At 46.8% G+C, this 72089-nt stretch overlaps 1 protein-coding gene across 1 annotated transcript; it reads left to right on the top strand.

Annotated features, from left to right (window-relative positions):
• Positions 1–63349: 63349 nt before the first annotated feature.
• Positions 63350–68017, top strand: LOC137544559 (uncharacterized). The gene is made up of 9 exons (XM_068265659.1): positions 63350–63412; positions 63517–63612; positions 63717–63812; positions 63917–64012; positions 64117–64225; positions 64317–64412; positions 64517–64606; positions 64712–64801; positions 67452–68017. The coding sequence occupies exons 1-9, from the start codon at positions 63350–63352 to the stop codon at positions 68015–68017; spliced, it is 1302 nt and encodes a 433-aa protein (XP_068121760.1).
• Positions 68018–72089: the final 4072 nt, after the last annotated feature.

Raw genomic sequence — 72089 nt, 5'->3', positions numbered from 1 at the left:
ATGCTTCTCGAGGTCTGCTATGATGAGTTGCCATTGCCAATAAACAGCCACCATGGTAGCGGTCAGCACATTATATGATTGATAAATGCTGTATTAAAGGATATTGGAAATACCATTATGTCTTTTTCGTGTGTTCTTCTTGTGGGTGTGACTTTATTATTGACTGACTGATCCTGTTGCTGAGGTTTATGCTGAATACACACCATGAGTTTCCGCGTCGCACGCGTCCGTCGATTCGCGTCGATTCGATTATTTCCGAGCATTTCCGAGCGTATTTCGATTATTTTTAGGTCGAATGCCATGTAAAATATGGCAAATCGACCTAATGATCCATCGAACTGCGAATCGGACATGTCGGAAATAATCAAATCGACGCGTATTGACGGACACATCAAACGCGGAAACGCATGGTGTGTATCCAGCATTAGAGTCAGATCATCTCTAAGGGAACCTAAGTGGATGTGTAAGGCCTGGTAAGTGGCCAGCATGCTGGGTGGCCTAAGCTGGTTCCTTGCCTATCGACTTTACCTCCTCCCATCACTAGTGCTATTGCTCGCATAACCTCACCTGATCTTTACCTGTTATGACCTTTCCATCAGCTCACCTGTACGATCCTGAGCTTTAGCTCTACTGCCATTTGCTGGTACTACCCAACCCCTGATTCCCGTATTCCTGGACATTGTGTTTGTCCAACTACAACTTATACCTCTTATGAGTAGAATGGTAACAGGAGAACAGGAAGTGGCCACAAGAACTATGGGAACCACCTAATATGTCTTCACTCTGTTCTCTTGATGCTGCATTCACGGTCATCCACTAATCTCACTACTAGTAGTGCTGAGCAGAAATTTTGCATAGACATAATTTTGCATTGAAATTCGCAGTTACGATATACAGTAAAATTGTAATGCAAAATTTCAGGAAAAATCATAATTCATGTCGTTGGTAATTGTATTATTTCGTAATTTCGTGTAAATTTTCACATAATTCTCACGTAACCATGTGTCAATTTTAGTGGTTAATATCAAAGCTTCCAAACGTGCTATTTTGCCACCAAAATTACTACGTATGTTAAGGAGAATTTTTTTTTCAAAAAGACCTTATAGTTTTTGAGAAAATCGATTTAAAAAAAATGTTTTTTAAACTGTCATTTTTCTGAGTTTAAAAAAACCATACTTGTTGCATTTTATAACCGATTTTCTCAAAAATGTCAGTCTTTTTGAATTTTTTTTTTTTTACTTGTACCCAGTATGCTTCACAACATATGCAGCAATGTTGGTGACAATAGCATCTATGGGGGCCATGCTATTCACCTCCAAAGTCGGCATGAAATTACGCAAAAAAATATGCAAATATTTACATGAAATTAAGAAAGGATTATTTGAAATCAATTGAATTTACAAATCGTAATTAGGCATAGGCGTAATTGCAGAAATGTATGCGTAATTTTGCGTAATTATAATTAGCTGATTATGCTCATCACTAAATCTCCCCACCTGTTCCCTGTTGAGGTCACGTTGCCCATCTGTATAACCCGCCACAGAAGAATCTCCATTCCGGTGACCACATAGGGTTGAAGGGAAAGGCGGCTTTCTATTAGAGATGGCCGAACAGTTTCATGCAATTTGTTTTCGAAAAAAATGTGCGTTTTCATTTTTCCCATAGACTTTCATGGCAGGCGAGCAGCCGCCAACTTTAGTGGTTAATAGCGAAGCCCCCTTATATGCTAGAAACACCACATTTTCAGGGTATGTGGAGGGGAACAGTGGGTACAACAAGACAAAAAAAATCAAAAAGACCATACAGTTTTTGAGAAAATCAATTTTTTTTTATAGATTCTTTATTTGTATAAATATTTTCCCTTATAAACAAGTTAACAATAAATAAGTGTAGAATACAGTGTGTGTACATACATAGGTATCATCTTCCCTCTTGTCTATACCTTTATTTCCCTTCCCCATTCATGGTACCCCTTACATATTCCTCCTCCCTCCACCCCATCAATCCCGGCCTGGCCTCTCTCTACTGCTCCCAACATCCCTTCCCTTATTCTTCTCTACCTAAGTATCAACTTGTGTCTTTACTATATCTCTAATCTATATATATAATAGAGTAAGTGCCTCAACCTTCAAGCAAGAAGAAGAAGTAGCGCCCTGCCCCCAGGGCCGGCCCAAGCAAAAAGAAGGGGCCGGTCCAAGCAAGAAGAAGAAGTAGCGCCCTGCCCCCCAGGGCCGGTCCAAGCAAGAAGAAGGGGCTGGCCCAAGCAAGAAGAAGAAGTAGTGTCATATCAAACCAAGGGCAAAGAGGGATAATTTGCATATTCAGTAGCAGTGCATTGTGGGTAACCACAAATGTTCACTTATAGCTGAATTATTGCAGATTTGCTTCTGTTTTAAGAAGGAAAATTACACCAAGCTTTGCTTTTTTTTAGTAGGAGGGCTTTTTGGTCTCTTTTATCCCCCTATACATTCTTAGTAGTTTGGGTCACCCTGAGCTGCTTGGTTACTCTGTTGTACTGGTCCAAGCCCTATCTCATGCAGCCTTACCAATCCTTGCCATGTACTGATGAGGACCAAGTGTCTGAAATAGCCTCTCACATGTGGGTTTGATATGACTGTGTAAAACTTAAAGCTATAAGCTTGCTTGACTTACCAAGGGTGAAATGGAAGAATTTGCGTATTTAGTACCAGTGCATTGTGGGTAATCACAAATATTCACTTATAGCTGAATTATTGCAGATTTTCTACTGTTTTAAGGAGGCAAATTACACTAAGCTTTGCTTTTTTTTAGTAGGATTTAGTAGGAGGGCTTTTTGGTCCCTTTTATCCCCCTATACATTCTTAGTAGTTGGGGTCACCCTGAGCTGCTTGGTTACTCTGTTGTACTGGTCCAAGCCCTATTTCATACAGCCTTATCAATCCCTGCTATGTACTGATGAGGACTAAACATCTGAAATAGGCTGCCACATGTGGGTTTGATATGACTGTGTAAAAGTTAATGCTATAGGCTTGCTTGCCTTACCAAGGTTGAAAAGGAATAATTTGCATATTTAGTAGTGGTGCATTGTGGGTAATCACAAATGTTCACTTATAGCTGAATTATTGCAGATGTCTCCTGTTTTAAGAAGGCAAATTACACCAAGCTTTGAATTTTTTTAGTAGAAGGTCTTTTTGGTCCCTTTTATCCACCTATGCATGCCGAGTGGTTTGGGTCACCCTGAGCTGCTTGGTTGCTCTGTTGTACTGGTCCAAGCCCTATTACCACACAGCCTTATCAATCCCTGCCATGCATGTACTGATGAGGACCAAAAGTCTGAAACAGGCTGTCACATGTGGGTTTGACATGGCTGTGTAAAATGTAAAGCTATAGGTTTGCTATACACCAGCAGCTCTGGATGCTTGCTTGGCTTACTAAGGGTGAAAATGAATTATTTGCATATTTAGTAGCAGTGCATTGTGGGTAACCACAAATGTTCACTTATAGCTGAATTGTTGCATATTTCCTTCTGTTTTAGGAAGGCAAATTACACCAAGCTTTGCTTTTTTTAGTAGGAGGTCTTTTTGGTCTCTTTTATCCCCCTATACATTCCGAGTGGTTTGGGTCACCCTGAGCTGCTTGGTTACTCTGTTGTACTGGTCCAAGCCCTATCTCATACAGCTGTATCAATCCCTGCCATGTACTAATGAGGACTAAAAGTCTGAAACAGGCCGTCTACATGTGGGTTTGATATGACTGTGTAAATTTTAAAGCTATATGATTGGCTTAACAAGGGGAAAAAGGGGTAATTTGCATATTTAGTAGCAGTGCATTGTGGGTAACCACAAATGATCACTTATAGCTGAAGTATTGCAGATTTCCTTCTGTTTTAAAAAGGCAAATTACACCAATACAGTGTGCGGCATTGCAGGAAGTGGCGACAGTGGAACGCACGATGGAATACGGTAGAGGTGAGTCATCCCCGCCCGCTGCTTCTTACTAATAGTGGCGGCTGCTACTGTGCTTAAGCAGGAGGGGGAGCGCACATGGGGGACCCAGGTGAGGGAGGGAGTGCACATGGGGGACCCAGGTGAGGGGGTTCCTGCTGAGCTTAAGCTGGAGGTAGAGCACACATGGGGGACCCAGTTGAGGGGGGGTCCAACCCCCCCTCCCAGCCGCTGTGCCCAATACCCCCTTCCTGCCCTCTACCCTCTTATGCGGCGTATGCTACACCGCGGGTCCGCTAGTCTATATATATATAATAGAGTAAGTGCCTCAACCTTCAAGCAAGAAGAAGTAGCGCCCTGCCCCCAGGGCCGGTCCAAGCAAGAAGAAGGGGCTGGTCCAAGAAAGAAGAAGTAGCGCCCTGCCCCCAGGGCCGGTCCAAGCAAGAAGAAGGGGCTGGTCCAAGCAAGAAGAAGTAGTGTAGTAGTGTCATGTCAAACCAAGGGCAAAGAGGGATAATTTGCATATTCAGTAGCAGTGCATTGTGGGTAACCACAAATGTTCACTTATAGCTGAATTATTGCAGATTTGCTTCTGTTTTAAGAAGGCAAATTACACCAAGCTTTGCTTTTTTTAGTAGGAGGGCTTTTTGGTCCCTTTTATCCCCCTATACATTCTTAGTAGTTTGGGTCACCCTGAGCTGCTTGGTTACTCTGTTGTACTGGTCCAAGCCCAATCTCACACAGCCTTATCAATCCCTGCTATGTACTGATGAGGACCAAATGTCTGAAATAGGCTGTCACATTTGGGTTTTTTTTATGACTGTGTAAAACTAAAAGCTATAGGCTTTCTTGACTTGCCAAGGGTGAAAAGGAATTGTTTGCATATTTAGTAGCAGTGCATTGTGGGTAACTACAAATGTTCACTTATAGCTGAATTATTGCATATTTCCTTCTGTTTTAGGAAGACAAATTACACCAAGCTTTGCTATTTTTGGTAGGAGGGCTTTTTCGTCCCTTTTACCTCCTATACATTCCGAGTGGTTTGGGTCACCCTGAGCTGCTTGGTTACTCTGTTGTACTGGTCCAAGCCCTATCTCATTCAGCTGTATCAATCCCTGCCATGTACTGATGAGGACCAAAAGTCTAAAACAGGATGTCACATGTGGGTTTGATATGACTGTGTAAAATTTAAAGCTATAGGCTTGCTATACACCAGCGGCTCTGGATGCTTGCTTGGCTTACCAAGGGGGGAAAGGGGTAATTTGCACATTTAGTAGCAGTGCATTGTAGGTAACCACAAATGTTCACTTAAAGCTGAATTATTGCAGATTTCCTTCTGTTTTAAAAAGGCAAATTACACCAATACAGTGCGCGGCATTGCAGGAAGTGACGACAGTGGAACGCACGATGGAACGCGGAAGAGGCGAGTCATCCCCGCCCGCTGCCTCTTACTAATAGTGGCGGCTGCTACTGTGCTTAAGCAGGAGGGGGAACGCACATAGGGGACCCGGGTGAGGGGGGTTCCTGCTGAGCTTAAGCTGGAGGGGGAGCACACATGGGGGACCCAGGTGAGGTGGGGTCCAACACCCCTCCCCGCCGCTGTGCCCATTACCCCCTTCCTGCCCTCTACCCTCTTATGCGGCGTATGCTACGCCGCGGGTCGGCTAGTTATAAATATTAGATCGGGTCTTATTCATATATGAGTGCGGCCTAGTTGTTCTTCCCTATGTCCATGGGAGTGGGTCTTTTCGGGGAGGGAAAACACCCAAAAGATATCACTGTGGTTACCCAAGATTCCTCCCCCAATTTTAAAGTTTCATAGAAAAATGTGTGTTCGGACCCCCTGGAAACCCTGTCATAAAAATTCATTGCTCTTTCTTTTAATATACAGGTAGTCCTCGGGTTACGAATGCCCAGTTTACAAATGCCCCGCCGATATGGACGCCCCGACGATTGCTCCGCCCCGTCGATGACGTCACTGCGAGCTCCGGATTGCGGCGATTTAAATGTTTTAAGTACATTTACATTGATCTAAAGACGCCGTGTGTGTGTGGGGAGGTGAGCAGATACATACCGCACACCTCCCATGTCCTGGCGTCACCCTTCGCCTCTGCAAAACACCTCTGTTACGCTAAGCAGATCTGTGCCCTCTGACCTGGATACGGTTACTGCGCTGCGCATGCGCAGTATGTCAGGTCGCCTCCTGGCCTGCGTCAGAGGGCGCGGATCTGTTTAGCGACATGGAGGTTCTTTGCAGAGGCGAAGGGTGACGCCAGGACATGGGAGGTGTGCGGTATGTAGCTGCTCACCTCCACACACGCACATGGCGTCTTTAGATCAATGTAAATGTACTTTAAAACATTTAAATCGCCGCAATCTGGCACTCGCTGTGACATCATTGACGGGGCAGGGCAATAGTCGGGGCGTTTCATTCATTCACTGTTTCGACTTAAGAACAGATTCAGGTTAAGAACGAGCCTACAGTCCCTATCTCATTATCTGAGGACTACCTGCATGTACATTTTTATATTTGGTATGTGTTAATTTATAGTTTTCTCAAAAACTATAAGGTCTTTTTGAAAAAAAAATCCTCTTGTACCCACTGTCCTCCTCCACATAACCTGACAATGTGGGGTTTCTAGCACGTAAGGGGGTTTGTTATTAACCGCTAAAGTTAGCGTCCAGTCGCCTGCCATTAAAGTCTATGGAGCACACTGCAAACAGTCTGTTCTCAAATTTTTGCGCACATTCACATTAAAATTTGATGTTCAGCCCATCTCTACTTGCTATCTGTGAAGGTCAGTTACAGAATTGATTGTAAAAATTGTCATGTGTATGACCAGCTTGAGGAACTTGCGGTGGGAACATAACATTGGATGGAGGCGCCATTGGGCCTGATTCACAAAGCGGTACTAACTCTTAACACGCCTGTGAAAACCCCCTTAGCACGTCTAAACCAGCTTTTCGCGCATAAAACTTTACGCGCACACTGCACAGAGCGCAGGGCGCACCGCGCGAAGTGCCCATTAAAGCCTATGGGACTTAGCGCGCATAAAACTTTACGCGCGTAAAACTAGCGCAAAATTAGCACGCGATCTGATTGAGAAATCCGGTGCTAACCTACTTAGCACCCTGGTTAGAGTGTCTAAAGACTTTAGACGTGCTAAGTAGGTTAGCACCGCTTTGTGAATCAAGCCCCATGTGTGTCTAACAGTGCTGCTTGGATACCCCTTTTCAAAATCCGGATTGGATTTGGATCCAGATACCCAGATATCCAATCCGGGTCAGATACCCAAGTTCAAACTTTTCCAATATGGATCCGAATCTGATATCTGACCTCAGTATCCGGGGGTATCCGGCTGGATTCGGATGTCTGGATAGAAAAACAGGAAGCGGCCTTTTTTAGAGTAAATGAGGCATGTAGCATCATTTGTTTTAAAGGGAAACACTAATTGATGATGTGGGGATTTAAAATCCCCCCCCCCCCCAAAAAAAAATGGCTGTCAATTAACGTCAGGCCTAGGTTCCAGACAGCGGTCACGCAGCCCACATTGGGCTTGATTCACTATGCGGTGCTAACCTACTTAGCACGTCTAAAGTCTTTTTTAATGGGCACTTCACGCGGTTTTAATGGGCACTTCACGCGGAGCGCCCGTGCAGTGCGCACGTAAAGTTTTGCGTGCGTAAAGCTCGTTTAGACGTGCTAAGGGGGTTTTCACAGGCGTGCTAACAGTTTGCACCGCTTTGTGAATCAAGCCCATTGTGTCCAAAGTCCAACCGCACAACTGGGACATGGCAGTTTTCAACCCAGACACCTCAAAACATTACGCAGCAATTGTGTTTTGGGTTAAATATAGGTGGTATCAGCACAGCAGCAGTGGCCTGTGGCACCCTGGCGGTGGGAGCAGCACAGGCAGCAGGAGCAGGGCAATGCCGCAGCAGCAGGTGTAACGTGTGCCAGGAGCATGCCGGACGTGGCACGAGGCACTTGGCATGTGGCACTTTGCACTTGGCACTTTGCACGTGGGAATTTGCATTTTGCACGTGGCACTTGGCACGGGGCACTTTGCACTCTGCACGTAGTACTTTGCACGTGGCACTTTGCACTTGGCACTTTGCACATAGCAATTTGCACTTTGCACGTGGGACTTGGCACTTTGCACTTGGCACTTTGCATGTGCCATGTGACAAGTGCCACCTACCACATGCCAAGTGCCACATGCCAAGTGCCACGTTACACGTGCCAAGTGCCACGTGCCGAGTGACAGTCAGACAGCAGAGGAGAACACACTAACGGTTACACTGGCACTGCTCAGCAGCACAGCAGTTCTGTAGTAAGCTAACACAGTAGCTTACTACAGTACTCTAACAACTACTAGCACTGACTGCAGTATTACAGTACTAACTACACATTAAGACAGTAATCCTATTCCCTAACCTATACTGTAGCTAAGGCTAGCTGGCCAGCAGGCAGCAGCTGGCCTTGTCTATGCACAGCACACACACAGACACATAGCAGCTGCCTGCAGCAGCCCTGCAGTTCACACTCTCTCTGACTGTCACTGGGCTTGATTCACTAAAGGGTGCTAACACAGTTAGCATGCCTAAGGGCTCTTTTCCACTATGAAATGCGATCGCGATTGCGATCGCGATTCCGATCGCGATCGCAATCGCGTTTCAATTTCCACCATGCGATTGCGATTGCGATTGAGCTACTATATTCATTATAGTCCAGCTCAATCGCATACAAAACGCGGCAGGACGACGATTGCGCTTTGACCAAAATCGCATCGCAATCGGATCGCACTAATGGAAATTGCTGCTGCAGTTTCCGTTAGTTTAATGTACCTTGCGATTTGCGATCAGAAGCAAATCGCAAATCGCAGGCTAGTGGAAAAAGGCCCTTAAAGCTTTGCAAGTGCAAACTAGGGTGCTAAGTAGTTTGCACGGCAAAGCTGTTACTGTTCGCGTGCTATTTTAGCTTGCATAAAACTTTGAGCGTGTAAAGTTTAGTGCGCACTACACCACGTGCAAAATCAGCTACTTTGTGTGCAAAGTATGCTTATCACACTACTTAGCACGCGAAGCAGCTAATTTTGCTTGCAAAGTAGTGCGCACTAAACTTTACGCGCGCAAACTCTTATGCGCGCATTAGCGTGCAAAGAGGCAGTTTGCATGCGATTAGCGGCTTTTCACTGGCGTGCTAACACTTAGCATGCTATTGTGAATCAAGCCCACAGAATGAAATCAAGCTAATTAACAATACAACAAAAGTGTAGTGATAGTGAAGGGGTTAATCACTGAACAGCTTTAGGTTTATCACTATATACAGCACTTGCTAGGCCAGGCAGCAGCACTGGAGCATGTCTCTCAGTTTCTGAGCACTGCAGTCACAGAGGACGAGATTTCTCATCACGGCACCCACGGGTGGGTGTGGGGGGGGCAGGGTTGCTTTCTGCGATTGGGTGCCAGAGATTAGGCTGGGAGCCCTCTGATTGGCTCAATGAGATCAGGTGGGGCTGACCAGGGTTCCCCTCTGTGATTGGTTGCTAGGGCTTCTGCTGGGAGCCCTCTGATTGGCTCAATGATGTCATCTACTTAGTTACAGTATTCGGATCCGGATATCTGCCAGGTATCCACGGATATCCGGATTGTCAGCAATCTATCCGCAGATAGCTATCCGGATTTAGGCCCAGGTATCTGGAATCCGAATCCGGTCGGATAGCTGAAAAAAGTTCTGATATCTGGGTTACCCAGATATCCGGAATCCGGATGAGTAGCATTGGTGTCTAATATCCCTGGCAGAGGTGCGCAGATCTCCATCATGTGGGGATATAGTAAAGCACCTTGAAGTATAAACTCATTCTGGTTGGTGTAATAGAGTCACATGACAGCTCCTGACAGCAAGAGATTATCCACAGAACCACTAACTTCCCAATCTCTTCACAGCCTGATAGCCTGATATAACTCAGGCAAGGGTAACAACTTCAGCCATCCAAATACAAAATCCAACCACATTTCAGCATGCAGGACCTCAAGTGTTTTAGTGGCAGGGGCCTAACAATAGGGGATGCAGCCCCGGCACCCGTGGGTGGCAGGGGCCTCCCGGGGCCCGCTCTGGCCATTTTCGAGGGCAGGTGGGGTCACAGCATGAGGAGAGGGCGTGGCTGCACATCGGTGGTGAGGGGGGACACTCCCCCCTTACCTCAGGGCCGCGGCGTAACTAGAAATCACTGGGCCCCCCTGTGAAACTTTGGATAGGGCCCCCTCCCACCAGGGGGGCTGAGAGATGTACACAAGAGCCTGCTGCACACTGAATGGGGACTGTCTACAAATCTTTGTCTGCAAAACTTTGTATGATTATTTATCAGTGGCTGAGCAACATTAGAACAACTGAGAGCAGAACATTTTTTCTCTCCGTGCCCCTAGTTTTCAGTCTCTCAAGATGGGGCCCCTGTGGTTTCTAGGCCCCCCTGCAGCTGCATCATTTGCAAGGTCTATTGTTACGCCCTTGCCTCGGGCTCTCCCCTCAGCGTGCTCCCCTCCTGCAATTATCAGTGGCAGCGGCAGGAACACATACCTCCATGCGTTCCACGCGCCAGAGGTTCCGCTCTCTATGTGTCTGGTGCTACTTCCTGTTTAAACAGGAAGTAGCGTGAGGCACTTAGCGATCGCACCCCTGCATTGGATGGAGGTATGGGCTCCTACTGCCGCCCACTGCCACTTATAATTGCAGGAGGGGAGCACGCTGAGGGGAGAGCCCGAGGTGAGGGAGAGGGCAGTGACCCCCCTCCCCACTGATGTGCGGCCACGCTTTCTCCTCATGCTGCGACCCCTCCTGCCCCCCCAAACGGCCCTCAGCGGGCCCCCAGGAGGGCATATCCAAATTCTTGCAGGGGGGCCGGGTGATTTCTAGTTACGCCCTTGTTTAGTGGTCTGTTAAGGATCAACGGCCCAGCCAATCAACACATCAGTCCACGCTCAGAACTGAATCCAATCACTTTTCTTTAATGGCAAATTCTAAAGCGACAGTGCTGGAACCAGGACATCAAGAGCGGACAGGGAAGGCTCTGTAGAATCCAGCATCTCCCTCTCCATAGGTACAGTAAGGTATCTGACTTTTTTTTCTAGCTTCAGCTCTACTTTGAATTTTATTAAAAATAATGTAACAAGCCCTTTAAGACATTGGGCTTGATTCACCAAGCGGTGCAAAGTGTTTGCACGCTGGTGAAAAGGCCCTTATCACGCCTAAACTCACTTTAGGCATGATAAGAAGAAACTCGCGCGAAGTTACCGCGCGTACGCGCGTAAGTGCGCGCGCAGCACCCGACGCTTCGCGCGAAGCTCCCATTAAACCCTATGGGACTTTGCGCACGCGCTCACGCGCGTACGCGCGGTAACTTCGCGCGAAGAGCAGGAAAAAGCGGTGATAACTCAGTGGTGAAAAGGTCATCATGCCTAAAGTCTTTTAGGCGTGATAACTGGGTTATCACCGCTTTGTGAATCAAGCCCATTGTGTGGTTCCCTGAAATCATAAAGGCAGCGTGGGACGAAGCCCGTGTGATCTCCTAACACTCCCTACGACTTTGGGAAAGGTTAAAATTCTCACATAGCCTTATTTCCAGGGCTTTAATCCATATGCCTCGCTGTTAGCCAATCCTAGGTTTATCCCTGGGACGCAGGGAATAGATTTCCAATGGTGGATACATTCTGGTTTAACCAGGGTATCAGATCTATTAAGGAATGGTTTAGCTATTTCTTCGGAGGAACATAGGACACAATAACAGACTCCCCTCAAAGAGCACATGATGTACCTCTAGATGCATGTCCTGCGTATGCGCATGCACAATGGTCAGATGTGCCCCTGACAAACGACGGGTAACCAACCATCTGAAATGGCGGCAGTCCGTCGGAGGAACTAGCTGTGATGTGAGGATGCTTGGCTTGTCTAGTGGCTTGTCTGTCATTTGCAATTACTTGAGCTGTAATGACTTCATGTTGGATGTTACTATTCACTGACCAGATCAGAATAACAGTAAATTTCACCGGGGTGGTCATATCGTCAGGGCTGGCTGTATCTCCAGGGCTGGCCGTCTCCCTGGGCTGGCCGGTTCTCCGGGGCTGGCTGTGTCCCCAAGGCTGGCCATGTCGCAGGGGCTGGCTATATCTCCGGGGCTGGCTGTATCTCCAGGGCTTGCCGTTTCTTCGGGCTGGCGTATCTCCAGGGCTGGCCGTGTCTCCGGGGCTGGCCGTGTCTCCGGGGCTGGCCGTGTCTCTGGGGCTGACCGTGTCTCCGGGGCTGGCCATATCTCCAGGGCTGGCTGTTTCTCCGGGGCTGGCTGTGTCCCCAAGGCTGGCCAATGCTGCAGGGGCTGGCTATATCTCCGGGGCTGGCTGTATCTATGGGGTGGCTGCGCCTCCAGGGCTGGCAGTATCTCTGGGGCTGGCCGTGTCCCCGGGGCTGGCCGTGTCCCTGGGGCTGGCCGTGTCTCCGGGGTAGGCTGTTTTTACAGTGCTGGCTGTGTCTCCAGGGATGCTCATATGTCTGGGACTGGCCGTGACGCCGGGGCTGGCCGTATCTCTGGGTCTGGCCGTGTCTCCGGGGCTGGCCGTGTCTCCAAGGCTGGCTGTATCTCCGGGGCTAGTCGTATCTCCAGGGCTGGCCATGTCTCCAAGGCTGGCTGTATCTCTGGGGCTGGCCATGTCTCCAGGGCTGGTCATATCTCCAAGGCTGGCCATATCTCCAGGGTTGGTTGTATTTCCGGGGCTGGCCGTATCTCCAAGGCTTGCTGTATCTCCAAGGCTGGCTGTATCCCTGGGGGTGGCTGTATCTCCGGGGCTGGCCGTGTCTCCGGGATTGGCTGTATTTCTGGGCTTGCCGTTTCTCCGAGATTGGCTGTATCTCCGAGGCTGGCTGTATCTTGGGGCTGGCTGTATCTCCGGGGGTGGCCGTGTCTCCGGTGCTGGTCGTTGTAATTGATTTAAATACACACTTTCTTAGCAGAACAGATACAGCAGGACAGATCGGTTGTTGTGACCGAGATTTCTCACTGGTCGTTACTTTTTTAGATTGCTGGTTCACTTCACTTTATTGGTCAAACAGTGTCCATAACAAGCAAAAATACACCACACTGGGAATTTAGCAGGGTTGTAGTCGTACACCAGGTATACAGCCTGGTTCTGTACCAAACCTACCTCGGGTTCTCTTCAGGGTCACTGTGTGCCACCCCTGTTCTGTTACCATTGGCAGCCACACTGGCTCTTCAATGACACCCTGCCACAAGCCTAATGGCAGTCCTCGGCCACTCATCTATCCAGGCTTCTCCTGGATTACCGGTACTTGAGTCCAACGCCCTCCAGTAGCATCTCTTCTGCACCAGACATGGCAGCATCTCTTCTGCACAGCTCCTCAGGAGACTCCTGGATCCACACACAGCCCACTGCATAGTGACAGCTGCAGCCTCTTATGCAATTCATGCAGGTGAGCCAGTTAACCTCACTAATGTGTGTTCCTGTCACGATTAGTGTCAGCAAAGGCAGAATCTGATTATTAGGTGATCTGCAGTATCACCTATAATGCAGATATATACCTGATTATAAGGTGATCTGCAGAATCACCTATAATGCTGGTATATCAGAAGTTGCCGTGACAACAAATACAGAAGGTGTAACAGGTGTAGCCACACACAGGAGATGTATAACGAATTATGCTTGGTGCAACAGTAGAACTGATAGCTAGTAATTACCTCACCAGAGGAGCTGGTGAGTATTATCAGTATAGAAGCCCTTACCAGAGGAGCTGGTGGGTACTATCAGTAATGAACCTCACCAGTGACAAGGGCTCACTGGTGAGTAGAGTAGTCAGAAAGATCAGTTTGGCAACAGACAGGAAGATACAGTACAAAGTCGGCAGGCAAGAGGATAAAGGTATTTCAGGCAGAGTTGGCAACAGGATGAGATGGGCTAAAGTACAAAGACGTTAAGCGGAAGGGAAGTCAGAAGAGAGCCAGAGTCATACACAAAATATCAAGCAATATATCAATAACAATAATAATCCTAGTCTGTGTGAAATCCCCGGTTTCCTCCCGGATCAAAGCACACCGGATCTATCTAAGGTCTGAGTGCTAACACGTAGCATTCGCAACAGCAGACAAAGAAGGACTGAATCCCCCAGGCTTAAGAGCCCGAGGAGACCTCGCAGCACGCCCCCCTGCGTTCAGCCAATCAGCGGCGGCAGGCGCATGGCGTGATGTCAGCCGACCCGTAGGTCAGCTTAGCCTCCTCCTTGCCGCATAAAGTCCGTGACGGCACGCGTGCGCACGCGTCACAACAACCCTATGGGCAGCAGACAAACCCGTCCTCGGCGTACTAGACGCCAGAGGCACGGGTGACACAGTGGGCAACGGAATGGAGGCAGCTGCGGAGGATGCCAGGCTACCCGCAGCTAGGGGTGCTCGGAAAATTCCGCGGAATTATTAATTCCGTGATTCCGGCCGGAATTGGGTTAATTCCGATTCCGGTAGTCAAAACGGAATTCCTATACCTCTCAAACGGAATTCCGCGGAAATGTTATAATTCCGACGGAATTCCGACGGATGGATGGAGGAGGAGGAGGAGGAGAAGGAGGAGGAGGAAAGAGAGAGAGAGAGAGAAAGAGAGAGAGAGGGAGAGGGAGGGGGAGAGGGAGAGGGAGAGAGAGAGAGATTTTAAAAATTTTCCGACGGAATTCCGTATACCTCGGAATTCCGCGGAACTGGTCCGGAATACCGCCGGAATTAAAAGGAAGCGGAATTTGGGATCGGCGGTATGCGGAATTACCGCAGAACGGAGAAATTGCAATTCCGATCATGCCTGCCCGCAGCTGCTTCCTCCATGTCCCCCTCAGACATACTGGGCAGCAGAATGGAGGCAGCTGCGGAGGACGCTAGACTACCCGCAGCTGCCTTCTCCATATTCCTTACAGTTCCAAGGAGACAGCACCCAGGTGCACTTGCCTAGGGTTGTGCCGGTGCCTTGCCTTGACCGGATTGCTCAGACAGTCTTGGTACAGCCAAACGTAAGAAAGAGGCGGCACACCAATGGCTGCAAAATGTTGCTTGTATTGTGGAACAGTGACACTACATGTTACAGACACGCAGGTCCTTCATCAGGTGTATAACAGTGGCTAAACACCCATACACTGAATGTATGAGCTCCCAAAAAGTGCCCCACCCAGGCTGCACAACATGCCCCACCCAGTACACCATTAACCCTTAAAGTGACAAAAATGCATACAAATCTATATAAACGAATAGGGCCTGATTCACAAAGCGGTGCTAACAGTTAGCACGCTGGTGAAAAGCCCTTTATCACGCCTAAACTCAGTTTAGGCATGATAAGTTTAGGTGTGATAAGTTTAGGTGTGATAAGTTTAGGGGTGATAAGTTTAGGTGTGATAAGTTTAGGTGTGATAAGTTTAGGTGTGATAAGTTTAGGTGTGATAAGTTTAGGTGTGATAAGTTTAGGCATGATAAGTTTAGGCATGATAAGTTTAAGCACCAACTGCGTTAGCACCGTAGTGCACAGCTGATCAATAGTTTTGCGCTAGCAAAGTCTGGTGCACTTCGCATAGAGTTTAATGGCGCTGCTTTGCGCGCGGGACTTTGCGCGCTATCTACACTTATCTAAACTTATCATGCCTAAACTTATCACACCTAAACTTATCACGCCTAAACTGGCTTTTCACAAGCGTGGTGCAATGGTTATCACGCCAAAAGTCTCTAACTGGGTTAGCACCGCTTTGTGAATCGAGCCCCTAAAGTCAGTGGCGTAGCTAAGGAGCTGTGGGCCCCGATGCAAGTTTTGCAATGGGGCCCCCCAAGCACTCTATGCATAACAATTGATACGGCGCACCACAATCTGCCAATGGCAACCACAGTGTCAGAGGTGCAAGAAGGGGATGGGAAACAGTTTGCTAATGATTACCACTGTTCAAAGTATCTATAGAAGTGATTATTATGAGCACAGGACCGATAGTGAGCTAAAACTGTAGTTGAGGTAAGGCCCTTTGGGGCCCCTCTGGCCCAAGGGCCCTGATGCGGTCGCAACCTCTGCAACCCCTATTGCTACGCCCCTGCCTAAAGTCTCTAACTGAGTTGGCACCGCTTTGTGAATCGAGCCCATAGTGTGTAAGTTCATAAGTCCATACACGGTCTAAGGCATTCCTCCGGTCTACCTATAACATAATACAATGACTGACCCGTGATTCTGGGCCCTTCTACGCAGTGGTGCTCGGATACCACTTTTCAAAATCCGGATTGAATCCGGGTCTGGATACCCAGATATCCGATCCAGGTCGGATATCCGATTTCAAAATTTTCCAATCCGATTCGCATATCCGACCCTAGTTTTCGGGATATCCAGGCAAATTCGAATATCTGGATAGGAAACCCGGAAGTGGCCTTTAAATTGCTTTGAAAACGTTTTTTTAGGGTACATGGCACATGGCACCTGGCACTTGGCACGTAACACTTGTCACGTGGTCCTTGGCACTTGGCATGTGGCCCTTGGCACTTGGCACGTGGCACTTGGCATTTGGCCCTTGGCACTTGGCACGTGGCCCTTGGCATTTGGCCCTTGGCACTTGGCACGTGGCCCTTGGCACGTGGCACTTGGCACTTTGCACCTGGCACTTGGCACGTGACAGGTGGCACTTGGCAGGTGACACTTGGCACTTGGCACGTGGCACTTGGCACTTTGCATGTGGCAATTTGCACTTTGCACTTTGCACGTGGCACTTTACACGTGGCACTTTGCACTTTGCACGTGGCACTTTGTGCTTTGCACGTGGTAGGTGGCAGGTGGCACTTGCCACGTGCAAAGTGCCATGTGCAAAGTGCCACATGCAAAGTGCCAAGTGCCACATGCAAAGTGCCAAGGGCCACGTGCCAAGTGCCAAGGGCCACGTGCCAAGCGCCGAGTGCCAGTCAGACAGCAGAGGAGAAGACACTAACTGTCACACTGGCACTGCTCAGCAGCACAGTAGTTCTGTAGTAAGCTAACACAGTAGTACTACTACTCTAACAACTACTAGCACACTGACTGCAGTACTACAGTACTGCAGTCACAAAAACACAGTAATCCTATTCCTTAATCCCTAACCTAACCTATAATTAAGGCTAATAGCTGGCCAGCAGGCAGCAACTGGCCTGGTCTGTGCACAGCACACACACACACAGACACAGACACATAGCAGCAGCAGCAGCAGCCCTCCTGCACACACTCTGACTGTCACACAATGAAATCAAGCAAATTAACAATACAACAATAGTGTAGTGATAGTGAAGGAGTTAATCACTGAACAGCTTTTGGTTTATCACTGTGTACACCATTGCTAGGCCAGCAGCACTGTAGCATGTCTCTCAGTGACTGAGCAGTCACACAGGATGAGATTTCTCATCATGGCACCCACAGGGGGGCTGGCCAGGGTTCCCTTCTGTGATTGGGTGCCAGGGATTAGGCTGCGAGCCCTCTGATTGGCTCAATGAGGTCAGGTGGGGCTGGTCAAGGTTCCCCTCTGTGATTGGTTGCTAGGGCTTCTGCTGGGAGCCCTCTGATTGGCTCAATGAGGTCAGGTGGGGTTGGTCAAGGTTCTCCTCTGTGATTGGTTGCTAGGGCTTCTGCTGGGAGCCCTCTGATTGGCTCAATGACGTCCTGGACGTCATACAGTACCTCGATAGTCGGATTTACATCCGCATTGCCAGCCAACTATCCGCAGACAGCTATCCGGATTTGGGCCCAGGTGTCCAGAATCCGAATCCGGTCAGATAGCTGAAAAATGGTCGGATATCCGGGTTAACCGGATATCCGGAATCCGGATGAGCACCCCTGCTTCTACATAGTAAACCGCGCATGTGCAGTACTGTCACGCTGGCCGCCTTGATGACGCATGTCAGCCGGCGTGGTGATGAGAGCCGTGACATTTAAGGAAGAGGAGCCTTCATTCGGGCCCAGTGTCGCCGGGAGCCACCGGGGAGCCATTTCTGACCAGGCCCTGGGAGAAGAGCCAGATGGACACCGTGGGACCTCCCGACCTACGGTGGGCTGCAGAAAGCCCCAGGTGAGTACAATTTCATTTTTATTCAGAGCTCAGAGTCCCTTTAAGGATATTATCTATAAATATTTGGGTATTTTTTTTTGTGTGTGGCTCACAGCTTGATGAGAAGGCCTTTGTCAAAAGCATTGTGTGCTAACCATATAGAGGAACTGCAATCAGCAAATTCATTGAACTGGAAAAATTCAGAGATTTGTGCTCTTAGGAGAGATTTGTTTTCAGGGGAGAGTAATAAAGTATTGTTTAACTTTCATGGCTTTGGCGGAGAAAAGTGTTGAGGGAAGTTTAAGGTAAGGGTGACTGGGGCGTGGTCAGACCAGGATATTGGGCCAATGGTAACTTCTGAGGCAAATTGCAAGACTTTGCTATGCGCGCGCAAAAGTCTGCGAACGGCACTTCACGTGCTAACTGTTTAGCACACCCAGCTATACTCCAAGAAAACAGAACAGAAGGATCCACAGCACTAGCGCAAGGCTAGTGCGATCCAGGCAAGGCAGATCAGAAGGATCCACAGCACTACCGCTAGAGGCTAGTGCGATCCAGGAAAACAGAACAGAAGGATCCACAGCACTAGCACAAGGCTAGTGTGATCCAAGCAAGACAGATCAGAAGGGGCTACCGGTAGCAACCGCTGCCCCGGTTAGCACCCAGACAAACAGAACGATTTCCTGTCGACCACCGCTGGGAAAGGACAATCGCAACAGACAGACAAAACAGATATGCAATCTAACTGCACTAGGAAACTGCCTAGTACAGTTCCAACATTTACTCTAAGATAACTTTAACAAGAAATAGCATGGCTGACACTCTAGGAGTGTTTTAACAAACCCTGAAGGAATGACCAGCAAAGGATTGTGGGTGATCCCAACCTTTATACTGACAGCAGCTAGATGATTTGCATAACCAATGTATGCAAATCCCTCAGCAGCAGAGCAGGTCTGGAACTTGCAAGACAAAGCCAGGTCTCTTATCCAGAGACCTGCATCCCTCAGACACAAGGAATGGTCAAACAGCTGTCTGCCTGTTCAGAACTGGTATTTCCAAAAAACTCCAACTGAAGACTCATGAAGGTCAGGACAGCCCGACAACGCCCAATTCCAGAGTCAGTCCAGCCGAAACCGACCTCATCGGAAGCAAAAGCCACCGAAACATGCCCATCAGTACTACCAGTCTCAGTATAACACCCATCAGGACTGTGAACGCCAGAGAAGAAGCCATCGACACCCTCCAGACAATACCCACCACCTTCCAGGGAGCGTCCAAAAATACCAAACCTGCCACAATACCTGTTCGAAAGTGTCCCTTACAACACAAAAGCCACCGTTGATCTTATCCAGGGTACCAAGCAAAATTTCTCCCGGAATCTCCCAGAACCTTTTGCAGCTCCACAGAGATCCCAAGAGGGCAGAACAATCACCAGGCTCACATGGAGAACTATCAAGCCCTCCTATGGAACCAATGACAATTCCGGATTCAGAATTACGAGGACACCCATCAAGATCAGGACTTTCAGGGACCACTTCTGGGCATGCAAGCAGGCAGGCCATATCAGAGCCTGTCTCCACCGAAGAAGCATCTGAGCATGCTGGTAACCGAGGCACACTTGGGCTTTCTGGGTCACAGAGCACATTGGGGTACACCAGCACAGGAGAAACCTCAGGACATGTCAGGGAACTGACAACCTCAGAGTCCGACATGACAAGACCAAAACCAGTACCGGGCAGAAAATCATCATGAGTGGAGGTCACGGGTACTGGTCTTTCAAAAGAAGACTCGGACTTAAATTCAGAATTTTCTGTGACTGTAATATCATCATTTAATTAGACAAAAAACGAAAGGGCAAGCACCATCAACCACTCTATAAATTACAAGTATTATAATGAGAGTGTGCAGAAGGGAACTAAAACACAATGAACATCACAAAAAGAACAGTAGTTCCCTAAATCACTGCACCACTCGAATATTCAATAAACTCATCATCTTTATTCAAAAAGTCATTAAAAACACTTAAAAACATAAGATGGCCGCCATGCAATAACAATATAAGTCAATTGTAAATAATTAATAATCAATATATGAAAAAAGCTCCACGATATGCAAAGGTATCAGACAGAAAAAAAGCCAATCAATAGTAAGTACCCACAGTCAAACAGATGATCTCATGGATAATATGTAGGTAAGAGCAGCAAAAAAGTAGCAAAAAAGTGATATCAAGTAACAAACAACATACTTAAGGCGAGTGTGCTGGGAAGGATGAATGAACAAAGTGCCAATGTGCATAGAGCAGCTCAGGGAAGCTGCTGATAGGGAAAGTGCAGCGAGAACAAAGTGACAGGTGCAGGAGGACAGCAACGTCAGCGCTGAGGAAGGCTGGTGCTTACCGGGCAGAAATGATGTGGAGCATGTAGGGCATGGCGTGCCAAACACCGCCGTCGCGATTCGCCGCCACTAAGGTACGGCGGCTTCCACTGGGCTAAGGATCTGAAGTGTTATCGGCATTTAAAGAGAAGGACCTAGGTGGGCGGGCCTAGAGATAAACCTATCAACTTGTAGTGTGCACGGCCGCGCACAGACAAGGAAGACTCTGCAGCGCTGATCAGCGCTACATCACTTCCCCTTCCTGAACCTAAGAACTCTGGGAAATGTAGTTGCCGAGTAAAATTAAAAAAGGGGAGAATAAAAAAGAATGAATACGGCTTCCCTGAGCTGCTCTATGCACATTGGCACTTTGTTCATTCATCCTTCCCAGCACACTCGCCTTAAGTATGTTGTTTGTTACTTGATATCACTTTTTTGCTACTTTTTTGCTGCTCTTACCTACATATTATCCATGAGATCATCTGTTTGACTGTGGGTACTTACTATTGATTGGCTTTTTTTCTGTCTGATACCTTTGCATATCGTGGAGCTTTTTTCATATATTGATTATTATTTATTTACAATTGACTTATATTGTTATTGCATGGCGGCCATCTTATGTTTTTAAGTGTTTTTAATGACTTTTTGAATAAAGATGATGAGTTTATTGAATATTCGAGTGGTGCGGTGATTTAGGGAACTACTGTTCTTTTTGTGATGTAATATCATCATTGACTACACATGAGTGAAGCTCCACAAGAGCTGCAAAGGTAGTCAGCACAAGAGCAATGCCTACCAAAGTGGGCAAAACCTCAGACGGATCTGGGGGGCAGGAGGTATCTCCTAGAAGTTCTGCACCCTTTAGGAGGGACTTGGAAACCTCCAAAACATCAACTAAGAGCTCAGAAATGTCATTTTCCAAGTTTTCTATGAAGGATTCTGAACTATCCATGTTACAGGGCTGAACATTAAATACCTTCTGCAGGCAGGGCAGATGTCCCAGGAATGGTTCCACCATAAGCTGAGACTGAATTTCATCATCATGAGTGGGATGTACAGGAAAATTTACTGGAACACACACTGACTCCCTAACTTCAATCTCACTGCACCCAGAATTCTGCGTAGCAGTTAAACTAGCTTGCAACTCCAAAACTGCAGAAAAACAGGTGAAAATAGCAGCAATACCTATACGAGCCTCTAGGGACACTGCAGGAGATATTGTACAAGGCAATATTGACTCATCCAGAGTACAGGGTGGAGAGTCAGTACTTTCTTCAAAGCAAGAAAGGGACTCCCAAATGTCAGTGCGATTGGACATCATATTGTTATTCATGGTACAGGGCAGGCTCAGAGAAACCTTCTCTGGACACAGCAAAGATGCTTCAGAGTCAGATTCGCAAAACCAAAGTGCTGTCTCACTCTTAGATTCGGCTAACGATGTCGAATCAGAGGAGACGGAACACAAAATTTGCGAATCCAAGATTGCTTTAGGTTGTGAAACTGACGCTTCCATAGCGCAAACCTCCGCGATCTGCGGAGCAGACTGCAAGGCATTTAGGACAGAAACACTGGAGCAACTGTCACCAGGCAACAGGCCTTCACAGGTGTGAACAGAATGAGACATAGATTCATTTGCAAAAGAAGTGGCGACCACAACAGGAGAAACTTTATTAGACATATTAATTTTACTTTTGATGCTGCATAATTTAGGACTTTTCCCCATAGCAGGATCATAGATGGAAGATCTTAAAGATCTGTTTTTTGATGACAAAGGATCCCGTGTACCTTTGAGGGGAATGACACATTCATGTTGATCACACTTTGCAGGAACATCCGAGAAACAGGCATTAGATCGCATAGATTCAAACTGCACACAGTCAGGAGAGAATCCTTCAGGATTCGCACAGCAATCAACCACAACGGTACACCCATTCATTTCAGATCGTAAGGTGTCCAAACTCACATGCTTTACCCCAGAAAGGCAGGAACAGCCGAACAGTCATCCGATATTGATGTCTCTTTATTGGAGTCAATTGGTTGGTATGTGTGCAATTCATCCAAAATCGTCTGCCACACACACATCACCGGACACACAAAACACTCGTCACACTCATCAGAGTCAATCAAAGTGTACACAGAATCAAGACAAGCATTTAGAGTCTTTTCGCTTTCTGCGATGTAAAAATCGCAGAATGCCTTCCAATCAATCTCGAATTCCTCAACCAATGCCCCAATATCCCATGGAGCAAATGGAGGCTCAAACAACCCTATATCTAAATAGTCCTCATAAGGGTTGGGGTCAGGAATATTCATAGACTTTCTTACTCCTTTAATATAGAAAATAATTCTGCCTATCAAAGGATCCAGTAGTGGCTGGATGGTGTACTGGTTAAGGGCTCTGCCTCTGACATGGGAGACCAGGGTTCGAATCTTGGCTCTGCCTGTTCAGTAAGCCAGTAATTCAGTAAGGAGTTCATTGGGCAAGACTCCCTAACACTGCTACTGCCTACTGAGTGCGCTCTAGTGGCTGCCTCGCAAGCGCTTTGAGTCCGACAGGAGAAAGGCGCTATACAAATACTGAAATTATTATTATTAAATTATTAATTATCCACAAATGCCCTTTCTTTGGGTAATGAAACCTGAGACTGAGAAATTTCACCGGATTCATCACATCCAAGTGTATTCCAAACTTCAGACTTTACAGAAACAATCTTTTTATTTGCAGTTGCTATGGGCTGAGAAGTCTTCCTCTTTTTTCTGCTTTTAGTCCTTGCTGCTTTAGGAGGCTGCTGTCTAGACACAGGGGAATAATTACTGCATTCATTTTCAAACTGACTGGTTTTGCATGGAGTGGGTAGAGCAGCTGACTGATTAACAGCTACAGACTCAAACAGAGCAGGTGGTAAACAAGGCAGCTTAAACCAGTGAGAGAAGATCAATGTAAGAAATTGATACAGATTATCATTCCAAGAATTGACTTTTAATGCATTATAAGCCCAGGAGAACAGATCTCTTTGCAAGAGCACATAGGCAAACTGGAGAGCTGACGTGGATGGATCAGTAACCTGAAAGGTGGGATTCAGGCAAAATCTCACACATTCAGAGAGGAATTCCGTCTTGGTCTCAGAATTTAGCTTTTTAAAGCTCTTAAAGACATAGGACCCATACTCGACAAAAGTGTACAAATCGGAAATTCCCTCTACACTGGGAATTACGGTTTGGCTGGTCATTCTGTAACAAATGCAGAATAATCTCCGTGATCAGCGCACAAGGCGTGCGCTGACACGGCGGAAATCCTCCACAAGCATATGAAGGGGGGAACCCAGCTTTGGTGCAAGCACCAGTAGAGGGCAATTCCCACCGGCAGATGGCGCTGTGGAGTGCAGACGAGTACAACCGCTGCACGGCCACAGATGCCAGATGGGGATTGTACAGATCAAGACAATGCGGGGCTGAACAGCCCTTAAAGAGAAAGAGCACAGGTACAGGATGAATGTGTGTTCACCAATCTAGTCGCGGCCCTGCGACGGTGAACACACATCAGCAGAAACAAAAGTAGGAATGCGATCGCGAGAAGGGCGATCGCCAGAAGTGACACAAGACAGATCAGAACAGAACACGAGAGGAGCAAAGGCACAACAAACGACAATAAGAAGTAACGAAAATAACAAACGCTAACTAAACGCGAACACCGCACTCATTCACAACAGCGAACGTGTTTACAGCGCGGTCTCCGCGTGATAAGCGCAACAGAGACAAGCACGCCTAACTAACCACCGACAGACAAACACGAAACAGAGAACACGAGCGCTTGTTTAACGGTTACTTCACCGAGCCTACAGCAAGCATTCGTATCAGACAAGACAGACAAACGGAAAACAGGAATAAGCTAGGAAGGATCCACAGCCGCTACCGCTAGGGGCTAGTGCGATCCAAGCAAGACAGGCAGATGAGATAGCTGGTAGCAACCGCTGCTCCAGCTATACTCCAAGAAAACAGAACAGAAGGATCCACAGCACTACCGCTAGAGGCTAGTGCAATCCAGGAAAAGAGAACAGAAGGATCCACAGCACTAGCGCAAGGCTAGTGTGATCCAGGCAAGACAGAACAGAAGGATCCACAGCACTACCGCTAGAGGCTAGTGCGATCCAGTAAAACAGAACAGAAGGATCCACAGCACTAGGGCAAGGCTAGTGTGATCCAAGCAAGACAGATCAGAAGGGGCTACCGGTAGCAACCGCTGCCCCGGTTAGCACCCAGACAAACAGAACGATTTCCTGTCGACCACCGCTGGGACAGGACAATCGCAACAGACAGACAAAACAGATAGGCAATCTAACTGCACTAGGAAACTGCCTAGTACAGTTCCAAGAATTACTCTAAGATAACTTTAACAAGAAATAGCATGGCTGACACTCTAGGAGTGTTTCAACAAACCCTGAAGGAATGACCAGCAAAGGATGTGGGTGATCCCAACCTTTATACTGCCAGCAGCTAGATGATTTGCATAACCAATGTATGCAAATCCCTCAGCAGCAGAGCAGGTCTGGAACTTGCAAGACAAAGCCAGGTCTCTTATCCAGAGACCTGCATCCCTCAGACACAAGGAATGGTCAAACAGCTGTCTGCCTGTGCAGCCAGCTGAGCGGATCCTTACACCCATGCTAAACAGTTTGCACGGCTTTGTGAATCAATCCCATGGTGTCTATCGAGGCAGATAGTCTAGAGTGAAGAGCTGTCATAAACCTTTTTTTCTTTTTTGTAAAGTTACTCATCAAAAGATTGGGGTAATTTTTATGAGAACACTTAGGAACTTTGCCCTCAGCAAAGTGGGATTTTTGAGTCATGATAATGTCTGCATCTGTTCTGGATGCTTCATTCCATAATAATGCTCTTTTTTGGGGAGTGTTAAGACCATGAGAATTAATTGTAAGGAGTTTAAGTTTCATCTAGATACAGTGATCTGTACTCTTCTTCTTCTTCTTCTTCTTCTTCTTCTTTTTTTTTTTTTTGTATATTTATATTAAATGGTTTAGGCGGCTCAGGAGTAAGGTTAGGAAGTGCAGACATTCCCAAGAGGAGGAGGTTTCCAACCGTTTAAGAACACTAAACATTTTAGAACAGAAACAAGCATAGCAGAATAAGAGTTGTGTCATCTGGTATAGGTAGGTAGAGAATGCGTATCTTGTAGAAAGAGTGGCATTCTCAGATTGGATAATACAATAATACAATACAATACAATAAGATTTGTAAAGCGCTTTTCTCCCATAGGACTCAAAGCGCATAGCTGTGTCTCAGATTAATACAGGGTTGCAGGCTGGGTTGTGTTACAGAGGAGATAGTCAGATGTTCATGAATGCCAGACTGAAGAGGTAGGTTTTCAGTTTAGACTTAAATGCTTCCAGGGATGGAGCCTTCCTGATTGAGTGTGGCAGGGAGTTCCAAAGTGTAAGGGCAGCATGACAAAAGGCTGTGTCTCCAAAGGTTTTGAGGTGGACTCTGGGGGTGACCAAGGTGTTACGTCCTTTTGATCTAAGATTGTAGGGGGTGTGATGCAGTTGCAACAAGTCCTTCAGGTATCCAGGGCCCAGATTGTGCAAGGATTTGAATGTCAGTAAGCCAATCTTAAACAGAATTCTCCATTTTATCGGTAGCCAGTGGAGTGAGCTCAGGGTTTGTGTTATGTGGCAATGGCGGGGTTGGCTCGTTAACAGCCTTGCGGCAGCATTCTGTACTAATTGCAGACGGCGTAAGTCTTTCTTATGCAGGCCTGTGTAGAGGACGTTGCAGTAGTCTAACCTTGATGTGACGAAGGCATGAACTAGGGTTGGAAGATCCTCTGAAGGAATTAGGTGTTTAATCCTTGCAATATTCCTTAGGTGAAAGAAGGAATGTTTCACAACAGCTGAGATTTGATTCCTGAAGCTTAATTTCCCATCAATCAGTACTCCCAGGCTGCGCACACAGTCTGAGTTGTTCAGGTCTGAGCTCCCTATCCTTAGCGGTGTTGGTTGAGACTGGGGCTGCTTTGCTGTCGAGCCCTGGCCCTCGATAACAAGAACCTCAGTTTTGTCAGCATTAAGTTTTAGCCAATTATTATTCATCCACTCCTGAAGCTCAGCTAAGCATGCGTTTATTTGTGGAGTAGGGTCTGTGACGTCAGGTTTGAATGACAAATATAGCTGCGTGTCATCAGCATAGCAATGATATGTCAGGCCATGTTTTGTATGATTTCTCCAAGTGGCAGCATGTATATGGTGAACAGTAAAGGGGATAATATTGAGCCCTGAGGTACACCGTATTTTAGTGGTACAGGGTTGGAGAGGAAGGGCCCTAAGGCTACCCTTTGTGTTCTGCCAGCCAGGAAGGAGTTGAACCACCGGAGAACAATGCCATCTATGCCACAGTACTCTTGTAGCCTGTTGAGCAAGATTTCATGATCGACTGTGTCAAAAGCCGCTGAGAGGTCGAGCAAAATCAGGATGGAACATTGACTCTTGTCTCTTGCAATGAGCAGATCATTGCAAATCTGGGTGAGGGCTGTTTCACAGCTGTGATATTTCCTGAAGCCAGATTGAAGAGGGTCAAGGATGTTGTTTCTGGAGAGCCTGGCTTCAAGTTGGAGGTAGACAGCCTTTTCAATAACTTTTCCCAGAAAGGGGAGGTTTGAGACAGGTCTGTAGCTGTTTAGAGCATCTGGGTCTAAGGATGGTTTCTTGAGTAGAGGCCTGACGATTGCTTCTTTCAGAGTAGAGGGAAACCACCCTTCTTGTAAGGAGCCGTTGACTATTTTGTGGAATGCCGGTGTAAATAGTTCAGGGCATTTCAACATGAACTTAGTGGGGCCAGGGTCCAAATCGCAGGTAGTCTGGCGAAGGTTTGAGAGGATATCCAAGATGTCTTTTTCAGTGATTACCTTAAAGGGAAGGTTCAGGGACACCTTGAAAAAAATAAAAATCGATATCCACTTACCTGGGGCTTCCTCCAGCCCGTGGCAGGCAGGAGGTGCCCTCGCCGCCGCTCCAGAGGCTTCCGGTTGTCTTCGGTGGCCGACCCGACCTGGCCAGGCCGGCTGCCAGGTCGGGCTCTTCTGCGCTCCAAGGACGGGCTCTTCTGCATCCCATGCGGGCGCGCTGACGTCATCGGACGTCCGCCGGGCTGTACTGCGCAGGCGCAGAACTACTGCGCCTGCGCAGTACAGCCCGGCGGACGTCCGATGACGTCAGCGCGCTGGCGTGGGACGCAGAAGTGCCAGGCCTTGAAGCGCAGAAGAGCCCGACCTGGCAGCCGGCCTGGCCAGGTCGGGTCGGCCACCGAAGACGACCGGAAGCCTCTGGAGCGGCGGCGAGGGCACCTCCTGCCTGCCACGGGCTGGAGGAAGCCCCAGGTAAGTGGATATCGATTTTAATTTTTTTCAAGGTGTCCCTGAACCTTCCCTTTAAATTTAGACCATGGTGGTAGGCTATTTTTGCACCTGTTATATGGCTCTGCATGGGTTTCTGGGGCTGTGAATTGAATGGCAGATCGTATGGAGGAGACTTTGTCTGAGAAGAAGTGGGCAAATTTCTCGCACAGTTCCTGTGATGGTCTGATGCTGGATTTCCTGCAAGATGGATTGCAGAGACTGTCAACCGTGCGGAAGAGTTGGGCAGGTCTGTTGGCTGCATTTGCAATTTCGTGAGAGAGGAATAAGGACTTATTTTTGTTAATCATCGTTTGATATTTTTCCAGGTGAGCAATTAGGGAAAGTTTGTCATCAGGAGACTGATGTTTGCGCCACCTTCGTTCCAGTCTGCGTCCCTGTTTCTTTAGTTCCTTTATAGAGTTGTCAAACCAGCGAGCATGATGTAATGGTGCGGAACGTTTAATCTTTAAGGGAGCTATGGCGTCAAAAGCGGCTTAGACATCATGGTTATATTTAAGGACCATGTGTTCAAGGCCTAAGTTGTGATCTGTCAGTCCACCTAGATTGAGGCTGTTCTGAAGGTGTTGGGGTGTCAAACCTTTCAAGGAACGATATTTTATTAGTTCTTTCACTTGGTGTTTTGTAGCTGGTGCTGTAAAGGAGAAGTGGACAGTGTGGTGGTCTGACCAAACTACTGGATCAATTTCCACATTGGATATTAGGAGTTCTGAATGGAAAATGAGGTCCAAAGTGTGTCCTTTTTTTGTGGGTAGGGAGGTTGACGGCTTGAGAGAAGCCCAGTTCATTCATGGAGAGAAGTAGCTTAGTTTCAAATTGGGAAGAGTGTGTATCGACCCGTGCGTTAAAGTCTCCCAGAATTATCCACCTAGGGTGTTTCAGTGTTATGCAAGATACAAGTTCTGCTATTTCCTTGAGAAAAGCTGAGCCAGCGTCAGGGGGTCGGTAGACAAGCAGTATGTTTATTTTTTTTCCAGCTGAGAGCTGGGCTGCCAGACATTCAAAAGAGTGGGTGGGGGCTACAGCAAGGGGTTTAATATTCAAACTGGATTTAAAGCACAGAGCTAATCCTCCCCCCTTGCGGTTTTGCCTTTCACAGTGTAAAACTGAGTAATTGTCTGGTACCGCAGCCGCGAGAGTGGGTCCTGAGTTCTGATCCAACCATGTCTCTGTAATTAAAGCTAGATCTGAAGCCTCTATTAGATCATGAATAACTGCTGTTTTGTTGTTTATGGACCTGGCATTGCAGAGTACTGCTTTAATGTTGTTTGCCTTAACTTTGAGGTCTGTGTTCCTAGCTCCTGGCTGGGGGTTGTAATCAGGAGTGTGGCAGCTGTCTCTGTTATCTGGGTCCTTTACTGATACAGCTGATTTATAGATTTGTGAGGATTGCTTTGGCTTTGATTTATGGGTGCCTGCATGTCCCCCCCTCTTCCCCCGCCTTGTTTTCTTGAGAATCCCAAAGGATTTTAGAGGGGTAATCAAAGCAGAATCTATTTTTAAGAGTTTCTTGGGAACAGAGAAGCATCTCAGCTGAGTATTTTACTGGTGACATTTGGACAGCTGATAGACACCCTGCTGAGATCAAAGGGAAGGGGTCTTTTGCAAGCTGTACTTCTCAGAAAAAAAGGAGATGCTCCAGATTAAAACAAATTAAGACAGTTCCTTGTTTCAATTTAAAAAGTTTGGAATAAATGTAGAAATAGGGATAGTCATATAACATACAAAGGTCACAAGGTGTTTTTTGCCATTTCCATTACTTACAGAAGGATCAGCAGCTGAGGGTTGAAGAAAGTTGAAGAATTTCAAAGTTTGAGGTCAGCTCCTAGCAGGCTAGGCATTTTCAGTCCAAGTCCAATTTTAATCCAGTTTAAATCTCAGCCATCCAAAGTGATCCATCATTTCTGATGAGCTGTAGTTGTTGCCAGAGAGGTGATGCATAGGATTCCTTTGTATTTTTGGTCCTGTCCGTGCCCAAATGTATTTAAATAGTCAAATTTCTGAGACAAGATGGACATGAGCACACGGCTCATTGTGAGTAAAGTCATTTTGACTTGAACTTAGGGTAGATCACGCATTACTTGACCGATTGCCATTCCTTGTAGATCTTGGAGGTTGAAGGAGAATGCCTGCTGTTCTGGATTGAAGGCGCTGGAGTAATATGTCATAATTGTAGAAGTTTAAAGGGACTCTGTAACAAAAATGTCATTGTGTTTTCTACCATCCTACAGGTTCCTAAACCTATTATAATGTGCTCTGGCTTACTGCAGCACTTTCTACTATCACCATCTCTGTAATAAATCAGCTTATCTTTCCTCTGTCGGACTTGTCGTCCTGTGTCTGGAAGGCTGCCAACTCTTCAGTGTGATCTGCTATGCATGCCCCCTCTATGCACACTCCCCTGTGTGTGTGTGTTATTTACATTAGCCAGCTTTTCTCTGCTCTCTTATCTTTTACAAGATGGATAAATCCTCTGTTCACATACTGATGAGTCACATACTGCAGAATTACAGACAACGGGGCAGAGCTGCCTGCAAGAAGAAACAATCAACTTGTAACTCTTCAGTGAGCTGCAGGGGGAAAGAAACACACAAATGATCTCTTGAGATTCAAAAGGAAGGGTGTATACAGCCTGGATTGTGTATGGATGTATTTTCTATGTGTGGACATACTGTACATCAACCTACTTCCTGTTTTGGTGGCCATTTTGTTTGTTTGTAAACACACTTTTAAAAACTGTTTTTGACTACTTTTAATGCGGCGGGGAGCGGCGAAATTGTGACAGAGGGTAATAGGAGATGTCCCCTAACACACTGGTATGTTTACTTTTGTGTGATTTTAACAATACAGATTCTCTTTAAGGCCTTCTTCCAGTGAGTTGATGATGTGAACTACGCCATTTTTATTTACGATTAGTTTGTAAGGGTAGCCCCTTTTGTATGGGATGTTGCAATGCGGTCGAGGGCTGGTAATCTGTCTCAGTCATTTGTGAGAGATCCGGAAACAACTGCATTACATGATAGGGTTCGAGTAAAGAGCCAGCTTTCCGTGCGGCTGTTAGGAGAGATTATTTTGTTGTATAGCAGATACATTTAACTATTACATCTCTGGGGAGCTTTTCAGCAACAAAGGCAGGTTTAGGTAGCCTATGGGCTCTTTCTATCATAAGTTGATAGTCAGGAAGACCAGGAACTGCTGCAGTAATAAGCTTGGACAGGTACTGTTTTAGCTCATTTGGCAAGATTTGCTCACAGATACCTCTAAACTTAAGATTTGACCTTCTATTGCGATCTTCAGCATCTCCTAGTTTAAAGAGAATCTGTACTCTAATATTTTTCCAGCAAAAAGCATACCAATCTATTCATTATGTTCTTCTGTGCCCCTCTGTGCTGTTTCTGCCACTCTCTGCTGCAAACCTGGCTTGAAATTGCCAGTTTTAGGCAGTGTTTACAAACAAACTAACCAGCTTGTGATAGGCTCACATAAACAGAGTGTGTGAGTCATACAGAGCCTGCAGGGGGCCTGCAGAGGGTGTGTATAGCTTCTATCCAATCACAAGCAGCCCTGCACATTCCACACATTCCAGCCTTAGCCCCACAGAGCCGACAGAAGGAAACAGATTAGATCATATAACAGAGATAACACAGCCACTGTGCAATTAGGAAAAGCTGCAGTAAGCCAGAGCACATTAGAACAGGCAAAGAAACTTATAGGATAGAAGAACTAAGGCTGAAAATTTTGTTACAGAGTCTCTTTAAGCTTCATCCATTTTATATCATAGTCATTTGCTGTTAGAGAATTGACAGTATTGTTATGCTCTTCTATCATCACATCTATGCGATCTTCATTGTGAGATACTCTGTTGCCCAGGTCATCTATTGAGCTTTGGAGTTGTGTAGTTATAGGCAATAGTTCAGCTAGCAGAGAAGGCTTTAATGATACTAGCATGTTTTTTATGTTAGCCTGTGTGAGCGCAGTGGCATAGCTATGGAGCTGTGGGACCTGGTGCAAGTTTTACATTGGGCCCCTCAAGCACTCTATATGTAACAATTGATATGGCACACCAACACCTGCCAATGGCAACTACAGTGTCAGAGGTGAAGGAAGGCGATGGGGAGCAGCTTGTTACTGATTACCCCCAAGCACTCTATACATAGCAATCCCTGCCAATGGCAGCTACAGTGTCAGAGGTGCAAGAAGGGGATGGGGAGCAGCTTGTTACTGATTACCCCCAAGCACTCTATACATAGCAATCCCTGCCAATGGCAACTACAGTATCAGAGGTGCAAGAAGGGGATGGGGAGCAGCTTGTTACTGATTACCCCCCAAGCACTCTATACATAGCAATCCCTGCCAATGGCAACTACAGTGTCAGAGGTGCAAGAAGAGGATGGGGAGCAGCTTGTTACTGATTACCCCCAAGCACTCTATACATAGCAATCCCTGCCAATGGCAACTACAGTGTCAGAGGGGCAAGAAGGGGCTGGGGAACAGCTTGTTACTGATTACCCCCAAGCACTCTATACATAGCAATCCCTGCCAATGGCAACTACAGTGTCAGAGGTGCAAGAAGGGGATGGGGAGCAGCTTGTTACTGATTACCCCCAAGCACTCTATACATAGCAATCCCTGCCAATGGCAACTACAGTGTCAGAGGGGCAAGAAGGGGGCGGGGAACAGCTTGTTACTGATTACCCCCAAGCACTCTATACATAGCAATCCCTGCCAATGGCAACTACAGTGTCAGAGGTGCAAGAAGGGGATGGGGAACAGCTTGTTACTGATTACCCCCAAGCACTCTATACATAGCAATCCCTGCCAATGGCAACTACAGTGTCAGAGGTGCAAGAAGGGGATGGGGAACAGCTTGTTACTGATTACCCCCAAGCACTCTATACATAGCAATCCCTGCCAATGGCAACTACAGTGTCAGAGGTGCAAGAAGGGGATGGGGAACAGCTTGTTACTGATTACCCCCAAGCACTCTATACATAGCAATCCCTGCCAATGGCAACTACAGTGTCAGAGGTGCAAGAAGGGGATGGGGAACAGCTTGTTACTGATTACCCCCAAGCACTCTATACATAGCAATCCCTGCCAATGGCAACTACAGTGTCAGAAGTACAAGAAGGGGATGGGGAGCAGCTTGTTACTGATTACCCCCAAGCACTCTATACATAGCAATCCCTGCCAATGGCAACTACAGTGTCAGAGGTGCAAGAAGGGGATGGGGAACAGCTTGTTACTGATTACCCCCAAGCACTCTATACATAGCAATCCCTGCCAATGGCAACTACAGTGTCAGAGGTGCAAGAAGGGGATGGGGAACAGCTTGTTACTGATTACCCCCAAGCACTCTATACATAGCAATCCCTGCCAATGGCAACTACAGTGTCAGAGGGGCAAGAAGGGGATGGGGAACAGCTTGTTACTGATTACCCCCAAGCACTCTATACATAGCAATCCCTGCCAATGGCAACTACAGTGTCAGAGGTGAAGGAAGGCGATGGGGAACAGCTTGTTACTGATTACCCCCAAGCACTCTATACATAGCAATCCCTGCCAATGGCAACTACAGTGTCAGAGGTGCAAGAAGGGGATGGGGAGCAGCTTGTTACTGATTACCCCCAAGCACTCTATACATAGCAATCCCTGCCAATGGCAACTACAGTGTCAGAGGTGCAAGAAGGGGATGGGGAGCAGCTTGTTACTGATTACCACTAAGCACTCTATACATAGCAATCCCTGCCAATGGCAACTACAGTGTCAGAGGAGCAAGAAGGGGATGGGGAACAGCTTGTTACTGATTACCCCCAAGCACTCTATACATAGCAATCCCTGCCAATGGCAACTACAGTGTCAGAGGTGCAAGAAGGGGATGGGGAGCAGCTTGTTACTGATTACCCCCAAGCACTCTATACATAGCAATCCCTGCCAATGGCAACTACAGTGTCAGAGGTGCAAGAAGGGGATGGGGAGCAGCTTGTTACTGATTACCCCCCAAGCACTGTATACATAGCAATCCCTGCCAATGGCAACTACAGTGTCAGAGGTGCAAGAAGGGGATGGGGGGAACAGCTTGTTACTGATTACCCCCAAGCACTCTATACATAGCAATCCCTGCCAATGGCAACTACAGTGTCAGAGGTGCAAGAAGGGGATGGGGAGCAGCTTGTTACTGATTACCCCCAAGCACTCTATACATAGCAATCCCTGCCAATGGCAACTACAGTGTCAGAGGTGCAAGAAGGGGATGGGGAACAGCTTGTTACTGATTACCCCCAAGCACTCTATACATAGCAATCCCTGCCAATGGCAACTACAGTGTCAGAGGTGCAAGAAGGGGATGGGGAGCAGCTTGTTACTGATTACCCCCAAGCACTCTATACATAGCAATCCCTGCCAATGGCAACTACAGTGTCAGAGGTGCAAGAAGGGGATGGGGAGCAGCTTGTTACTGATTACCCCCAAGCACTCTATACATAGCAATCCCTGCCAATGGCAACTACAGTGTCAGAGGTGCAAGAAGGGGATGGGGAACAGCTTGTTACTGATTACCCCCAAGCACTCTATACATAGCAATCCCTGCCAATGGCAACTACAGTGTCAGAGGTGCAAGAAGGGGATGGGGAGCAGCTTGTTACTGATTACCCCCAAGCACTCTATACATAGCAATCCCTGCCAATGGCAACTACAGTGTCAGAGGTGCAAGAAGGGGATGGGGAACAGCTTGTTACTGATTACCCTCAAGCACTCTATACATAGCAATCCCTGCCAATGGCAACTACAGTGTCAGAGGTGCAGGAAGGGGATGGGGAACAGCTTGTTACTGATTACCCTCAAGCACTCTATACATAGCAATCCCTGCCAATGGCAACTACAGTGTCAGAGGTGCAAGAAGGGGATGGGGGGAACAGCTTGTTACTGATTACCCCCCAAGCACTCTATACATAGCAATCCCTGCCAATGGCAACTACAGTGTCAGAGGAGCAAGAAGGGGAAGGGGAGCAGCTTGTTACTGATTACCCCCAAGCACTCTATACATAGCAATCCCTGCCAATGGCAACTACAGTGTCAGAGGTGCAAGAAGGGGATGGGGAACAGCTTGTTACTGATTACCCCCAAGCACTCTATACATAGCAATCCCTGCCAATGGCAACTACAGTGTCAGAGGTGCAGGAAGGGGATTGGGAACAGGTTGTTACTGATTACCCCCAAGCACTCTATACATAGCAATCCCTGCCAATGGCAACTACAGTGTCAGAGGGGCAAGAAGGGGATGGGGAGCAGCTTGTTACTGATTACCCCCAAGCACTCTATACATAGCAATCCCTGCCAATGGCAACTACAGTGTCAGAGGTGCAAGAAGGGGATGGGGAACAGCTTGTTACTGATTACCCTCAAGCACTCTATACATAGCAATCCCTGCCAATGGCAACTACAGTGTCAGAGGTGCAGGAAGGGGATGGGGAACAGCTTGTTACTGATTACCCTCAAGCACTCTATACATAGCAATCCCTGCCAATGGCAACTACAGTGTCAGAGGTGCAAGAAGGGGATGGGGGGAACAGCTTGTTACTGATTACCCCCCAAGCACTCTATACATAGCAATCCCTGCCAATGGCAACTACAGTGTCAGAGGAGCAAGAAGGGGAAGGGGAGCAGCTTGTTACTGATTACCCCCAAGCACTCTATACATAGCAATCCCTGCCAATGGCAACTACAGTGTCAGAGGTGCAAGAAGGGGATGGGGAACAGCTTGTTACTGATTACCCCCAAGCACTCTATACATAGCAATCCCTGCCAATGGCAACTACAGTGTCAGAGGTGCAAGAAGGGGATGGGGAGCAGCTTGTTACTGATTACCCCCAAGCACTCTATACATAGCAATCCCTGCCAATGGCAACTACAGTGTCAGAGGAGCAAGAAGGGGATGGGGAGTAGCTTGTTACTGATTACCCCCAAGCACTCTATACATAGCAATCCCTGCCAATGGCAACTACAGTGTCAGAGGTGCAAGAAGGGGATGGGGAGCAGCTTGTTACTGATTACCCCCAAGCACTCTATACATAGCAATCCCTGCCAATGGCAACTACAGTGTCAGAGGTGCAGGAAGGGGATTGGGAACAGGTTGTTACTGATTACCCCCAAGCACTCTATACATAGCAATCCCTGCCAATGGCAACTACAGTGTCAGAGGGGCAAGAAGGGGATTGGGAACAGTGTGTTAATGATTACTACTATTCAAAGCATCTATAGAAGTGATTACTACCACAGGACCAATGAACAACTTATAGTTTTGGTTTAGGAAGGGTCCCAAGGGGCCCCTCTGGCCCAAGGGCCCCGATGCGGTCGCTACCTCTGCAACCCCTATTGCTACGCCACTGGTAGCAGGAAATGAGTCAATGAAGAGAGAGGAATGAAGTGAGCTTATCTGCTGCTGGCCTACCTGCATCGCTATAAATTCTTCTGACATCCAAGGTTTAGCTTTGGCTGGGCTGCGTGAGGAAGGAGAAGCTGTTGGAGAGGAAGATAGTGCTGCTGCGGTGGATGGTGCGATAGATTGCAGGGAACTGGCCGTTAGAGCTGCATTGGAAGAGCTGGCGCCATCTTGGGCTGTTCCTGAGTCTCCGCCGGTCTGTGAAGAAATCTGTAAGTTTCTGCTGTGGTTTTGGGGCCAGTTTGCGCTTCCTGGCTGCCTCGATCTCCATATCAGCCCCCTCAGACGGTTTTTAGGGGTCTTGTGTGGATGTGGCATGATTTTAAAAGCCGCTTCTTTTTCTGCTGGGATCGGAACTCTGTAACTAAGCGTCCATACGGAACTTCCGGAGGACATGCCCTCCCTAGGACACACCATTTTACCTGCATAGCATTGTGACCTGATTCTTTAAAGTGTCTAGTCACAGGAGTGTCGTGTTCTCCTTACCGGCTGCATACTTGGAGTTTTGTGCTCCTGTATGCGAGTTCGCACTGGACGCGTGGTTTCTCCCACTGGTCAGAAAATCAACATTAGAGGTAGACACTATTGTTCCACGATGGGGGGTCGTGTATAGCTTTAAATGCCCATGTGGGCTTATGTACGTGGGAGAAACCACGCGTCCAGTGACACTCACCAGGGATCAAACATTCATTTTCTTTTTAAAAGAAACATTAAATTTTTGGGTACAATCACAATGTGTAGGACATGACATTGTCTGGCCTCTGCTACAGTTTTTGCAAAAAAAATTTTTTTTTTTTTGGTCAAATTACAAAACCTTTACATACATGTGCAGAGCTGAGTCATCGCATCTCTTGTCAGTGTCACATTCCTGACCTGTTAGCGCTCAGTCTGGCGTGGCTGCATGGTTGCGTAACTAGTTAGCCTGGAGGAGTTCACAAATAAGCCAAAATAAAAAAATATATATAATAATCAGGTTGCACACTGGTTCTATTGTACAATTTTAGTAATAACTTCCCATGATGTCCTGCGCTTCACACCCACGCTGGTCCGTTCAGTTGAGCGCGCAAGCAGCACCACATACCTAAGGGCCTTACAGACCTGTTAGTGCTCAATCTCGGGAAACGCAGCGTTTGGTCTGTCAGTGTGAAGCGGGCATAACCCTCACATTACCACTTCAGACATTTTAACTACTTCAGGACCACTGGCTTTACCCCCCCTAAAGACAAGGCCATTTTTCACAAAAAGGGCCACTGTAGCTTTAAGGCCTCACTGCAGGGCCGCAAAACTCAGCACACAAGTGATCCCCCCATTTTCTCCCCACCAACAGCGCTCTCTGTGGGTGGGGTCTCATCGCTCCCCCCATGTTTATTTATTTTTTAGGTAAATATTTTTCTTATTTATTTTTAAATAAATGTATTGATTTTTTTTTACCCCACTCCCTCCCCCCTCCCCCCTCACCAGCCAATCAGCATGATTGGCTGTCATAGGCTTCAGCGTATGACAGTCGATCACTCCCTGGACTACAGAGGGGACAGCCTTGTCACACAGCTGTCCCCAGTACAGCGCTGCCTTAGATCGCAGCTCTGTACTAAGTGTAAGGAATGTACCTGTTAGTGCTGAAAGCGCTGCCGAGATCCAGACTGAAGCTGCCACTTCCGGGTCTCGGCGCTTGTTCCCCGCCACCTGCCCTGCCGGTGACTCACAGTCCACACACACTGATAGGCAGAGGGCGTGTTCACATTATGCCCTCCGCAAGGGTAAACAATAGTCAACTGACCCGCTCAGCTGACAGGAGCGGTATCAGCTGGTCCCTTGCTGGTTATGACTTGCTGTGTAATTGGCTGAGCGGAAGGTGGCCGGCCACTGATTGGTGAATGTTTGCTATTTCAATGTGCTGAGTTCTCCCAGTCATCGCCCGTGATAGCATGAGCTTTTGCTAGTTGCTGGGTGCGCACTGTGTTGATATTCTGGACTTTTACCTCGGCTTGTTTGACTACTCTATTGTACCTAACCTTTGCTTGATTCCTGGATTATCCTTGCTTGCTGCCTGGACTGACCTCTGCTAAAGTTACTGGACTACCCTTGATTGCGGCCTGGACCGACCTTGGACTGTTACTGGACATTCTCTGTAAGCCACTTGTATTGGACGATAAGTATAGTCTACCTTCCTTATCAGTCAGTTTACAGTGTGCTTACAGTCTTGCATGAACTTGCAGTCCATTCACATAATCTTGCATGCAGACTCAAAGGAACTGTGTCAGTTACATCAGTTACTTTTTGTCAATACCCTGCATGCAAGTCTGCTGGAAATCTGTCAATAAAATTACTATTAATGTTGCATAGTTTTGCATGAAGAGCTTCATACTTGGATTACTGAACTTGAACTGCAGGAGAACAGAGGCGCCAAAAGGATAAAAGGAAGCTAAATGAGCTTAAAAACCAAATTCTTGGTAAATAGAGGAGGTAGTGGTGGACTTACCTCCTCCAAGTAGACACACAACGACTGTAGTAAAGACAGTCAATATATTTTATTTATGAACTCCAAATATGCAACGCGTTTCGCAGGTTCGATCCCGCTTCATCAGGCAATAACAACGGAGCAATAGCATATGTGGTCAGTAGAAAAGCCAGGCACCTCTGTTCTATCATACAATTTTAAGTTGCCTGGCTCTTCTACTGACCACATATGCTATTGCTCCGTTGTTATTGCCTGATGAAGCGGGATCGAACCTGCGAAACGCGTTGCATATTTGGAGTTCATAAATAAAATATATTGACTGTCTTTACTACAGTCGTTGTGTGTCTACTTGGAGGAGGTAAGTCCACCACTACCTCCTCTATTTACCAAGAATTTGGTTTTTAAGCTCATTTAGCTTCCTTTTATCCTTTTGGCGCCTCTGTTCTCCTGCATAATATTGATTCCACCCTGGGTGGAGGGTTGAACCCCTTTTTCTCATCTACAGAGAGCGACTTCTTATTCCTGAGTGGGGTCAGGAAAATCTCCCCACCTGCCTCTACAGTGGTTGCCTAATTAATATTTACTCTATCTAGTAGCCATTTACCAGTACATTTTACACTATTGGGGCTCTTGGTGTTCCTTGTTTTTATTTTGAACTTGAACTGCATATGTGATGCTGCTGAACGGTGTTGTTAGCCTCAGTGGGGACCTCTGGTGGTACTTTGACTTTCTGGCCTCAGCTGCTAAATAGTGTTGGGCGAACATCTAGATGTTCGGGTTCGGGCCGAACAGGCCGAACATGGCCGCGATGTTCGGGTGTTTGACCCGAACTCCGAACATAATGGAAGTCAATGGGGACCCGAACTTTTGTGGTTTGTAAAGCCTCCTTACATGCTACATACCCCAAATGTACAGGGTATGTGCACCTTGGGAGTGGGTACAAGAGGAAAAAAAATTAGCAAAAAGAGCTTATAGTTTTTGAGAAAATCAATTTTAAAGTTTCAAAGGGAAAACTGTCTTTTAAATGCGGGAAATGTCTGTTTTCTTTGCACAGGTAACATGTTTTTTGTCGGCATGCAGTCATAAATGTAATACATATAAGAGGTTCCAGGAAAAGGGACCGGTAACGCTAACCCAGCAGCAGCACACGTGATGGAACAGAAGGAGGCGCAGGAGGAGAAGGCCACGCTTTGTGAGACACAACAACCCCGGCCTTGCATGAGGGCAAGAAGCGTGCGGATAGCATGCTTTGTACCGCCATGCAGTCATAAATGTAATAAAGATAAGAGGTTCCATAAACAGGGACCGGCAACGCTAACCCAGCAGCAGCAGCACACGTGATGGAACAGGAGGAGGCGCAGGAGGAGAAGGCCACGCTTTGTGAGACACAACAACCCAGGCCTTGCATGAGGACAAAAAGCGTGCGGATAGCATGCTTTTTACCGCCATGCAGTCATAAATGTAATAAAGATAAGTGGTTCAATAAACAGGGACCACGCGGCAACGCTAACCCAGCAGCAGCAGACGTGATGGAACAGGAGGAGGCGCAGGAGGAGAAGGCCACGCTTTGTGAGACACAACAACCCAGGCCTTGCATGAGGGCAAGAAGCGTGCGGATAGCATGCTTTGTACCGCCATGCAGTCATAAATGTAATAAAGATAAGTGGTTCAATAAACAGGGACCACGCGACAACGCTAACCCAGCAGCAGCAGACGTGATGGAACAGGAGGAGGCGCAGGAGGAGAAGGCCACGCTTTGTGAGACACAACAACCCAGGCCTTGCATGAGGGCAAGAAGCATGCGGATAGCATGCTTTGTACCGCCATGCAGTCATAAATGTAATAAAGATAAGTGGTTCAATAAACAGGGACCACGCGGCAACGCTAACCCAGCAGCAGCAGACGTGATGGAACAGGAGGAGGCGCAGGAGGAGAAGGCCACGCTTTGTGAGACACAACAACCCAGGCCTTGCATGAGGGCAAGAAGCGTGCGGATAGCATGCTTTGTACCGCCATGCAGTCATAAATGTAATAAAGATAAGTGGTTCAATAAACAGGGACCACGCGGCAACGCTAACCCAGCAGCAGCAGACGTGATGGAACAGGAGCAGGCGCAGGAGGAGAAGGCCACGGTTTTTGAGACACAACAACCCAGGCCTTGCATGAGGACAAAAAGCGTGCGGATATAGCAGCAATGCTTTTTGCCGCCATGCAGTCATAAATGTAATACAGATGAGAGGTTCAATAAACAGGGACCGGAAACGCTACACCATCCCAGATGTTCATTGGTCATGTTACTTGGTTGGGGTCCTGGAGTGTTGCGTAGTCATTTCCAATCCAGGATTGATTCATTTTAATTTGAGTCAGACGGTCTGCATTTTCTGTAGAGAGGCGGATACGCCGATCTGTGACGATGCCTCCGGCAGCACTGAAACAGCGTTCCGACATAACGCTGGCTGCCGGGCAAGCCAGCACCTCTATTACATACATTGCCAGTTCGTGCCAGGTGTCTAGCTTCGATACCCAATAGTTGAAGGGTGCAGATGGATTGTTCGACACAGCTACGTCATCTGACATGTAGTCCTTGACTATCTTCTCCAGGCGATCGGTGTTGGAGGTGGATCTGCACGCTTGCTGTTCAGTGGGCTGCTGCTGCATGGGTGTCAGAAAATTTTCCCACTCCAAGGACACTGCCGATACCGTTCCCTTTTGGGTACTAGCTGCGGCTTGCGTTGTTTGCTGCCCTCCTGGTCGTCCTGGGTTTGCGGAAGTCAGTCTGTCTGCGTACAACTGGCTAGAGGAGGGGGAGGATGTCAATCTCCTCTCTAAAGTCTCCACAAGGGTCTGCTGGTATTCTTCCATTTTGACCTGTCTGACTCTTTCTTCAAGCAGTTTTGGAACATTGTGTTTGTACCGTGGATCCAGAAGGGTATAAACCCAGTAATTGGTGTTGTCCAGAATGCGCACAATGCGTGGGTCACGTTCAATGCAGTCTAGCATGAATTGAGCCATGTGTGCCAGAGTCCTACCAGAATCCTCATCATCCTCTTGTGAGCGTTGTGATAGTTGTTGTGATGCATCATAGTCGTCACCTTCCTCCTGGTCTGCTTCTGCTGACCATTCGCGTTGAATTGTGGAAGTCCAACGTGCACCGCTCTGGCCCTCGTCAGTGGTGGCATGAAATTCCTGCTCCAACTCCAGCTGTTCCTCCTCCTCTTCTTCGTCATAGCTGCTGGGGCCAGCGTTCCCTGAGGCGGATGGCCTGATGTTGGTACCATCACGCTGATCGTTTTCTCCTTCAGATTCCCCCAGTTGCATCATGACAGCTGTTTCCTTGATTTTTAACATCGACCTCTTCAGTAAACACAGCAGTGGTATGGTAATGCTGACTGAAGAGTTGTCACTGCTCACAAGCAACGTGGATTGCTCAAAATTTTGGAGGACTTGGCAGAGGTCCAACATGTTGGCCCAATCGGATCCACAGAAGCTTGGCAGCTGGCCGGATGCGCCTCGGTACTGCGCCGTCATGTACTGGACCACTGCACTCTTCTGCTCGCAAAAGCGGGCTAGCATGTGCAGCGTAGAATTCCAGCGCGTAGGGACATCACACAGCAAGCGATGGTGGGGGAGATTGAAGCGCTCCTGCATCTTGGCGAGTGCCCCCGAAGCAGTACTGGAATTTCTACAATGTTTGGCCACTCGACGCACCTTCAACAGAAGATCGGCCACGCCTGGGTATGTCCTCAGGAACCGCTGAACTACTAGGTTCATCACGTGCGCCAGGCAAGGGATGTGTGTCAGCTTAGCCAACCTTAAAGCGCAAATGAGATTACTCCCATTATCACACACAACCATGCCCGGTTTCAGGTCCAGCGGTGCCAGCCACAAATCCGTCTGTTCCTTTATTCCCCTCACAATTTCCTCCCCTGTGTGCTGCTTATCCCCAAGGCAGATTAGCTTCAGCAACGCTTGCTGACGCATGCCAACAGCTGTGCTGCACTGCTTCCACGATCCTACTGCTGCTGGGTTAGCGTTTCCGGATGAGGTACAGCTTTGAGATGCGTTGGAGGAGAAGGAGTCAGAGAGGTAGGTGCTGCTGTTGTTATCCAGTGGGAGGGACGGCGGTGCAGCTGTTTGTGGCGTGGGCAACACCTGTGCCGTAGCAGGTGAGGAATCGCTGCCAGGCTCCACAAGGTTCACCCAGTGCGCGGTAAGGGAGATGTATCGACCCTGGCCGAACGCACTCGTCCAGGTGTCAGTGGTGAGGTGAACCTTGCAGGCAACGGCATTCTTCAAGCTTCGGGTTATTTTGCTGACCACGTGCTCATGCAACTCAGGCACTGCAGAGCGCGCAAAGTGGTAGCGGCTGGGAACCACGTAACGTGGGATGGCCACTGACATCATGCCCTTGAAGCTGTTTGTCTCCACCACTCGACATGGCAGCATTTCGCAGGCCAGAAGCTTGGCTATGCTGGCTGTTACTGCCACGGCCCGGGGGTCATTTGCTGGCAATTTCCTCTTGCGCTCAAACATCTCCGACACAGACAACTGAACCGTAGCGCTGCACACGGAAGGGCTGTTGGTTGTTGTGTTTGATGAACACTGGGAGACCTCAAGAGCACTACTCCGGAAAGTGACAGTGTCAGCGTCGCCTGATGTTTGTGAATGTTGTGAACCACGCAATGGCTGGGCTACTGCTGCTGCTGAGGCGGGTCTGGTGGTGAGTCTGGTGAACCCAAGGGAGGCAGTGTTGTTGCTGGTACCCTGTCCTGACGCATTTGCCCACAGAGTGGGATGTTTGGATAGCATGTGACGGCTCATGCTGGTGGTGGAGAGGTTGTTAATACTTTTCCCCCTGCTCAGGCGGGTCTTGCACACCTTGCAAATCGCCATGGTAACATCCTCAGTGCAGTCTTCAAAGAAAGCCCAGACTTTGGAGCACCTGCCTCCTTGCTGGCGATTTCTGTTTGCTCCTCTTTTGCCTCTCACTTGAACTTCCACGCTTGTGGTGCCTGAAATAGCGCGCCGCCTACCTTGTGGCACAAGGCGAACTCGTGCAGCAGTGGGTTCTTCAACAGACTCATCTGTGCTGCTGCTACGACGGCGATGTTCTCGTTCACAAACAAAATCTGGGTCTCTGTCCACATTGTCCATACCCTCCTCTTCCATCTCCTCAAACTCGTCATATGTCATTGTGGGCCGCCGCCGTGGAGTAGAGCTCCCCACAACAACCTCTGTGCAGCACACTCCAACGTCGTCTTCCAGATCTTGTCGGCCGACCTCCTGCAATTGCAACCCCTCCTGCCCAAATTGCTCTGGGATTTGGGTTTCCGAGTCCTCCTCGGACTCGCCTTGTATTTCAGTGCGCGGTGCATTTCCCACAGTTAATGGTTGTGAATCCGGGCACAACATTTCTGGCTGTTCCTCCATTGACCTTTGAAAGGTGGAAGTTTGTTGGGCTGGGAATAGCTCCTGCGAATACCCCATTGTGTCCTGAGGTAATTCATCGGAATGGTTATCTGGCAGTTGTGTGCGTGGTGTCGCTGCCGGTTGTGTCAGCTTTGTGCCCACTGGCTCCTTGTAACTGGCTGAGGACTCGGACCTCGTGCATGATGTGCTGGTGCTGCTTAACCCACTGCTGGACGCTTGAGAGGTCATCCAAGTAATTATCTGGTCCTGTTCTTTTGGATTTGTGAGGGTTGTTGTCCTGGACAACATGGGCGGTATTGAGTGGGTTTTCTTGGGTGCTCTCCTGTGGCCTGTACGTGAACCGTCAGGGGAAACACCTCTTCCCTTGCCCCTCCCTCTTTCACCGGATTTCTTCCTCATTTCACTTATCCTTACAGTACACGCTGACTGGCAGCAGTACAGTGGCAGTACAGAAATGCTATACAGTACCACTATTCCCAGCAGCGACACAGAGCACAATGCTATACAGTGACGGGTGAGCAGTGTACCACTATTCCCAGCAGCGACACAGAGCACAATGCTATACAGTGGCGGATGAGCGGTGTACTACTATTCCCAGCAGACACAGAACAGTAAACAGAATGCTATATAGTGTGGCTGAGCGAGCGGTGTACCACTATTCCCAGCAGACACAGAACAGTAAACAGAATGCTATATAGTGTGGCTGAGCGAGCGGTGTACCACTATTCCCAGCAGACACAGAACAGTAAACAGAATGCTATATAGTGTGGCTGAGCGAGCGGTGTACCACTATTCCCAGCAGACACAGAACAGTGAACAGAATGCTATATAATGTGGCTGAGCGAGGTACACAGAGTGGCAGTAAACAGAATGCTATATAGTGTGGCTGAGCGAGTGGTGTACCACTATTCCCAGCAGACACAGAACAGTAAACAGAATGCTATATAGTGTGGCTGAGCGAGCGGTGTACCACTATTCCCAGCAGACACAGAACAGTGAACAGAATGCTATATAATGTGGCTGAGCGAGGTACACAGAGTGGCAGTAAACAGAATGCTATATAGTGTGGCTGAGCGAGCGGTGTACTACTATTCCCAGCAGACACAGAACAGTAAACAGAATGTTATATAGTGTGGCTGAGCGAGCGGTGTACCACTATTCCCAGCAGACACAGAACAGTAAACAGAATGCTATATAGTGTGGCTGAGCGAGCGGTGTACCACTATTCCCAGCAGACACAGAACAGTAAACAGAATGCTATATAGTGTGGCTGAGCGAGCGGTGTACCACTATTCCCAGCAGACACAGAACAGTGAACAGAATGCTATATAATGTGGCTGAGCGAGGTACACAGAGTGGCAGTAAACAGAATGCTATATAGTGTGGCTGAGCGAGTGGTGTACCACTATTCCCAGCAGACACAGAACAGTAAACAGAATGCTATATAGTGTGGCTGAGCGAGCGGTGTACCACTATTCCCAGCAGACACAGAACAGTGAACAGAATGCTATATAATGTGGCTGAGCGAGGTACACAGAGTGGCAGTAAACAGAATGCTATATAGTGTGGCTGAGCGAGCGGTGTACTACTATTCCCAGCAGACACAGAACAGTGAACAGAATGCTATATAGTGTGGCTGAGCGAGCGGTGTACCACTATTCCCAGCAGACACAGAACAGTAAACAGAATGCTATATTGTGTGGCTGAGCGAGCGGTGTACCACTATTCCCAGCAGACACAGAACAGTGAACAGAATGCTATATAGTGTGGCTGAGCGAGCGGTGTACCACTATTCCCAGCAGACACAGAACAGTAAACAGAATGCTATATAGTGTGGCTGAGCGAGCGGTGTACCACTATTCCCAGCAGACACAGAACAGTAAACAGAATGCTATATAGTGTGGCTGAGCGAGCGGTGTACCACTATTTCCAGCAGACACAGAACAGTAAACAGAATGCTATATAGTGTGGCTGAGCGAGCGGTGTACCACTATTCCCAGCAGACACAGAACAGTGAACAGAATGCTATATAATGTGGCTGAGCGAGGTACACAGAGTGGCAGTAAACAGAATGCTATATAGTGTGGCTGAGCGAGCGGTGTACTACTGTTCCCAGCAGCGACACAATGACAGGGGGGACCCTGGCTAGCGTGGCTGGAGCGCAAACTACCCTGCCTGCCTACCCAAAGCTAAACCCACAGACAAATGGCGGAGATATGACGTGGTTCGGGTATTTATTTACCTGAACCACGTGACAGTTCGGCCAATCAGAGCGCGTTCGGGTCCGAACCACGTGACCCGTTCGGCCAATCACAGCGCTAGCCGAACGTTCGGGGAACGTTCGGCCATGCGCTCTTAGTTCGGCCATGTGGCCGAACGGTTTGGCCGAGCACCGTCAGGTGTTCGGCCGAACTCGAACATCACCCGAACAGGGTGATGTTCTGCAGAACCCGAACAGTGGAGAACACTGTTCGCCCAACACTACTGCTAAAGCGCCACATAGGGTGAAGAAGGTGGTGATAGATAGGAGCATAGCAGCTGAAAGAAAGCAGGAGATCTGCCAGGCATTACACTCAGTAAATAAACTACGGTTTCGCCGTCTAACAGTCTCCTAGTGGTGTTCGCCGCTGGGAGGCTGACTGCGGAGCAGCGCGCACGATTTCCTGCAAATCCCCACGCCAGGACTTGACGCCAATTGGCGTTAGGTAGGCCTTGGGGCTGCCGCCTTGATGAAGCCCATGGGCGTTAGGTGGTTGTTAGGTAGATAAATCGGCCCTTTATTCCTCAAATGCAGGAATGTACTGTGATGTCTGCCCTTTAGGGATTAAAACATAACTCTGGTAAACTCCATAATTTTTGGTGAGACTTTTGGCGTGTATCCCACTCCGCCATGCCCCCCTCCAGGTGTTAGACCCCTTGAAACTACTTTTCCATCACTGTTGTGGGCAGAAAGAGTCCCTGTAGGTTTTAAACCTTGCCTGCCCATTGAAGTCTATAGTGGTTCGCGCAAACGCAAACTTTTGCGGAAGTTCGAGTTCGGTGTCCGCAAACCCAAAATGTGATGTACGCGACATCTCTAATCATTGGCCAATCAAAGCTGGATGGGTGTTCCAGCCTTAAGGGTGCATACACACATGCAGTTTTGATTGGACAATGTAGCAGGAGAGCCTACCTAGTACACAGTATGTTCAAAGTATTCCAAATCTCTCACACTATATTGAAGTAGGAAAGTTTTTATTTCTTGACATTAGATCCATAAGGGCAGCAATATTGTGTCAGATATGTCCTCAAATCTGCCTTTTTGTATTGTACAGTTCATCCCAAATCCCCAATCCTCTGCCGCCCCCTACTGGTCACTGCAGAAATGCACACACCACAAGCCAGATATCTGAGCAGCTAACGGAAAGGCACACGGCTCCCTCTAGTGGTTAGTCTACAAATTTGTGAATTTAGCATCACAGAAAACTACATTGTGAGGCATTTCTGTCCATTATTATTTTACAGTATGTTCTGGACGAGGATATCCTAGTGGGGAGAAGCATAGAGGGTGACTATCATAGGAGGGCCCCCGCGTACGTACAAAAAGGGCGTCGGGGAAAAAGGGTGCGGTGTGTAAACGTTAATATTGTTTTGTATTTAGTGTACAAATAATGTTTTACAAATCTATAAATCATTAAATAATGTGTATGAAATCGTCAATTGTGAAAACGTTAATCTTCCCTGTTTCAAAAGTGAAACTTATAATTACGTTTGTTAAAAAAAACGATAATATATGTTTAATCGTTATAATTGTATATTATTGTGATTAACCTTCATTTATGGTTTCTTCTTATAATAAAATCTGAAAATAAAGTTTATAACAATGATTTAAATATAACTAAGTTCGTAATAAGTGTTGTAAAACATTAGTAAGTATTACTAAAATTTTACTAAAATTATACCTAACCTTACCCTCACACAGAACCCTCCCTGTACCTATCCCCAACCCCTAGACCCCCCTGGTGGTGCCTAAACCTAAGACCCCCCTGGTGGTGCCTAAACCTAAGACCCCCCTGAGGGTGCCTAAACCTAAGAACCCCCCTGGTGGTGCCTAAACCTAAGAACCCCCCTGGTGGTGCCTAAACCTAAGACCCCCCTGGTGGTGCCTAAACCTAAGACCCCCCTGTTGGTGCCTAAACCTAAGACCCCCCTGGTGGTGCCTAAACCTAAGACCCCCCTGGTGGTGCCTAAACCTAAGACCCTCCTGGTGGTGCCTAAACCTAAGACACCCCTGGTGGTGCCTAACCCTAACCACCCCCCTGGTGGTGCCTAAACCTAAGACCCTCCTGGTGGTGCCTAAACCTAAGACCCCCCTGGTGGTGCCTAAACCTAAGACCCTCCTGGTGGTGCCTAAACCTAAGACCCTCCTGGTGGTGCCTAAACCTAAGACCCCCCTGGTGGTGCCTAACCCTAACCACCCCCCTGGTGTCAGAATCTCATATTAATGCAGATAAATGATCATCTACCTAGCCAGACTGTGTACAAAATGTTAAAAGGTTTGCAGATGATTTGAGTGAATTTCAAGATTAGTGAGTATGAATAGAATCAGAATTACATTGTATTTCTCAGTGTTATTTTTTGGAAGTGAGCTGTTTATTTCTACAAGGTTAAAAGTGAGATAGTATTGAAGAGATGTTCACATGTTATGCAGTATTGTTGTGTTAGTAAATTTAACCATCTAAGGTCAAGGTGTACCCTGCTTAAGCTAAGCCTATTTTATACGTAAGATGTTAATCACATAGGGCCTGATTCACAAAGCGGTGCTAACAGTTAGCACGCTAGTGAAAAGCCCTTTATCACTCCTGGGGCTCGATTCACAAAGCGGTGCTAACCCAGTTAGCATGCCTAAAAGACTTTAGGCATGATAACCATTGCACCATGCTTTGAAAAGCCAGTTTAGGCGTGATAAGTTTAGGTGTGATAAGTTTAGGTGTGATAAGTTTAGGCATGCTAAGTTTAGATAAGTTTAGATCGCTTGCAAAGTCCCGCACGCAAAGCAGCGCCATTAAACTTTATACAAAGTGCACCAGTCTTTGCTAGCGTAAAACTTTTGATCAGCTGTGCACTGCGGTGCTAACGCAGTTGGCGCTTAAACTTAGCATGCCTAAACTTATCACACCTAAACTTAACATGCCTAAACTTATCACACCTAAACTTATCACACCTAAACTTATCATGCCTAAACTGAGTTTAGGCATGATAAAGGGCTTTTCACCAGGGTGCTAACTGTTAGCACCGCTTTGTGAATCGAGCCCCTAAACTCTGTTTAGGCGTGATAAGTTTAGGTGTGATAAGTTTAGGTGTGATAAGTTTAGGTGTGATAAGTTTTTAGGCGTGATAAGTTTAGGCATGATAAGTTTAGGTGTGATAAGTTTAGGCATGATAAGTTTAAGCACCAACTGGGTTAGCACCGCAGTGCACAGCTGATCAAAAGTTTTGCGCTAGCAAAGTCTGGTGCACTTTGCATACAGTTTAATGGCGCTGCTTTGCGTGCGGGACTTTGCATGCGATCTAAACTTATCTAAACTTATCATGCCTAAACTTATCATGCCTAAACTTATCATGCCTAAACTTATCATGCCTAAACTGAGTTTAGGCATGATAAAAATGGTTATCACGCCTAGGGCCTGATTCACAAAGCGGTGCTAACAGTTAGCACGCTGGTGAAAAGCCCTTTATCATGCCTAAACTCAGTTTAGGCATGATAAGTTTAGGTGTGATAAGTTTAGGTGTGATAAGTTTAGGCATGATAAGTTTAGGTGTGATAAGTTTAGGCATGATAAGTTTAAGCACCAACTGGGTTAGCACCGCAGTGCACAGCTGATCAAAAGTTTTGCGCTAGCAAAGTCTGGTGCACTTTGCATAGAGTTTAATGGCGCTGCTTTGCGTGCGGGACTTTGCGCGCGATATAAACTTATCTAAACTTATCATGCCTAAACTTATCATGCCTAAACTTATCATGCCTAAACTGAGTTTAGGCATGATAAAAATGGTTATCACGCCTAAAGTCTTTAACTGGGTTATCACCGCTTTGTGAATCAAGCCCATAGTGTTCACACATATCTAATAAGCTGATCAATAATATACACTTTATTTCAGATTGGTTTAAAACAGGCCATAAGCCTTGTGTCGGCCATTACCACTTATAACCACAGGGTGCATCTCTTGTGCCTGCTACTACCACATATAACCACAAGGGGCATCTAGATATCCCTATTTAAAAATAAAGGGTGAGGTAATGCTATAAAAAGAACATGACTTCATGTAAAATCCCCTACCCCGACGCCATATTGGAAAAATCACAATAAAAAGGCCTGGCAGGCTAGCACATTGGAGATCAAGCCTGAAACTCTACTGAGATGATTGAGGCCTAGCAAGAGACTGCCTTCAATTGTGATTCTGAAACCCAAGAGAGGTAATATGCAATTATTCTTGGTGAATTTATTGACAATCGCTATATAAAAGTTAAAGACTTGTCATTTTCACACTTCAGCAGTTTTTTGAGTTTTTCAGATAACTTTTTTCTATGTTATTTTTCATATACAATCAGTAAGCATTACTATTGAAATGCAAATGCAAGCTTAGAGATAATTACCAAGCTTTGAGTGATTAAGATATATCTACTTTAAGTTCTTTATACAAGAATAGAACTTCATATATAATTTTCTAAGGATAAAGCTATATTGTGTGTACCATACACTGTACAATCTCGAGATAACACTTATCGATGAAGGATTCAAGCTATAGTAGAATATTTGCTATATTGAAATGGACTCTTTTCACTAAAGGAACTTTGAAAATGTATTTTTGGATGAAAATGTATTTCTTGGATGATTGACAACAACTGGAGAGATGTATATTCCTGTATATAAACTTTATTAATTTTTTAATAACAAGATAATTTTATAAAATTCAACAGCTGAGTGTTGCGTATTTCTTTCAAAGGTAAAACTGTTAACCTAAAAATATTCTGTTTATAGTGAGCACGCACCCACTTCTGTCTAATCTTGGTTATGACGACCTCAAGGCTGGCCCTTTGAGGTAGTAGGTAATCATTTTAAGCAGATATCGATCAGATATTTGACACTGGTGGTGCCTAAACCTAAGTCTCCCCTGGTGGTGCCTAAACCTAAGACCCCCCTGGTGGTGCCTAACCCTTAGACCCCCCTGGTGGTGCCTAAACCTAAGACCCCCCCTGGTGGTGCCTAACCCTAAGACCCCCCTGGTGGTGCCTAAACCTAAGACCCCCCTGGTGGTGCCTAACCCTTAGACCCCCCTGGTGGTGCCTAAACCTAAGACCCCCCTGGTGGTGCCTAACCCTTAGACCCCCCTGGTGGTGCCTAAACCTAAGACCCCCCCTGGTGGTGCCTAACCCTAAGACCCCCCCTGGTGGTGCCTAACCCTAACCACCCCCCTTAGTGATTGCTTTATTATGTGGATAATAATGTTTTACAAATAGTGACTGTAAAAAATATATTGCAATTTAAAGTAATGTACTGATCGCTTTATTTTGTGAATAATAATGTTTTACAAACAGTAAGGGATAACATGTAAAATAATGTTTTAGTTAAATAGGTTAAATATGTTTAGTATTTTTATAAACGTTATTCGTCACGGGTGCATTTTCTAAACGTAAATCATCACAAGCACAGTTATAAAACATTAAAAATCTCCGGGCGCCGTTTGTAAAACGTTATTTATCTCCGGCGCCCTTTTTTCCTGTTCGGCGCCCATTAAACGATATTTATTATGGGAGTGAATGGCGGCGCCCTTTTTGTCCACTAGCTGCCTGCGCCCTTTTTTCCCGGCCCCGGCCTATACATTCCCTGCTGACTTACAAACACTGGGATATTCCTGCCCTTTGGAAAATTACAGAAAATACCCCAACACCACTAAAACATCAAAAGTGACCCCAGAAAACAGCAGCTGCAGTTGCCCCTATCATCCCAATAAAGTCATAAAACTATAAATTCTTCAGATAAGAGCCTCAGATGACTGTCAGTACAGGACAGCAGATTACAGGCTTTACATAACTTCTGGCAGAAGCTTAGAGCAGAGTGTGCTGCTGGTAGTGATGGGCTGAACACCAAATTTAAAGAGAATCTGTATTGTTAAAATCGCACAAAAGTAAACATACCAGTGCATTAGGGGACATCTTCTATTACCCTCTGACACAATTTCGCCGCTCCTCACCGCATTAAAAGTGGTTAAAAACAGTTTTAAAAAGTTTGTTTATAAACAAACAAAATGGCCACCAAAACAGGAAGTAGGTTGATGTACAGTATGTCCACACATAGAAAATACATCCATACACAAGCAGGCTGTATACACCCTTCCTTTTGAATCTCAAGAGATCATTTGTGTGTTTCTTTCCCCCTTCTGCTCTCATGCACTGAAGTTTCAGGCTGCTCTTTTTTTCATGCAAACAGCTTTGCCTTTGTCTGAATTTCCTCAGTATGTGAAAGCCCAGCCAGCTCAGAGGAGGATTTATCCAGCTTGTAAAAGATAAGAGAGAAGAGAGAAGCTGCTCTAATCTAAATATCACACAGGCAGTGTGCATAGAGGGGCCTGGAAGGGGGAGTTCATAGCAGAACCACAACACTGAAGAACTTGGCAGCCTTCCAGACACAGGCTGACAAGTCTGACAGGGGAAAGATACATTGATTTATTACAGAGACTGTGATAGTAGAAAGTGCTGCAGTAAGCAAGAACACATTAGAATAGCTTTTGGAACTTGTAGGATGATAAAAAACAGGATGCAATTTTTGTTACGGAGTCTCTTTAAGATTCGCGAACGGTGAATCTGGCTCCCCGTCATAGACTTCAATGGGCAGGCAAATTCTAAAACCTACAGGGACTGTTTATGGTCACAAAAATGATGGAAACATTGTTTGAAGGGTCTATTACCTGGACAGGGGCATGCCGGAGGGGGGTCCATGCCAAAAATCTCACCAACAATGATCTAGTTGATGCAGAGTCAGGTTTTCACCTCTAAAGGGCAGAAATCACATTACATTCCTAAACTGGTGGAGTAAAGTGCTTAAAACATCCGACGTGTATACACGTCCAGCAGGTACTGTAAGGGTTAAGCCCACTTCACACTGACAGACGAAACGCCACGATTCACCATTGAATAACTGTGCATGGTTTGCTGCATTTCGAGGTACTACAGCACGCAATCCCATTCAGTATAATAAACAGGATTTCAAGCCCCGCCCCCCGACGGGAGTGACGCGCAGTGCAAAGACACGGGGCTCCGTGCTGCATGGAAACAAGCTCTAAAGTTTCCATGTTTAATTGAAATAATGTTGTATTAAAGCTAATATGAATTTCAAAATAAATATATAAATAAAACTTACCTTATTGAGTTACATTGTGAAACTGAAAAATTAGAATATTATTCAAAAGTCCATTTTTTTCAGCAATACAGATTAAAAGGTGAAAACTTGGCCTCTCAACACACCAATTCCCCTCCCGACTACGCTGGCCAAACTCTCAACCTTATTCTCTCTAAATCCGCCACCTTCCCCAACGTGGACAACACACCTTTCCCCCTCTCCGGCCATCACCTTCTCACTTTCACCATCTCCCCAGCCTGCTCCCCCCACCTCCCTCTCCGGCCATCACCTTCTCACTTTCACCATCTCCCCAGCCTGCTCCCCCCACCTCCCTCTCCGGCCATCACCTACTCACTTTCACCATCTCCCCAGCCTGCTCCCCCCACCTCCCTCTCCGGCCATCACCTTCTCACTTTCACCATCTCCCCAGCCTGCTCCCCCCACCTCCCTCTCCGGCCACCACCTTCTCACTTTCACCATCTCCCCAGCCTGCTCCCCCCACCTCCCTCTCCGGCCATCACCTTCTCACTTTCACCATCTCCCCAGCCTGCTCCCCCCACCTCCCTCTCCGGCCATCACCTTCTCACTTTCACCATCTCCCCAGCCTGCTCCCCCCACCTCCCTCTCCGGCCACCACCTTCTCACTTTCACCATCTCCCCAGCCTGCTCCCCCCACCTCCCTCTCCGGCCATCACCTTCTCACTTTCACCATCTCCCCAGCCTGCTCCCCCCACCTCCCTCTCCGGCCATCACCTTCTCACTTTCACCATCTCCTCAGCCTGCTCCCCCCACCTCCCTCTCCGGCCATCACCTTCTCACTTTCACCATCTCCCCAGCCCGCTCCCCCCACCTCCCTCTCCGGCCATCACCTTCTCACTTTCACCATCTCCCCAGCCCGCTCCCCCCACCTCCCTCTCCGGCCATCACCTTCTCACTTTCACCATCTCCCCAGCCCGCTCCCCCCACCTCCCTCTCCGGCCATCACCTTCTCACTTTCACCATCTCCCCAGCCTGCTCCCCCCACCCCCCTCTGGTCGGTGGCCGAGAGATCTGCGTAACCTTGGCCCAACATCCACCCTCCCCAACCTTATCTGCCCAAACCATGCCCAATACAACCAGGCCCTTTCATCAGCCCTAGACATTGCTGCACCTCCATCTTCCGCCCCAGCTGCCCCAACAATCCTCAACCCTGGCACAACACCCACACTCGCAAACAATCTTCAGATGGTACGCTCGCAAGGACATGGCTCTCTCACCCTTTTGGATTTTGGATTTTGTTACACATTTATTCATACTAATTATGTCACTGTTATTACCGATTTTGTACTTTGCACCAACTCTGTATTTGCATATTGGTTTATATCATTGTTTGTATTAGTTTGTACCCCATGTTTGTTACTTACTTTGTACAGTCAATAAAGTTGTGAAATTCTGCGCCAGCCAGAGCCGGGACAAGGTCCTCCAGCACCCAAGGCTGAGACACCAAAGTGCACCCCCCCCCCCAATTCATCACACACTGATTACTATTAGAATAAGAGGCATCCCAGGGCCCCCAACACCCTCAACACCCTAATCTCTAGTTATCTGGCTTGCAGTCACTGCCATGTATCCCCTTTTCTTATTTCTCTCTGCTACAAACACAATAGGGGAATGATAGCTGAGTGAGTTGTGTGCCCCCTCCTACACAGCGCCCTGAGGCTGGAGCCTCTCCTGCCTCTGCCTCGGCCCGGCCCTGGCGCCAGCCATAACAGATTCGGTAGAATGTAGCTATTATATGGGTACGCAGTGGCGTAGCAATAGGAGTTGCAGAGTTTGAGACCGCATCGGGGCCCTTGGGCCACAGGGGCCCAGAAGGGCTCTCCCTCAACTGCTGTATTAGCTTTCTATTGGTCCTGTGCTGGTAATAATCACTTCTATAGATGCTTTGAATAGTAGTAATCTTTAACACACTGTTTCCCATCCCCTTCTTGCACCTCTCGACACTGGGGTTGCCATTGGCAGGTTTTGGAGCGCCATATCAATTGTTCTGTATAGAGTGCTCCTTATCTACGCCACTGTGATTGCGCACTTGAGCAAAGTTCCAGAGAATAATCAGTTTATAAAAAGATAATCTTGTGCTCTCCACAGTACTCAGACTTATAAAAAGGAAATAAAAGCTTCCATAGCGTAATACTGTAAGATAGGGCTCGATTCACCAAGCAGTGCAAACCCAGTTTTCGCGCGCCCTTGCGGTTGCGCGCGGACATGCGTACGCCGTGGCTCGCGATGTGCGGACTCGCGCGGAAAATGTGTGCTCGCGCGCTAAATTGAACACGCGCGAAGAGCGTTGTGTTTCGCGTGAACCGGGGCTCTTCACGCGAAGTACTGCTGTTCGCGCGATGCCTGCAAATTTGAAAATCTCGCCGGCGCGTGCTCGCGTGCTCGCGTGTTCGCGTGCTCCTGTGCGCGCGTTCGGCGGCTTCGCGCGAGCGGCTTCGCGCGAAAATGTGTGCAATTACATGTAATTAATGCTATTGTTGATTTCAATTGAGCTATGTAGTGTGTCTATTAAAGGATTAGTTGGAGGCTGCTTTGTTGTGGGTTGCCATGGATGGAAATAGGAGAAGAAGCGTGCGCCTTTCTGGCCAGGTGCAGTCGCCCACCCATGCTGCTCATGGCCGTAGTGGCCGATCTGATCGGCCTGACCGCGACCGCAACCGCAGCCGCAGTCCCCATCGCACCAGTCCCCGAGGTGCCAGTTACCGCCACCACCGCAGTCCTAGCCCCTATCCTGGCCCCTCCGGCTCTCGCCAGACCACCAGCCAAGAGCCCCGGAGAAGGGGGATCCGTTTTTCAGAGGCCGAAAACTTGGCACTGTGTGAGGAGGTGGTGGTGCACTTCGATCAGCTGTACGGGCGCGATTCTGGAAAGACGGATGTGGCTACCAAAAACCGCCTTTGGCGCATTATTTGCGCTGAAGTGTGCGCTGTGGACCATCAGCAGCGGACCGAGCAGCAATGCCGCAAGCGGTTTGCTGACATCAAGCTGCGGCTTCGGAAAAAATTGACCAAGCTGCGTCAATACGCGTAAGTTTAGAAAGCATGTGTATTTTTGCCACCAATGTTAGTTAATTAACCCTGTGCTAAACTACAATAATGGTCAATGTAATTGGTGGCATGTATATTATTTGTCTTCCACAACGGAAGCCACAAATATGTCGTAGTGTAATTGCTGTTGGCCATCCATGGTTAAAGTAACTTTGATATAATCTCAACCGTTTATATGTAGTATAATGGGCAATGCAATGTAGTATAATGGGCAATGCAATGCATAAACACAATTTTATTTTTCTTTGCGGCCTGTCACATATCAAAACCAGATATCACATCCACTAAATGCTAGAATATGTTTCAAGGGAATCTGAGCTGTGCAAAATTGTGTGAAGTGTAAGCTTTGCGATATATTTGGTGTGTTAAAGGCCCATAAGCCAGGATTGCTATCACCAATATTGGAAACTCATCCCTTTAATTAGTCTCATATGTAAGTTATACCGGTTCAGGGGCTCTTTGGACATAATCAGTGCCTTAACTGCATCCTCCTAGCCCCAAAACCAGCATAATTCATGTGTCATTAATTAAAGGGATGAGTTGCCAACACTGGCTCCCACGCCGCCATCATCCACTTCCTGGATGGTCGTTACCGGCTCCAGTCACTTTTGGGGGCCTCGGCGGATCCAACCAACAAAGGACGGCGTTGTGGGAGTGATCCGTGTGTATGGGGCTGGAAGTTATGTATACAATCTTTTGCTATGGACTCTGGTTCCCTTTAATAGGTTTTGGTTATGTTTTGTGTAGCGCTTCACCTAGCGTTTATTGTTTTTCAGAACAGTCTTAAGGCTCAGACACACATCAGACTATAGTGTTTGGGAAATGAAAGATCACAGACCAATCTTACCACCCTTCATGTAGTATGACAGCCATACTCTACACACTCTTTTCTATGGAGCAGAACTCCACATCAGATAAAAAACGTTGAAAGATGCTGCACACACAGATGCTGTACACGCCCAAAAGATCAGTATCTGCCAAAGAGGTGTTTTTGCCAAAATGCATTCCTGCAAATTGCAATGCTCGGCGATGAGATTGGCAGATCAGCATACACACGATTTAGCTGTCATTCATCTGCAGATCAAGCTATCTTCCGCAGATCTGAAAATCCATCCTGGTGGATCTGATCTGCAGATGAATGTCAGTGAAATCATGTGTGTATGGTGTTCTGCATATCTCATTGCCTATTTTTGCCATTTGCAGGAATGGATATTTTGCAGGAGCAGATCTTTGCCAGCTACTGTTCGTTTGAGTGTGTGCAGCATCTTGCAAAGATTTTGGTCTGATGGGGAGTTCAGCTCCATACAATAGACTGTCAAGGTATGGCTCTCATACTACATGAAGGGTGCTAAGATTGGTGTTTGATCTTTCATTTTCAAAAGACTATAGTGTGATGTGTGTACGCACCTTTAGTTGTTTGACATTTCCAACATTCTTAAAGGGCCAAATCTCTGCTCAGCATGAGTTGCACTATTTGCACTCAGGGAAAAAAGCTAGTGGTTTGACACAATCCGCTACCCAATGTAGCGAGTGGCAGTGGTCACACTGCTGCATTAGGCCTGGAACCCACTGCAAACCGCAAACGCAAAACGCAACCGCTAGCGTTTTGTCTGAGCGGTTTGCAAGCGGATTCATGCGCGTTTTGGGTTGTGTTTTGCAACATTGTATTTTTTTCCCCAGCGGGTGCCTAGCGTTTTGCGTTTTGCGTTTTTATCCTCATTGGTCCTGTGAATTATTTTTCATTTTGTTACAGTGTGCTGAACCGCAAAACGCTAGCAGAACCGCTCAGTTTAGGTTTTGCTGATTGTTTCTGCTAGCGTTTCAATACTTTACATTGAAGCGCTAACGCTCCCAAAATGCTGCATGTCCTGCGTTTGCGTTTCTGGGAAACGCAAACGCTCCTGTGGAAGTTGCCCCATCCATTAACATCAGCTGAGCGTTTTGGCAAAACGCTAGCGTATCGCAGCGCTGCCAAAATGCTCAAAAAAACGCTCTTGTGGGTTCCAGCCCTAGGCATTTTGTGGAAAACGCTGTGGTTTGGTGGCGATGAGTGCTCCTCAAGTAGCGTTGTTGATTATTGTGGTTCGAATGCTAATTGCGATTGGTCCTAAACCGTGTTAAGTGATGTTTTTGTGAGAATGGGCGCCAAAGCTCTCCCGCGAAAGGCTACCGATAATGTGCGGCATTTTGCCATTATAAGTGTGAATGAGCCCAGCTTCTATATCCCTAAATTGTGTCAACCAGCTCCTAAGTGGTTATTTTTCTGAGTGTTAGATTGGCAGAACATACTTTTTGTGCCTATTTGCAGGATGAAATGGGCTTGCAAATCCAAATTGCAATTGCTTTTCAATGTACAGTATGCTATTGTGTTTGAGCTACTATACTCATTATAGTACATCGCAATTGCATACAGCTCTATTGCATACTAAACGCTGCAGGATGACCATTGCAGGGTTACCAACATCGCATCGCTATTGGCTCACACAAAGGCCCTTTTGCCACTCGCCTGCACTGTGCATTTTTTTGGCCAAAGGCAAGGTACATGCAGCAAATGGAAACTGCAGCAGCTATTTATTAGGGCCGTTCTCCACTAGCAATCGCTAGCGTTCACGCTGAACGCTAGCGATTGCTGTATCTCGAATGTTATAGAAAGTTCAGGCCATTGCGTTCCCGATGTTATGCTGTAGTGCCTAGCAAAATGGAGGTAAATTTGGATCCATGGCGCTATTGCGTTTGCTGCAAACGCAAACCACGCTAGTGGAAATAACCGACCGACATTCATATGTGATTTTGCAAACCCTAGTGATTGTACAATCAGTAGCGCTTTCCCATTTGGCACTTCACCTAGGGCAAATGCGCTAGCGGAAAAGGTCCACAAGTGCCATCCGCTTGACATGCAATGTTGGTAAAAGCACAATTGTTGGCCTGCCGCATTTGGTATGCCATTGGGCTGTACTCTAATGAGTAGAGTAGGTCACTTGCAATCGCATACTGACAATTGAAAGCCAATTGCTATCGCATTTAATTTGTAAAAACAGCCCTTGCAAATTGCTGCTGCAGTTTCCATTTGTTTAATGGTACATTAAACAAATGGAAACAGCAGCAGCAATTTGCAAGGGCTGTTTTTAACAATTAAATGCGATAGCAATTGGAAAGGCCTGTTTTTCACAATTAAATGCAATAGCGATTGGCTTCCAATTGCCATTTGCAATCACAAGCAAATTGCAGGGTAGTGGAAAAAGGACCTAAGTGTGGTGACCTACCCCAGTCAGATTCAGCCCTTTAGCAGTTCCCTTGTATACGACATGCAATTGTAAGCCACACATGTCAAGATGGATAACGAAGTTAATGGTATTTAGCAGTGTGAATTTGCAATTGTATTGTGGAAATGTTTGCTGTTTGACTGCCTGCACCAGCATGCATCCAGTTTTGCTGATATGTCATATAGTTGTGTTTAGTGTCTGCATGGCTGTTGGTGTTGGTGTTGTGATTGTTACATATGTACATAAGGCCAGTCTGTAATGTATGATTTGGTGCAAGGCACAACTCTCAGCTCTTCCTGAATCCGCACTTCCGTATGTTGGATGTGTCAAACCGCTAATTGATTGTTCAAGATGTGTAGTCGGCCATATGTGTAAGGTTTCATGCAATCCCATTTGGCTGCTTGTGCTGTTGATAATTTGACTATGGTCCTTGGACACAGGCCCTGAGCAAGCATGCATGAGTGCATGGATTTGTGTGACTAATTTGGTGTACCTTTATGTGTTTGTGTGTTGGAACAGTATAACTAATTCATACATATGCATCAGCAGGGCAGGTGTGCTGGTTTGTGTTTTTACTTGGTCTTACAAATGGCATTCAAAAAATCACTGTCAGTTGATGACTTCTCGATTTTAAAGTGACCCTGTACACTGAGTCATTGACATTGTTTAGGATTACCTCCAACCCATTGAAGCTACAGGGATATTGAGGCTGCCACAAGTGTTGCGATTAGAATAGCACAAAATGGCTGCATATCATGCTTTAGTCACTGTAAGTTTGGGAAACATAGGCCTAAACCACGGGGCCACATAACCCCTGGTATTGTGTTTGTTATTCTAATTGGATTACAGTTGTATTGTAGAAGTGGACAGACATCTCTGTTTGCTTATGGTATGTAGCAAACATGAATGTATCCCAAACGTTGCAACAACACTTTTCCCTTTCAGAACATAACAAGCAATGCTATGCTCCATTTTGTTTTCAGGTAACAAGGAGTCCTTTGCGCAGCCATTTTCTGATGACTCCTGCAGAACAGTAAAGGTGCCTACACATGTCAGATCAAAGTCTTTTTCAAATGACATTTCTCCTCGCAATTTGAACACCTTCCATTATTATTATTATTATTATTGATTTATAAAGCACCAACATATTCCGTGGCGCTGTACAAAGTAAGAAACAAACATGGGGTACATAATAATACAGACAATGGTGTACACCAATATACAAGATACATAATTAGTGACAAAATACAAAGAATGATACAAAATACAAATTATAGAATTGGTAATGACAGTGATAAAATTAACATGATGAATAAAATGTATAATGGTTACCAAGACACAAAAGGGGGAGAGAGCCCTGCCCTTGCGAGCTTACAATCTAAAGGGAATGGGGGAAACAAGAGGGGGGGTAGTATGCAGCAAATATATAGAGGCTTTGTGTTTTAGGATACCTAGTAGGAGTGCAATTTGGTCTTAGTACAAAGGGAAGTGGCCTAAGGTAGAGCATATGCTTGTCGGAACAAGTGTGTTTTTAGAGAGCGTTTAAAGGTAGCAAAGGTTGGCGAGTGACGGATGTGTTGTGGGAGGGCATTCCAGAGGAGGGGTGAAGCGCGTGCGAAGTCTTGTAAACGTGAATGTGAGGAGTTGATTCTAGAGGAGGACAACAGAAGATCATGTGCCGATCTGAGATTGCGATTGGGTTTGTATCTGGAGATTAATGAGGATATGTACCGGGGGGAGAGATCGTGGAGAGCTTTGTAGGTTAGGGTTAGGAGTTTGAACTGAATCCTCTGGTTAATTGGCAGCCAGTGAAGAGCTTGACAAAGAGGGTCGGCAGAGGAAGATCGAGAAGAGAGATGAATGAGACGAGCAGCTGAGTTCAGTACTGACTGGAGCGGGGCCAGTTTGTTAGACGGTAGTCCACAAAGTAGCACGTTGCAGTAGTCCAGACGAGAAATTATGAGAGCATGTATTAACATTTTAGTTGTGTCTTGAGTGAGAAAGGGACGGATGCGAGATATGTTTTTGAGTTGGAGATGGCAGGAGCTGGTTATGGAGTGAACATGAGGAATAAAAGAGAGAGATGAATCGAATATCGAATACCCCCTTCCATGTAGTATTAGGGCCATACTCAACACGGTCTGATCTATGTAGCTGAACTACCCATCATTTAAAAATCTTTGCAAGATGATGCACACAAAGATGTAGGACACATTAGAAACATAATTAGCATCTAAATATCACTTCCTGCTATCCGTTGGTGCAAAATGCATTTCCAATTGATATCTGCACATCTCAGAGACACCTTGTTGAAGGGACAATTATCTGCAGTTCTAATCAACCAGGTTGTATATGCACATCTGCCTACAATTGTGTGATCTGCACATGATGGGCCATTAAACAACGTGTGTGTGAAATCAGCAGATATCATAGTCGTTGAATGTATTTTGCATCAACTGCATTTAGCCACATACTGATCTGTTGCATGTGTCCATCCTCTTTCTAAGTTTTGTATGTGAGGTGGAGTTCAGCTCCATAGTCTAGACTCTGAAGGTATGTCTCTCATACTACATGGAAGGGGGTAATATTGGTCTGTGAGCTTTCATGTGGCCCACACTTTGAACGGACATGTGTGCACACATTAAAGGCTGCAGTAGTGTGTGAATTCGACATTACAAAGGTGCATGCAGTATGTGTCGGCTTTAAATACTAGCATGTGAAGTGTATGTTGAATGTTTGCCACTGGGTCACAGTCACACAGACAGGATTATCAGGATAGTGCAGACTGTTTAGTTGTAGTGGTCTAATTCTATGTTGTTGTTTTTTGTTTGCTCAACATAGCCTTGGTACCGGTGGTGGTCCCCCCGCATCCCTGGCATTGCTCGATTATGAGCAGGTGGTAGAGCCGCATTTGATGACGGCAGCCCTGCATGGCATCCAGGGTGGCTACGATGCCGACGCACCAACTTCTGATGAGGGTAATTAATGATGCTGTTTTCTTGGAAAGTGAACACGTGTTTGAGTATGCGTATGACATTGATAATGCTTGGTTTCTCTATGTCAAAATTGTAGGTGAAGGTGGGTCTGGCCTTCAGGGTCCTGCTGGAGTGGCACCTAGCATCCCACAATCAGAGGGCCCATCACGTTCTGGCCAAATTCCTGGTGAGTTTCCAGTGTCTGTAGAAACTGCTGTTGAACAAGGCAGTGGAGGAGCAGCCTGTGTTGCCTAGTGTCCTAACCTGTGTGTTTTTCTTCCTTTGGTGTAGCTGTTGTTGCCTCTGATGCTGGCTTGGCCCCTGATGCTGGACTGGCTTTGGTCCCCGGACATTCTGTGCCGTTACCTCCCTCTGGCCAAATTCCTGGTGAGTTTCCAGTGTCTGTAGAAACTGCTGTTGAACAAGGCAGTGGAGGAGCAGCCTGTGTTGCCTAGTGTCCTAACCTGTGTGTTTTTCTTCCTTTGGTGTAGCTGTTGTTGCCTCTGATGCTGGCTTGGCCCCTGATGCTGGACTGGCTTTGGTCCCCGGACATTCTGTGCCGTTACCTCCCTCTGGCCAAATTCCTGGTGAGTTTCCAGTGTCTGTAGAAACTGCTGTTGAACAAGGCAGTGGAGGAGCAGCCTGTGTTGCCTAGTGTCCTAACCTGTGTGTTTCTCTTCCTTTCGTGTAGCTGTTGTTGCCTCTGATGCTGGCTTGGCCCCTGATGCTGGACTGGCTTTGGTCCCCGGACATTCTGTGCCGTTACCTCCCTCTGGCCAAATTCCTGGTGAGTTTCCAGTGTCTGTAGAAACTGCTGTTGAACAAGGCAGTGGAGGAGCAGCCTGTGTTGCCTAGTGTCCTAACCTGTGTGTTTTTCTTCCTTTGGTGTAGCTGTTGTTGCCTCTGATGCTGGCTTGGCCCCTGATGCTGGACTGGCTTTGGTCCCCGGACATTCTGTGCCGTTACCTCCCTCTGGCCAAATTCCTGGTGAGTTTCCAGTGTCTGTAGAAACTGCTGTTGAACAAGGCAGTGGAGGAGCAGCCTGTGTTGCCTAGTGTCCTAACCTGTGTGTTTCTCTTCCTTTCGTGTAGCTGTTGTTGCCTCTGATGCTGGCTTGGCCCCTGATGCTGGACTGGCTTTGGTCCCCGGACATTCTGTGCCGTTACCTCCCTCTGGCCAAATTCCTGGTGAGTTTCCAGTGTCTGTAGAAACTGCTGTTGAACAAGGCAGTGGAGGAGCAGCCGGTGTTGCCTAGTGTCCTAACCTGTGTGTTTTTCTTCCTTTGGTGTAGCTGTTGTTGCCTCTGATGCTGGCTTGGCCCCTGATGCTGGACTGGCTTTGGTCCCCGGACATTCTGTGCCGTTACCTCCCTCTGGCCAAATTCCTGGTGAGTTTCCAGTGTCTGTAGAAACTGCTGTTGAACAAGGCAGTGGAGGAGCAGCCTGTGTTGCCTAGTGTCCTAACCTGTGTGTTTTTCTTCCTTTGGTGTAGCTGTTGTTGCCTCTGATGCTGGCTTGGCCCCTGATGCTGGACTGGCTTTGGTCCCCGGACATTCTGTGCCGTTACCTCCCTCTGGCCAAATTCCTGGTGAGTTTCCAGTGTCTGTAGAAACTGCTGTTGAACAAGGCAGTGGAGGAGCAGCCTGTGTTGCCTAGTGTCCTAACCTGTGTGTTTTTCTTCCTTTCGTGTAGCTGTTGTTGCCTCTGATGCTGCTTTGGGGAGTGATGCTGCAGTGTTTGTGATGACCCTCCAATCTGGGGACTTATCTCCGGCACGGTCTGGTGAGTTTCCTGTGGATGTAGAAACTGCTGTTGAACAAGGCAGCCGAGGAGCTGGCTGTGTTGCCTAGTGTCCTAACCTTTCTATGTGTGCTCCTTTTTGTGTAGTTCATGTGATTTCTGGGTCCAGCATGGATGAGGGCCTGCAGTTGGACTCATGGCAACATGCGGAGGATTCCCATGGAGCAGCAAGTGGTGGTGAGTTTTATGTGTTAGTATATGTCCTTGAGGCAAAAGGATATGAAGAAGGTTTGGCTAGCTAACATATCTTCCTTGTGAAAACACTGTGACAGTGTAGCATGTGGCCGGTTGAGAGGTGTGTAGGTAATGTTCGGAGTCAATACATCTCAAAGCATGCAGCTAATCTGCCACAAAGGACCTTTCAATGGCTCTTGAATGGCAAGTGACACATGGGTTGGTGAGGTAGTGAGTGCACATGAGCATATACGCCTTTGTTAAGGATTTGCTAGTGCCTGACTTCATTTTTGTTCTTGTATGATCTACAATGCTCCATGTCCAACCACACCTACATGGCCTGGCATTTTGCAGGGACTCTCAATTTTGACCAATAGGAATGCTGCCATTGGAGGTTAGATGTTGTAATTCACATTGAAAGAAGGAATCTCAGAATGCAAACATTAATCCTCGACATGGCGTTTGATTTTGTGTAAGATATGTTGTTGGTATGGTGAAATAAACAGACCACATTCACTATTAAGTTTCTGCAATGCATTGGTACTGACCTTGGGTGTGTGAAGCCTCATCAGCCTTCAGAGGCTTCCCACCTTTTCCTCTGTGGTTGGTGGTGCAGGGCAGGGAACCCAGAGCTGACCATTTGTTGATATGGCCAATGTTACCCTTTTGCCCCTCCAGTGGGGGCACTTTCGTGACGATTAGAATTGTGATTGTTGTGATTAGGCATTTTCCGTGCTTCACACTGTAGTATGCTGGCCACTTGTGTCTGAGCATTACAGTTGCTGCATGGCGAATGCCTATTGTAGTCAATTTCTGTCTCGAGGACCCGTACTGTGCATGTAGTTGCGTGTGCTAGGTTGCGAGGTCAATAGCAGTTGGTTGAGGAGGATAGTGTCCACCACCATGGGACGGAGGAGGGGGGAAAGGGTCAATAGTATCCAAAGCCTTGATACACCACAGGTGGATCCCCCCCCCCCATGGTAATGTTTGTGCCAGACTGGTTCACTGTAACCACCATGGAGGTTGTGAGGTCCCGCCTGACAGCACAAGTCACCCTGTGTCCCCCCCCCCCCCCCCCAGCTTTTTGTGCTTCACTTGACTGCAGCTGCATCTAACTTCCTGGCACCGCACAAACTTGACACACTACACCACCCTCTGTTTAAAAGTAAAGCACCAATAAGTGCAGATGGAGTACAGTTTAGAGAAGAAGCAACAGGGACAGAGGGGGACTACCGCTTTACAGTTTACTTTACAGTGCAAAGCACATCCCAATGAGATATGTATTTTGTCTGTATGTGCTTCGCACTGTAAAGTCCATGGCCAGCCTCCATGGTGGTTACATTGAAGCAGTATATATGTATGTCGATGTCTCCAATCAAGCCAATTGTGAAGATAATAGTGCCATGTACCTGAGTCTGCAAACCTTACATTAAAGGGTGCCAAAAGGAACAGCTGCCATATACTGGTATTTTTGAGAGCACATCCAACCAACAGCTCACTCAGGCCAAACATTTGATTATACAGGGATTGTATGGCTGGCTTCACTGGCAACAGAATGTGATAGTATTTCACTATGAAAATGATCAATATCTGTGGAGATGCTGCCAATGCCTTGTGTTTTCCACAGACACCTCTCATCCATTACCAGCTCTGCTGAGCAGTAGTCCCCCTCTGTCCCTGTTGCTTCTTCTCTGCGCTGGCCTCCATCTGCACTTATTGGTGCTTTACTTTTAAACAGAGGGTGGGGTGGTGTAGTGTGTCAAGTTTGTGCGGTGCCAGGAAGTTCGATGCAGCTGCAGTCAAATGCTGCACAAAAAGCTGGGGGGGGGGGGGGGGGCACAGGGTGACTTGTGCTGTCAGTAGGCGGGAATGTTTTGCTGCTACTGTCATCCATTTGAGTGCCACTATAGAGCCACTCCCAAAGGCCCCGTCCATGTTGGTAATTTTATGCATGGATTTATTTAAAGTAAAGATTTGACTCCAACAATGGTGTAGGCAGTGTTTGGGCACTGATTTCACAGCATATTCCATCACACTCAGGGATGCAGCTGTATCTAACCGGCACTCTAGTTTTGTGGCCTTCCAAAGTCAATAGCATTACCTTTTTAAAACAATAACAGTTGCATGACTGTGCTGTTTGTGTGTCCCTAATATTTAGTGCAACTGCCCCTGAAGAAGCATGTCGATCATGTGCTGTGGTCAAAGTTATCAAGGATTTCAGACATCTCATTTGACCATGAAGACAGGCAAATACATCATCAGCACTGTTAAGCAACTGTTATTGTTTACAAGGAAGCATCCATATTAGTCCATATCCGTCTCAATGTGGTTTTCATTTAAAGCCACATCACACGCTTTGCAATTTAATGCAGTACATGAACTTTCGGGCCAGGAAACTTATTTGTTTGTATTAAACATTGTGGGCCATTGTGACAGTATGTAAATGCAAAAGTGATGGTTTGTATTTTTTTTCCCATTCATTTTCAACTATACCTCACACTGACTCCAATCATGATGTTGTCATTGTGTTGGCGCCTGTGCATGCTGACCCTATTTTTTAATTTCTTGTATTTGCAAGGTGTTGTTTATTGTGAAAGGTTGTTTGGGTTGTTGCAAACTTCTACTTATAAACCATTTACTCTTCTCTTCCTAGGTGATGACATGTCACTGGGTAGTGGTCCCGATGGGATGGTTGAATGCCCAGGCCCAAACCTCAACCTTCACGTCTCTTCTGAAACAAACACCACTGTACATAATCAGTCACCAACATCTGACCAGGCCAACTCTGGCACCTCCTTCCATTCCAGAAACTACACTCGGGCAGACTATAACACCGACCGGTGGCATTCCCGGCATTTTCTCCAGGCCCAAGAGGACTATAGGGTCCTCATGGAGGAACACATGCGCCGCTTCCACCAAGACTTTGAGACCTTCAACCGTACTGCTACGGACCTGGCTGGAAATGTGCAGAGACTGGCCAATGCTGGAGTGGGCCAAGAGGCGAGCCACCAGCGTTTGGCAGAGGATGTTGATCGGCAAAACTTAATTCTGAGCCGGATGGCTCGGGCTGCCGAAAGCCAAAATGCTCTCTTGGCACGGTTGGCTGATGGTGTTGAGCGGCAGAACCTCACTCAGGCCAGAATGGCTGAAGCCCTTGAAAGGCAAAATGCCATTTCAGAACGCCAGAATGCTTTGATGAACCAGATTTTGAATAAATAATTTTTGGGGCCACACATTGCAGTTCCATTTTTTTACTTTTGGGGGTCTACCTTATTAAGAGTGCTAATCTTTACAAAAGATGCATCTTATTAGGTTCATACATTATAGTCCTTTGAAGAGTACTTTATTGTTCAAACCAAACAATTCATACTGAGGTATGGGCACCAATAGATTAGTTGACATTGTGTAGGGCGACTTGTTTCCCCTAAATTTTTGGAGAAGATTCACTATGTCCTTAGTTACACATTGACTATTGGAATATTATAATGCTGTCTGAGTGTGAAGTTCTCAGCCATCATTGTAGTTGGGCGCTTGGTACTGTGACCATGCCAATAGGTTATGTATAACAAGTTGACCACACACTGCAGAAAGCATTGGCCTGAAGGGACACAAACAGTGAAATGGATGTACACACTGTGAACTTGGCCACGGTCCTGGAACCCCTTCAGGAAAATTAATCCTTGAACTGCCGGTGCTACGCCTCACTCAGGTCACCCACCTGAGGGTAGAATCATGCAAACAGTGAAGAGGCGGCACACAAAAGGCTTGCTATTTAAAGCATATATTGATGGAGCAACACTACATGTTACGAACCATCACGGTTCTTCATCAGGTGTAAAATGAAACCAAATGCAGTCCACACATTTAGACGAATTCAAAACCACACCCCTTAGCTCCGGGGCGTGGTGATCTTAACTAGACACTGGCCACACCTAGCTGTCACAATTACATTCTATCTACATCTACAACTTCTCTGATAGAGAAATCGATCAAAGATTAACATTGTTTCAAATTAGCATACTCCCTATACTTCTAAACACAATACCACATTAGGGGAACTCCAAAATATGGCTACCCCATCTAATAAACAATTTAACTGACCGTAATCCCAGGGCACTCCACTAGGGCTACCCGTAAACTCCGACCTAAAAAAGAAAGGCAAAGGTTGTAACTGTAGTCACTACCACTAGATTCCATAATACATTGCACCGCTAACGTTGCCTGGCCTAATTGAAAAATGGCAATAAAAAGCACCTTAAACGGCACAGCAAAAATCACAGTTACTATAAATGCTCTGCAAAATGCTAATTAACTGCTATAGAAATGCTACCATAATGCCATAGAGCAGCCAAAAAAATGCTGAAAAAAAGCTGAAAAAAATGCTGCCATACTGCTATAAACCGCTGTGCAATAATGCTATATGCATGCTCTGCGAAATGCTAAATAACCGCTGTGAAAATGCTGCCATAATGCCATAAAGCTATCTCTTGCAGGTAACCATCTAAATACCCCGCTAGTGGGTACAGGACACTCCCCCGGCTCGCCACAATGGGGCGACCAGGAGGATCCTGTAGCCCCTTGTGGATCTTAGGAAGAAGATATAGTAACGGGACACTAGGATGGTCGGTGGTCAAACCTCTAGCTGTTTGTTGTGAGATTGTCCCATCCTCAACTGCACATGTTAATAGGAAGTCCACCTTGGCTTTGACTTTAATTGTTGGATCGTCATCACATAGTTCATAATGCTCAACGATTCCCACTTGCTTCAATCCTTCCTGTACATAACTGTCCTTGTCTTGCACAACTGTGGCACCCCCCTTATCGGCTTTAAGTATGATGATACTATCATTGTCCCGAATTGTACTGAGTGCCTGCTTTTCTGCCATAGAGAGATTGCTGTGTGCCTTTCTATTGTCCCATTTTGCTTTTATTTCGTTTTTCACTGCCTTTTCAAACGCATCAATTGCTGGACAACAGACATCAGGAATCCACTCTGATCTATTTAAATATTTTGTAACGTTCATATGCTGTTTCATAGCAGTATGTTAGCATCTTTTCAGCATTTTGCCAGCATTTTTTCAGCTGCTTTATGATATTATGGCAGTATTTTTACAGCAGTTATTTAGCATTTTGCAGAGCATTTATACAGCATTTTTGCACAGCTGTTTAGCAGTATGGTAGTATTTTTTCAGCATTTTTTTAGCATCTTTCCAGCATTTTTTTAGCTGCTTTATGGCATTATGGCAGCATTTTCACAGCGGTTATTTAGCATTTCGCAGAGCATGCATATAGCATTATTGCACAGCGGTTTATAGCAGTATGGCAGCATTTTTTTCAGCTTTTTTTCAGCATTTTTTCGGCTGCTCTATGGCATTATGGTAGCATTTCTATAGCAGTTAATTAGCATTTTGCAGAGCATTTATAGTAACTGTGATTTTTGCTGTGCCGTTTAAGGTGCTTTTTATTGCCATTTTTCAATTAGGCCAGGCAACGTTAGCGGTGCAATGTATTATGGAATCTAGTGGTAGTGACTACAGTTACAACCTTTGCCTTTCTTTTTTAGGTCGGAGTTTACGGGTAGCCCTAGTGGAGTGCCCTGGGATTACGGTCAGTTAAATTGTTTATTAGATGGGGTAGCCATATTTTGGAGTTCCCCTAATGTGGTATTGTGTTTAGAAGTATAGGGAGTATGCTAATTTGAAACAATGTTAATCTTTGATCGATTTCTCTATCAGAGAAGTTGTAAATGTAGATAGAATGTAATTGTGACAGCTAGGTGTGGCCAGTGTCTAGTTAAGATCACCACGCCCCGGAGCTAAGGGGTGTGGTTTTGAATTCGTATAAATGTGTGGACTGCATTTGGTTTCATTTTACACCTGATGAAGAACCGTGATGGTTCGTAACATGTAGTGTTGCTCCATCAATATATGCTTTAAATAGCAAGCCTTTTGTGTGCCGCCCCTTCACTGTTTGAGTGAAATGGATGTAATTTAAAATCACTCTCACTTTCATGCATATTGCCCATGTATGTTGCCTGAGAATACATGCACTGTTGGTGGGCCGTGTGGCGAGGGAGTTGGAACTGGGCATTATGCTGGATACACACGTTGCGTTTGCGCGTGCGATTTTCCCGTCAGTTTATTTTAGGCAAACATTTCCAAGGAGGACAATCAAGCGCAAAGACGCACCGTGTGTATCCAGCATTAGGTGTTTGGAGAAAGATAATTAGGCCAGTAATGTAACCAGATTCTCCAAATCATGTGTAGTGAAGGAAGCCTAAGTTGTAGCAACTATACCACAACAAACACAATGCTAACCACAACTGTACGATTTGAAACATATTTATAAATTCAAGAGCAATAAAAAAACTATATACACAATATATACACACACAATATCAAAATATATACACAATATACAAATATCTACACAATATACAAATATATACACACACAATATCCAAATATAAACAAATATCTACATAACAATATATACAAATATATATATACACAGACAATACAAAACTATCTACACACAATCTCAAACTATATACATCAGCTCCACATAAAACAAATTAAACCAATAAAACTATTTACATCACTCCGAGTCGGAGAGGGCCCCCTGCAAAGTAGCAGCCATTTGGGCCAATTGTCTGGCTATGGCTGCCAATTGGGAACGTCCTTTAAAAAAAAAACACAACAAAACAAAAGTTAGCTTAAAAACAAGATGCATGAAAACTTGATTGAAGTAATAAGAATGGTTACACTTACTCTGCCGTCTTCGGCTAGGTTGTGGGGCTGCAGCTGGGGCTGGGGGGCCTTCCTGGCCCACAACATCCGGTGGGCCTCCCAGGGCTTCGGCCTCCAGAGCTGGGGGCCCAACATCAGCTGGGTCCTGGGATGGCCCACCTTCTTCACCCACATCCAACGGAGGGGCCTGGTCCAGAGCCTCATCCGAGTCCTCATGTGCCGGGTCCCCGCGGTGTCGGCGGGGTGGCATTGGTGCATCTATAGAGAGCAAAAGAAAAACATAGGTATTTAAGGCCCATGCAACATGAAAGGGGGTCATTTTTTTGGGGCCTAATGGTTACCAGCCATTATATAGTAGAGAGTCAGCAATACAGCCATTCAGAACGCTCCCTCCCTAATAGTGGCTCTGAAAGCAGACATGTGGCAGATATGTACATCTATTAGTAAGGATTCCATCAGCCTGTAGGTACCTTCTTGGATCATTAAGGGGGCTGTGACGGATGGTACTTAAGTGGTTCAGCCACTTAAGGGTGATCAGCACT

The sequence above is a fragment of the Hyperolius riggenbachi genome, chromosome 2 (genome assembly GCF_040937935.1).
Source record: "Hyperolius riggenbachi isolate aHypRig1 chromosome 2, aHypRig1.pri, whole genome shotgun sequence".
NCBI classification, from domain to species: Eukaryota; Metazoa; Chordata; class Amphibia; order Anura; family Hyperoliidae; genus Hyperolius; species Hyperolius riggenbachi.
Note: the sequence above shows the minus strand (reverse complement) of the source record. Positions and strands in the feature narration are given on the sequence as shown.

Bases quoted from the DNA above. Each gene is read 5' to 3' on its own strand.
- LOC137544559 (XM_068265659.1), top strand. From the start codon at position 63,350: ATGCTGGACTGGCTTTGGTCCCCGGACATTCTGTGCCGTTACCTCCCT. The intron at 63,813-63,916 runs GTGAGTTTCCAG...CCTTTCGTGTAG, and splicing joins TCCCTCTGGCCAAATTCCTG to CTGTTGTTGCCTCTGATGCT. The intron at 64,413-64,516 runs GTGAGTTTCCAG...CCTTTCGTGTAG, and splicing joins TCCCTCTGGCCAAATTCCTG to CTGTTGTTGCCTCTGATGCT.